This window comes from Lygodium microphyllum, chromosome 19 (assembly GCF_053477565.2).
Source record: "Lygodium microphyllum isolate KBCC chromosome 19, Lygodium_microphyllum_v1.1.10, whole genome shotgun sequence".
NCBI lineage: Eukaryota > Viridiplantae > Streptophyta > Polypodiopsida > Schizaeales > Lygodiaceae > Lygodium > Lygodium microphyllum.
The window spans coordinates 130,466,075-130,538,163 of NC_141153.1; the positions used below are offsets into that span (position 1 = coordinate 130,466,075).

General features: G+C 40.0%; 1 protein-coding gene, 1 long non-coding RNA gene and 1 other non-coding gene across 3 annotated transcripts; all 3 read right to left on the bottom strand.

Annotated features, from left to right (window-relative positions):
• Positions 1-2,116: 2,116 nt before the first annotated feature.
• On the bottom strand, positions 2,117-10,037 carry LOC148020380 (uncharacterized). Its single transcript, XR_015694993.1, has 3 exons — positions 10,013-10,037; positions 9,799-9,902; positions 2,117-2,610 (listed from the first exon to the last, which is right to left on the bottom strand). It is a non-coding gene; the product is annotated as an uncharacterized LOC148020380 (long non-coding RNA).
• A 4,649-nt stretch (positions 10,038-14,686) lies between these two features.
• On the bottom strand, positions 14,687-34,273 carry LOC148020381 (uncharacterized). Its single transcript, XM_087700675.1, has 3 exons — positions 33,845-34,273; positions 32,596-32,825; positions 14,687-15,204 (listed from the first exon to the last, which is right to left on the bottom strand). The coding sequence occupies exons 1-3, from the start codon at positions 34,185-34,187 to the stop codon at positions 14,926-14,928; spliced, it is 852 nt and encodes a 283-aa protein (XP_087556801.1). The 5' UTR covers positions 34,188-34,273; the 3' UTR covers positions 14,687-14,925.
• Positions 34,274-66,877: 32,604 nt separating this feature from the next.
• TRNAI-AAU (transfer RNA isoleucine (anticodon AAU)) lies at positions 66,878-66,964 on the bottom strand. The gene is given in 2 exon segments: positions 66,878-66,913; positions 66,927-66,964. It is a non-coding gene; the product is annotated as a tRNA-Ile (tRNA).
• Between the last annotated feature and the right edge of the window lie 5,125 nt (positions 66,965-72,089).

Genomic DNA, 72,089 nt, shown 5'->3' on the forward strand with positions numbered 1-72,089 from the left:
ATACCACCTCACAAGCTACCATAGCAACACCTCTATACACAATCTTTGTACTACTCTCATGCACACTTGAGTGCATACATACTTGCACTGACACATAGCCCTGCCTTAGTACACTATTCCTAGAGCCAACAATAACATATGAAAATCTAACCTTCCATCCTAAACATACACAAGTACACTAGCATACCACACATGTGCATATAGTACACACACGCTAGTGCACTTGACTAGCACCATCCTAGTGCACTCACCATGCACTAGGATATTAGCCCTACATTTACATACCTACCCTTGTACATCATGCACTTGCATTTATGCACATGCATAGTGCACTCCATATATGCACTAGTCCAGTGCACTAACACACATGAACTCACACGCATTCACTTGAGCCTTTTGTTCTAAACCTTTCTAGTGCACCTTTACTCACATATAACACAATGCGTAGGTTGCATTAGTCCGCCCTCATGCATGACACCCAACCTAAGGTACATATGTATGCTAGTACACAACTAGTATGCATACACTAGTGCACTCCTCCTATAAATATTCTAGTGTACACATGCACTAATCCACTTACATTCAATCCATTGCACATACATTTCACTCGTGTACTATGCCTAGTGCACATGTACACTAATATATCCACCCCAACTATCCTGGCAACTTATCGTGGTGCACCTTCATACTGTATACAATAACAAACCACTAGGCATACCTCTTGTACTTAGATACTACTGTATACTAGGACATGAGCGTCTAATCATAGTGTGCATAAGTGAACTTGGATACCCATTAGTGCACACGTGTACTAACTTGCATCTATGCACTAGGCATGACAGTGGGCACAATGCTTCTGTATATAGGAAGGGCACTAACCGATAAAATGTCCCAATACCCAAGCTTATGATACTCAAAAGCAAAAAGGGTAGGATAAATGATCCATACCTTCTATTATCATAGTAAAAATTGAAGACATTTTGGAGCCAATAGTGCATGTGTTAACCACTCTAGCAAACAACTTAAAGTGGTACAAGACAAACCTACACATCCGTGGACAGAATAGGAGGAATTACATTATCAAGTTACACTATTGTTTGTAGCAGTAGAGCTAGCATCGATGCAAAATCCGCAACCCATTCTTGTTTAGAGGCCCAAAAACCAACAAGCAGACTTGGGAAAGTTTCCAATGTCCAAAAATTAGACAACCCTACAATTCAGATCTAGTTCAATGTCATCTACAGTGGAGTAGACTACTCCAGGTGTCCCACATTCTCCAAAACAATTTCTTTGGGTCACCTTTTAAATATGATTCATGCATTTAAGATCATATTTTAATAATGATTCGACCAAATTTCCCTATACAACCAATGCATGAGAAAGCAGATATGACTATGAAAGTTATCTCTAGGGAGATTTAAAAGGTCAATGGAAGCCAATTCTCTTAGGTCCTCTTTTTATCCCACCATTCTAGTAATTTATGTCCGATGTATAGGCCGGTTCATTAATTATGTCCTCCTAAATAGTGAATCAAGAGTGACCATCATCATTGTGGCAACCTACAAAATTTTTGGGCTGATGAACTAGGAGCCAATCCCATTCGAATCTAAATGACTAATCAACAAAGAGTACAACTACATGGAATCTTATGCTTTCTGCTTATTAAAGTGATCAGCATTTCCTTCTTGATTTCTCTAGTGGTTCTCAACATAGAATAGGTAGGAGAAGATCATCACCTCATGTTAAAAGGGCACTCGATGTAGCAAGCTCAAGTGATTCATGATTGGGATCGAGATTAGCTAACTACCTACTAAGGTCATCATCAAGTACAATTTTCCTTAAATAATATTTCTCCCGTACCAATAGCTTTTCACCAATGGTGACCAAGACGATCAATATGGTGGAAGGATTGGATGATAATGAGGTAAATAACCATCTAATGCATAAGAGGAAATATGAGAGTCTAAACGAGTATACTACCCAACTGTACATCCAACTTATTGTCATGCAATTTTACACTAGCCATTTTGGGTGTACTCATAAATAAAGACTTGAGTAGACATGGACAAGACTAAAAGTACAAAGTACAATAGCATTCTCTTCAAATGATTGTTAAGTACATTCTTTTATAGTTGCGGGATGGTACCACTTTTCTTCACTATACCTATGTGATACAAGGCAATTCTTCTAGGTTGTTGCATGTCTCTTGCCTTACTGCTCCACACAACGAGGCTATCATAGGAGTGTGATTGCATATTTCTCAACACTCCTCCTCAATCACAATCATAAAAAACACAGTGTATGAGGTTGTCATGAGTAGAACCTTGCTAACTATAGACATGGAAAAAACCAACCATATAAAGCTAAAGGCTGTCCACAAGGTCTCACTAAGTATGCAGAGACTATAGTGCATAGGTTACATGAGGGTTACAAGGCTTATGATTGGAGCATTAATATAAGTACATACAATGCTTTTAAAAATCACTCTGAATAGTGGGAATAGAAGTTCTATGATGAGGCTTGTCCTTTTGCTCTTGAGTATCTTCGTCTTCTTCTTCATGGTCTTCTTCTTCTTTGATAGTTGTCAGACAAGCCAATTGTGATCTATTCCTGGTGGCATGACAAAATTTTTTAATGTGCCCAGTTCTTTTGTAGAAGTCACGAACAATATATTTTTTCCCTTTGTACTTATTGAAATACAAGAATTGTTCTTCCTTTAAAATACTTGCTTTCTCTTTACCTTTGACATTTTTCACTTCTTCAAGGAGTGATGCTTTAATGTCTACCAGCATTGGATTTGGCATATTAATTAGTGTAGTGGAGACATTACCAATATCTAGAGGAAGACTGTTGAGCAAGACTCCAATGCATATGTCTTCTTCCATTTTTAAGTTAATCATTGCAAGTTGAGTTAGCAGACTTTCAATATAATTAAGGTGAGTTGCAAGGGATGTATTAACCTTCATAGCCAACTTGAAAAACTCAATCAATAATCCATATTTTAAAGATTTAGATTGGGCACCAAATAGTGTATCAAACTATTTCCAAGTAGCATGAGATGTATCACATGTATCTACATGATGGATATAACTGCTGCCAAGCTCAAGCTTGATGATTACTTGGGTTTTGTCATCATTCTTTTGCCATATTGCTACGATATCAGTATCTCTAGGTTTCTTCTCCTATCCAATGGTTATTCACCATAGATCTCTCTTTATGAGGATTAGCTTTATCCTTGTTTGCCATGCATGAAAGCCCGTTTCTTTGAAGCGGCATGACGGATTTGCGAATATACTGGATGGTAGAAGTAGCAACAAATCAGAACCAAATATATCGAATTAGACAAGAAAATGAGTTTACAAGGATTGTCTCAAGGGACATAATAGTTATGTGTTAAACAACGCTAAATGAGAATCAAAAATATACTATGCTTGAAGCTTAATATTGTTTTTTTCTCCCCTCCTCGCTGATTTGAAGTATAAATCTTACTAGAGACTAAGTGATATAATGAACTAGTGTGATAGTGACTTGATTGAGCCAAGGGAAGTAAGAAAACGTAGGGATTTATAAGCTTGAAGAAAAGTAGTTATGGCTGCCACAGTTAGGGTTTTGACAGGGGCTGATTTTTTCATTCCAACAACTCGAGGGGTGTACCATTGGGGTTGATTTTTGGTAAGGAGAGAGCTTAGATACCAAGCTCTAAATTCCCTATGGTCGTGGAGAACATCACAATGTATATGGGCGACGCCAGCTGTATGATTTAAAAAAACACAAATATGGATAGCAAGCAATGATTTCTACAATGTTGGAGTGAGAGGTCACCAATGTTAGGGGTTGAGATATTAGCTTAAAGCGCCCTAAGTCAAGGAACAACTCCCTAGAAGAAATCTTGTTAAGATATGGCCTGGTTTAAGAGATCAAAGAGCTCCAATAGAATAGGGTGTTGGAAATACAGATCCTTGAGCAAGGTTTAGCTATGGTGGTTGGAATTCATGGATAAGAAGCATGATGACTTAGAGTATTGCTTAAGTGAATTAGGTTCCAAGAAAGACTAGCTTCGACTCATAAACACAATATTGAGTAGACATGGACAAGACTAAAAATCCAAAGTACAATAGCATTCTCTTCAAATGACTATTAAGTGCATTTTTTTATAGTTGCAAGATGGTACCACTTTTCCTCACTATACATATAAGATACAATGCAATTCTTTTAGGCTATTGCATTTCTCTCCCCTTACTGCTCCATACAAAGAGGCTATCATAGGAGTGTGATTGCATATTTCTGAACATCTTAACCATGTATTGTTCCATATCTATGAGTAATCTATTTTTTCTCTCAACTACACCATTTTTCTCTTATGTATATTGCATTGTACATTGGTGTTTTATCTGAGGTTTAGTTAAATATGCATTAAATTCCTTACACATGTATTCTCCCCCCTTAATCAAAGCAAAGAATACCCATTTTACATCCTTACAAATTTTGTGCCATGCTCACAAATTTCTTGAGTCACAAAAATACTTCAAACTTGTTTTTCAAATCATATATCCATATACTCTATCAGGTTTATCAAATATATGTACATGTTTTCCTCTGTCCACATTGATCCACACAAGGGTCTCATCTACATGAAGACCATAACCATATGATGTTGATTAATTAGTGGGATCTTTTCTCCATGCAAAGCAACCATCTTGAATGAACCTCACGAAGTATAAGTTGGACTACAAGCATCACTATATACAAACTATAGTTTGTAAACCACTAAACCATCTTTTGGAAATGAAACACGCTATATTTTTATCCAATATGTAAGCTTTACATATATTTTTTCGAGGTGCCTCAAGAGTAGGTAATGAAGACACCATATCATATTTCTATAAACACAAAAAACTTACAAACTTTAGATAACCAAAATATGCATGTTAAAGTTTTGCATCTAAAACTACCTACAAATCTGCAACAGTACATGCCATGTCTTCCACACATTTTCCATAGATATTGATCTTATACAACCCAAGTTATAAGGAACCAAATGCAATAAGCATATTATCATGAAGAGATCGTGAAAAATTAATATGTCACATCAATAAACTTCATAATCAAGCCAATCTTGGCAAGTGTAGAAATTGATAGTAAATTCTTTTTTATCTCTAGTGCATACAATGCATCCATAAGTATGAAAGTACTACTATTAACACCAATTTGCAAAATTTTTCTAACTCCTTTGATATGATAAGAGGAGTTATTGGAACATATCACAATATTGCCCTTAGAGGTAAGCTCAAGAGAAGTGAATAGATTGCATAGAGAAATAATATGCTTCATGGCACCACTATCAAAGTAATATATATCTAAATCCACAATAAACATGCAAAAATTATGTAAAAAAGAAACATCACCGCATTGCATGTTAAATGCCTATTCATTATCATGCACGGCATTTATAGATTCTAGCTTAGAAGAAGAGGTATCCACAATAACCATACTAGCCTCTTTCTTCTTACCCTCCTTTGTAACCAATTTAGGACAATCCTTTATGACACGATCTTTTACCTTACAATACCTGTAAAAAAAATTATTCTATTTTTTCTTGTCATTCTTATTAGTCTTCTTTGTCTAAGTAGCATTTGTAATTTTTTCTAAAACTAGCAAAAAATGAAGCTTTTCCTTTACCTTTCTAATTAGCCAGAAAAGCTTAGTCTATGAATGCATAATGGATCTATTTTGTCTAGATTTTTCTTCTTGTAGCAAAACAAAAACCAACTCATCAAATGACAAAGCATTCGGATTTCCTTTCCTCATAAAACAAAGGATAAATATAAAACTCTAACAAGAATCGATAAGATCATTGAGAACAATGTGTACGAGTGAACTACCTAGCAAAATCTTACCTATAACAATCAAGTAGTCCTTAATATCTTTGATATCAAATCATGAGCCTTTGCATCTCTACTATCCCAATGACTCTGTTCAAAAGTAGGTGGTGGTAGCACTCTTGGAACGAAACCTAAACCTATAGCATCCTCAACATCACCTATCTCTATTACTTCTACTATACTTGCAGCCTTTTTAAACACCACCAAAACATCCCCTTTCAATTCCACGTACACCTTGGGTACCCTTTGGGTGTTGATGTTCCCCCAAAGCAGCTTCTGCAGTGGATTTCTCATAAAATGGTGGTACAACCAATACATGATGCATCATATAAGCCCACAACAGACAGTCAATTCTGTCTATCTTGTCCTCAACAATCAACATACATGATATATCATTGTTTCCAGCCATGGCCATTGATTGCACTTGATGCACAAAGTTGCATGTATAGAGAAAAATTTATACAAAACCAGCATGTGTTATATATCACAATATAAAGGATATTGTAAGGGCTTTTATTTATAGAAATAATTGATATTAAATTTTCTACACAAAAGGATGAAATAATTATACAATACTAGCAGTAGTGCAAATGGAGGCAAAAATGAACCCAATTCAAAAATTTGACAATGCCACAACATTATAAGCTCTGCCGCCACAATATTTGTTGATATACAAGCACTCGTCAAATCGTGTCCAAATTTAAGGAAATCAAGTAAAGGTTGTTGACAACTATACCCAAGAGATCAAAGGGTACTCTAAAACCAATTGTTGGATTAAGGGTTGCAAGAATGCAAGTATAGAGCTTAGAGAAAAAGAAGCTTGAGAGAGCACAACTCAAAGTGTATTGAGAGATATCAATTGAGAAGATTTACAAGACTAAGTATGCCCTAAAAGTGAATAGGTATATATACAAGGCTAGGAGAAGAAAACCTTCTAAAGAGGGAAAAAAGTGTCTCAATGGTCCTAAGTGTATTCACACAAAATATAGTAACATGCACTAGCAAAACATATAAGACCAAAGTCCTTTACGTGTGTCATAGAGTTCTCTTCAAGAAGACCATAGAGTGCAAGGAAGTTTCTGAACAAGGGAGAGTACTTAGGACTTATCTTCAATATTAACATGAAGTGTTTATAGATGACATGTTTTGTAATGCTTTGCACATTAATATGAAACTCGTGTTTTTTACTCATTATAGTCGTATTAGGGGTCTTAGGTAACTCAAAGCACTCTTAGTTTGAGATAAAAGCATTTTCTACCGCTCTTTGATCATCCTTGAAAGGAATGTGCTCATTAGGCCCTTCAATAGATTTTGACTTCTAAAAAAATAGGTTGTCTCTGTTAATGGTAGATACGACTCTATTTGTACCTTTAATATATGAAAATTATCATATCCCATGCTATAAAATGTTTGATATCTATGTTGGTTTTCCAACATAGCTTCATACCATAGGCCTAAATGAAGTCTTCACCATAGGGTTACTTGCCTAGGAAATGACCATCACATGATGCCAGGCCTATAATCAGGAGAGTCCACAGCATCAATTGCAAGGATGATTGACATGATGCAGAAAAACATCACTCAAAAGTACATGGTCAGATATCTTGTGAACTCCATGTCCTCATCTCCCCTATAACATAGCTACATGCACATCTTCAAGTAGAACATGTTTGTCTCTTCATCCATCCTATAAGAATATGCTTTGGACACTTGGAACCATCTTTTGCTAGCTCTCTCCCCTCGCTACATCTCTTATTCAATCATAAATCATTCAATCATAACTTCAAGCAAAAGAGATGCATTGTGTCCTCTCTTTGTCTCTCTCTTTTAGTTTATCCTCTTTGTCTCTCTCTCTCTAAAAAATTCTCTTAGGTTTGTTAGTTTCCTTGACTTTTTGACCTTTTAGCCCAGTGTCTTCATTTTCTTTCTCCTTTTTGGATGCATGTGATGTACTCTCGATGACCACATCATCATTGATTTCCTCACCAAGAGGTGTTTGCCCTGCATTGGTGTCAATTGCTAATGGAATTTCAACCATTTTGGACATGGCAAATGGCATCCATGGATGCATAGAATGGCCATGAAGATGGTATAGAATGTCTATCCTACTACCTTCTTTAATTTTTTATATTTTTTAAAAGTATATCTATTGTGTTTCTTACGTAATCAATATTGTAACTTTCTTGGATTTTTCTATTTAGTGCAAATGTTAGATTCTCCCAATTCTTGGACGTAAGTCCTTCCTTCTTCACATGAATGTATATATCTTCATAGCACTTTATCAAGGCATGTTATTATCCTCCCACTACACTCGAGCACACTTCTCAACGTGAGATGCACTAGAGTTATTAGGGTTCTCTATAAAACCCATTTTTCTAGTAGCTGCAATTCGTTCAAGCAAAGATTGCCTAGGTGGGGATGTGTTTTCTTGTGTATCACTAATTGACCCTCCCAACATATCTATGTAAGAAGTAAACCCATCCATATGAAGTTGGGAGGAAGGCATGTACTCACTTTGGGAATAATCCCATGTGCCTCTCCCAATTCACTAAGTCCTCTTAATAGCATTTGACATTAATAGCCTTTTCTCATGGCTACCACAACCACAATAGCACTTTTCTCATGGACTTAAATTCATGGATCCGACCACAATTGCGGACCCTTAAACCACAATCATTCAATCACAATCATTAAACCTCAAGAGTATATCTAAAACCCTAAACCACTTTGGCCATGGACCACAACCACAATAACACTTTTCTTTTTTACTTAAATTCATGGATCCAACCACAATTGTGGACCCTTCAACCACAATCATCAATCACAATTTTTAAACTTGAAGGGTAGATCCAAAACCCTAAACCAATTTGGCCATGGACCAAACCACAAAGTAAACACATTCATCATTCATGAATCCACAACCTTAATGCAAGCCACTTCGGCCATGGACTTTTCCCATGGCAACCACAAGGAATAGCACTTTTCTTGTGGACTTAAATTTGTGGATCCAACCATAAGGGTAGACCCTCAAAACACAATCCTTAAACCAAAATGGTAAATCCAACAATCATTCATGGCAACCACATTATGCATTTGATTCATTAAACTCATTCACAATTCATTAACACATTTATACATTGCATAAAATTAAACTAATTCACAATTTATTAATGCATCCCTACATTTCTTTAGATACATTACATTGCATCATTCATACATTCATAGTATCATGGCAACCATGATACATTCATACATACATAGCTTAATGCATACTTTGGTTGTGGACTGCATTCATCATTCATTTATACATTTATCATGCATTCGAAATCAAATTCATTCATTATTCATTATTCATTTGTACATTGCACTAGATGCACCACATTCATTCACTAGAGGCATTGCATAGCATTTAATGCATTACATTGTGTCATGCATTTATCCATAAATTGCAATACATGCATTACATTACATCATTGTTTCACACATTGGTTTATATGCATTTAAATGTGTTTTATACATTAGATATGCATTGACCATCAAGATTCACAAATGGTAGATTAGTCCCAAATGCATGCAAGTCTAAGATTGTGCATCCCTTCCAACAAACATCAAAATGAAATTAATTAGTTCCAACGACGTGATCAATTGTGCCGGGGTACATGTGTGCTACAATGATGATGTGCTTGCAAGTATTAGCAACTAATCGAATCTAAATTGTTGACATTCCCAATCAAATCTAATTAGCCCGTATATGTGATGCATGACTAATAATGGGAAGGGAAACCTAATCAATCCTTGAAGGGAAGAGGAAGCATGATCAATCGTGCCAGGAAAAGAAGAGGAGGCAGGGAAGGGGCAGCATGATCAATCATGCGGATAGATGAAAAGTAGCGTGGCAAGGAATGAAAGTCCATACCTTATTTTGCAATCGTTGCAGCCCATCGTCTAGCAACAATCGATTGTTGGAAACGATATGCAAAGGACACTAAAATCGGGGAGGAGATTACATTACCTGCAACCCTAATTAATACAATGGAGAAAACGGGCATAAGCAGAGCCATGGCAAACAAGATCATGATCCATGTGGCAGTAGGCTATTGGATGTCATGAGCAAACAAATTCTTGCCTACCTGTATCCATGGTTGCGTTCCATCAGGCGCGAGAGAGAGAGAGAGAGCGTGTGTGTGTGTGTGTGTGTGTGTGTGAGAGTTTTGGATTTCAACAAATCGCCGTGAAATTACACGCAAATGGTATTACTCTCCTAATGATTCTCGTTAGGATTCTACATTTTTTTTAAAAACAAATCATCAACAGCAACATCAAGTTGTGAAAAATCAAGTGCATCCTCTTTCTCACGCTTTTGACAAAACCACACCTGTTTTTACCTCATTTGTACATTTTATTTACATTTTAACACTTTCATTTACATTTTATTTCATGTATAAGTGGACCCCCCATTTGTACATTTTATTTACATTTTAACACTTTCATTTGCATTTTATTTCGTGTATAAGTGGGCCCCCCCATGCACCTCATGTTCTAAAGTTAAGTCGCTACCGGTGCAAGTGCAGGAAGAGTTACTAGACTTACAATATGCAAATGATACTTCATTGTATGTTGAGAATAACAAGTCAATGTTTGAGAAAGTGACATTAGCATTGAAGATAGTTTTGTACAGTAACACATGCAAAATGAACTAGCAAAATTCAATTGGTTTTGTTCAATAGATCATAACTTCAACATTGATTGGGAAGCTCACTTGGGTTTTCAATGGGTGTACAAAGGGAAGACTATCAAATACCTCAAATTCCAAGAGGAACTTCACATCAAGCAACCTGCCAATTTGTGCCAATTTAGACTATCCAATGGAAGCTAACCTAGAGCACAACTCACCACTCCCTCACAAGCCAAGCTCTAGTGGCAATGGAGTTATGTTGGCAATGGCTTGGTATACACCAATTTAGACTATCCAAGGGAAGCTAACCTAGAGCACAACTCCCCTCTCCCTTACAAGCCAAGCTCTAGTGGCAATGGAGTCATGTTGACAATGGCTTGGTATACAACTTCTTGCTAGTATTTCTCTGTCATGTGGCATTCTAATATGTTGCTTATTTCAAAACTTTATGTAGTCCAATTCAAATGGTGCTAAGTATTTGCATGCTAAGGTGGATTAGTCACCAAAGCTAGGCCCTTCTAAACAAGTTGGTGATTTGACGGCTCACACTGGGCAGACAGCCTTGGAAGCTTCTACTCCAAGGGCTCACACTAGGCTGATAGGCTTGGAAGCTTCTACTTCAAGAGGGCTTCCACGGATGTCAACCATGCCTTGGAGGTGAGCGGACACTATCTCTAAGGTGAATCTTTGCTACCACATCGACCACTCTACCCAAATCTTGCTTCCTCCATGGCTTGCTATTACTTTGGTAGAGCTTGTGGAAGGTTCTATAGCAGAGGCCCTGAACAAACTGTAGCTGGGGGGGTGCATGTATGTTAGCTAGGAGACTAGCCCTGCCCACCCATCATGGTTTCTTCAACTTTGGAGAGGAGGGACATGGAGCTCCTTCAGTAGGTAGTGGGACAGCGATCCCCCAGGAGTGGTTGGCCCCTCCCTACAAAAAGACTACGTAGCCAATGGGGTGGCCCACTTTTCACCCATAGGTATCCCCATGCAAGCTATAAATAGACTCAGAAGTGCACACAGTACACCCCTATATACCTCCATCATCCAAGATGGTGGCCGGGAAACATTGGAGAGAGGGTAGCAAGGTTCAGCTTTCCTTAATATGCCTTCGATGACAATCATAGATAGGACCCCAATGTGGCAGATTGGCCCATACAACTCACCACTCCCTTACAAGCCAAGCTCTAGTGGCAATGGAGTTATGTTGGCAATGGCTTGGTATACACCAATTTAGACTATCCAATGGAAGCTAACCTAGAGCACAACTCACCCCTCCCTTACAAGCCAAGCTCTAGTGGCCATGGAGTCACGTCGACAATGGCTTGGTATACAACTTCTTGCTAGTATTTCTCTATCATGTGGCATTCTAATATGTTGCTTATTTCAAAACTTCATGTAGTCCAATTCAAATGGTGCTAAGTATTTGCATGCTCTAGTGGCAATGGAGTCACGTTGACAATGGCTTGGTATACAACTTCTTGCTAGTATTTCTTTGTCATGTGGCATTCTAATATGTTGCTTATTTCAAAACTTCATGTTATTTCAAAACTTCATGTAGTCCAATTCAAATGGTGCTAAGTATTTGCATGCTAAGGTGGATTAGTCACCAAAGCTAGGCCCTTCTAAACAATTTGGTGATTTGAGGGCTCACACTAGGCGGACAGGCTTGGAAGCTTCTACTCCAAGGGCTCACACTAGGCGGATAGGCTTGGAAGCTTCTACTTCAAGAGGGCTTCCAAGGATGTCAACCATGCCTTGGAGGTGAGCGGAGACTATCTCTAAGGTGAATCTTCGCTACCACATCGACCACTCTACCCAAATCTTGCTTCCTTCATGGCTTGCCATTAGTTTGGTAGAGCTTGTGGAAGGTTCTATGGCAAAGGCCCTGAACAAACTGTAGCTGGGGGGGTGCATGCACATTTAGTGAGTTAGCTAGGAGACTAGCCCTGCCCACCCATCATGGTTTCTTCAACTTTGGAGAGGAGGGACATGGAGTTCCTTCAGTAGGTAGTGGGACAGCGATCCCCCAGGGGTGGTTGGCCCCTCCCTACAAAAAGACTACGTAGCCAATTGGGTGGCCCAGTTTTCACCCATAGGTATCCCCATGCAAGCTATAAATAGACTCAGAAGTGCACCCCTATATACCTCCATCAATTTGCAAAGGCTGCAAATTATGCAAAAAAAACAGCTCGTTACAGGTTTACCCAAGTTCCAATACTCAGATATTGGTCATGTATGCGATGCTTGCCAGCTTGGTAAGCAGTCAAGGTTGCCATTTGTCGGGCATGTAAGGTAGAGTACATGTCCATTGCAGTTAGTGCACTCTGATGTTTAGGGGCTAGCCCATAATGCATCTATGGGAGGCTCGAAATATTATGTGACATTCATTGATGATTACAGTCCCTATACTTGGGTTTACATCAAGATGGTGGCCAGGCAACATTGGAGAGAGGGTAGCAAGGTTCAGCTTTCCTTAATACGCCTTCGATGAGAATCAAAGATAGGACCCCAATGTGGCAGATTGGCCCATACATCGCTTGGTCAAATATCAGGGAGTGACAACTTTGAATTTGGGAGGGCAAGGCCTTTATGAGATGGACTAGGATCCAAGAGAGTGGAGCTGGCCTGCCTTGTCAATTTCACAGAAGGTAGTGAGCTGCTTCATCTATGCACCACAGATTGGTAGACACATCTTCATGCAAGATGACATGGGCCAAGCTCCATCATGTAGCAGTGACTAGGTAGAGCATAGCTTCACAGATCCTTTCAAACAAACTGGCAGCACCTATGGGATGGCTGGTAGCTGAGGAGGGTCTCCTACTTCCTTTGGCCTGGTAGCACATGGGGATCTTGCTGTTGGTGACTGGCTGGTTTACACGCAGCACAACAGGTCTGCTAGTGTTTCACACAGCAACACCGAGGTTCTCCGAAGCGCTGGTCACACAAGGCTATGCAAGTGGTGTGGAGAGGAGCATGTGGGCTACCCCATGGAGGAAAGCCCACCCTTGGGTGTGTCTCCTAGGGAGCTTTCTGCTAGCCATGAGTCAGTCAAGGACATCAGCTACTCTACGTGGCAGCAATGTATGATAGGATCATCATCAAGGCTGGCTCATGTGCAGTGGCAGGCTTGGTGTCTCTGATAATCAGCCAAGTTCTAAAGCCTATCTTGTCGTGATCACAAGTATGGGTGATTCTTGGCAGCCTCACATGGTGGCATATCTGGAAGGCCCACTACAACTTGTCTTCAGCATGTCAGTGTATGCCACCTTCGCAAAGCTCTATTCACTCCCTCCAAGCCCATTGGGAGCAGCTATGGGGGGTCACCACCATTGAGAGCTTTGTTACACTTCCTTCACACTTGGATTTGCCATAGCCGTAAACCCCAGAGGTGTTACTCCATCACAGCTTCTTTCCCCTATCTCCCCCCAGACCATCCTGAAAGGCCTTGTATATGATTTGATTTGCATACAACTCCAGCTAGACTTTTGAGCATCTATACTTCACCATATGTTCTTCTATGTAATATAATTATTCATACCTTTTTCTTTTTCTTTTAAAGAACTGTGCACAAGATGGTACATCTCAGGCGGTCAGAATTGAATTACTTCTTCCTGAGAATAGGAAGTAGTTCTCCCTCTTTAATCAATTGGCTCCAGGCTTTTCCAAGATCTTGTTAGCATCAACTTTGTTACATTGGCTGGCCATTTTGGCCTTGGTGTCATCTGAATGCTGGGTTTAGAAAGCCCTGCCTTCAAATAAGCTCAACACCCTTTCTTTGAGGAGTACAACATGGACTAAGAAATGAAGGAAAAATATTCTCACAACAGGTCAGTGGAAAGAATTAAGCTGCACTGAAGGCTGTAAATCAGTGGAAAACAGAGCTCGTAGTTTAGATTCAAAGTATCAAAGAGGCCAAAATTTTGTGTGATTTGGGGCTTCAGTGGCAAGGTCTATTGTGTACTTTGGCAATTAATTAGTGGGCTCTTGGTTCATCACCACTGACATAATTGCATAAGCAAGTAAAATCTTCCAGTTTGATGTTGTAGAAGCATCGTCATCTAAGTTCCAGATTGCAGAAAACTGGCAGCATCCCAGTGGTGGTGAGAAGACAATCTAATACTTTCCTGATTTTTCCTGCCTCATTTAAAACTCTAATTGAATATAGCTTTAATTACATTTTCTTCAGACACTTCAAATACTAATGTCCTTTGAGGATCAGTCTAACAAGGCTGAATCCGCATGATACATGTAAAAAAATAAGGAAACACACACGTCTTGCAAAATGGAAGTGCTTTACAGCTGTGCTAATTGATTTGATTTTCAAATTACTGAAATTGTGCAGAGAAGGCAGACTTTAGACTATCAAAGAGAGGACCAAATAGGAACCCCTAGTATTGACTGACCACCATCCACAACAAAAATTGTTCCAGTTATATAGTGTGATAAATCACTAGCAAGCAGTGCTACCAAAGAAGTCAAATCTGGATCCACAATTCCCCATCTCTGTGCAGGTACAGTCTTTTGTGCAACTTTCTGCAGCCATGGCTTTTTGAATAGATCTTCTGTAATCTCAGATTTGAAAATTCCAGCTGCAATCGCATTCACCCTGATCTTGTGTTTTCCGAGCTCAATAGCCATAACCTGCACCAAAACATGCAGTGTTTGGAACATAACATGAAAACTCAAACAGGTTAAGCTGACGTAGTTTTCCAGGCCCAGATGTTCACTATGTGATCAAACTGATGCCATATATACAACTGCCTATCATGAATCGCAGTCATTATTTACTTACATAGCATGCATGCAAGCACACAAGCAAAGCTTTTGAAAGCTGAGCATGAAAATTATGGTGAGAGCAAGAGCATGATAGGCATGGTGAGAACAAAGGCACAAACCCAAGTAAAAGACAAAGCAAGAGTAGAGTAATGTGCTTACACAGAACAAACAAAGGTGATATCACAAGAGTATCAGAAGTGTGAGCTAAATTACAAAATACATTTGCTCTGCAACAAATTGCTTTTAGAACCAATGTGAAGGGTCCTCTCCTATACATTTAAAAGAAGCACTTTCTACTTAGCTTGATCTAATCCTAGCACCGAAGAAGAAAATCAGCTTGCTACCTGGAGTATACAGAAATTAAGGTTTTAAAACCCTGATTTTCAGAATTGCAGTAAATCAGCCTTTTGTAAAAGGTTCAGGCACTTGGTTTGTTTCGATAAATTCTTGTAAAGGGGAAGGTGCTAGTTTCCTCTCAACATGGTTTCTTTCAATAAATTCTTGTAAAGGGAAAGTTGTTGGTTCCCCTCTCAACATGGTGTCAACTCTCTCTTTTTTTTCGTAAAAGTGTCAACTCTCTCTCTCTCTCTCTCTCTCTCTCTCTCTCTCTCTCTCTCGTTTGATTTCCATGATCCAAGTTTAAGTGTAGATTGAGTATATCCTTTGAATTCACTAGCTCTATTGTGATTTTGATTTTGATTTTGATTTTGATTTGAGTTTTGTGTATCCTTGCCTTGTTGGACTCTCTGAGAAGATGCCCCTCTATCGAGAACATGTTATAAAATTGATCGAGCAACCGTGCATAACGCAAGAGCTGACACTCCAACTCATAAAATATGGGCATCTAAGGCTGTGAAATCACCTCCTACACAAAATGAAAATATTTTCGTGGCAGCTTGTTAAGGAACAGGGTAACCTGATCGTCAAAGGACTTAGGAGCCCCTGTGGTTCAGAACTCGGCAAGGAGATATCTATACTCAGTCAACTTGACTTTCAAGTCATCCTTGTCTATCACTTTGAAGTTTTAGAGCTCATGATCCAAATTGATACAACGGGTTCTATCCAAAGCCACATAGCGGTCAATCAAGTGAGCCTAACGCTCCAATGCTAGGTCAAAATACTAAAGTTGAGAGACAAACTCAAGCAATAACCGCTGCATAAGCTTGACAATAGCGGAGGCGTTACCAGCCTTCCATGAGCGAACGACCTCGTATGGAACAAGGATGGGATTAGGTTGGGGTTCCAAACCCTACACTAAATCTCATAAGCTCTAAGAGTCCAAGACATGCCTCACCAAATTTGACCAAGTGGTGTAGTTTGATCCGTTGAAACGAGTCTTGTCATAAAATGCATGCTTGGCAGATGAGAAACTAAAACCATGAGGTGTCTGTGAAGATGGATAGATGAAATAAGATGGATGATAAGGTAGTGGTGGTGGATAAGAAGTAGGAGGAGATAAAGGTGGATAGGCGAGAATAGGCTATTGATGTCCAATGAGTGTCGATTGCTGCAGAGATACCCAAATGGACCCAGGTCCATATGATACTATAGATGTAGGTGGAGGCACTGAAACACAATAGCCTTGTCGAAATGTCGGCTAGGACACAAAATAATGATCGAATGGTCCACTAGGTAATTCCATAGAGGCAAATTGTGATACCAAACGATCCACACTCCAGTATGTCTGGGATGCACTCCCAGAGGAATAACCCATAAGTGTGTGTATGGGAGGTGGAGTCTGCGTCACAAGTACACCAACTGGAAATGGGTATGTAGAGGTCCTAAACCTTGTACCTAAATGTGTAGAACTCCCCAATGTTGGGTGTGGTGGTGGATAATATGGTGCCCTTAATGGAAGCGAAAAGGAAGGTACAACAAAAGATGAGGAAGGGATGGGTCGGAGCCCAAATGGATTTGTGATTAATGTTATTGTGGGAAACATTGTTGGTGTCTTTTGTCCATTAAATGCACTAGATGAAGATACACCTACTCCATATTGACCATAAGAAATAAAATCATTTGAAAGAAAATGATAGGAATACTTACAAGTTTTTATTTTACTTCTTACCTAGTTTCAAGTTCATAAAGAAATACCCGTTTTCCTCATTACTCATAAACCAAAAGTTGCTTTGAAGAGTCCCTTCTTGATGAGCGTCTCCTAATCCAACAGAAAATACAAAATCAATTGGCATAGAATCTGAAACAAAAGGATTCGTACCTAGCATTGGAGAAAAGAAGTATTGTGGAAGTGATATTTAATCTAAGCCAGGTTCCACTTGCACGTAGCTGATCTGTAGTGGAGATTCTGAAGGTCCTACAAGATCATTAGTTCTGTGCACCGAATCTAAAGGAGAAGACTCAGGCTTACCTTCAACCTCCTACTAAGCCCTATGCATAAGGATAAGATCTAAGTGTCAAACACCAACATCCGAGTGTCGAACACCAACAAACGCAGATACTTGAGGAGAGAGAAAACGAGCGACTGTGCAAAACACGTAAACGCAAGCTGACTGTGTCGGGCAACACATAAAAACGGATGGCAATAGTGTAGATGCTGATGGAGACAAATACAGAAGAGAGACTGACTGCAAATGCAAGCAAGATGATGATGGCGACAACTCCTACTAATGGCGACTAATGCACATGATAGCGACTGGCCCTGACAGCAACAAACACAAATTCCCTAATGTTGGCAACAGCTCTAGGAGAGATAGGCAATAGGTATACAGTCTGGAAACAAGCACCAGGTGATAGCAAATTGCGATGGAATGCTCTAACCAAGATGTCCTCCGCGAAAGGGGGTGTGGGCAATAGAGATACGGCTCCTAAAACCTACAAAAACGAGATTAAGGGAGAGTGGTCAGCTACATACCTATTTATAGAAAGTTTGGGGCACCCAAATTAGGATTTTGCATATGGGACACAGTAACTCTCTAGGATCGTGTTTCTTTTTTAAATAAGAGGTTTTTTTCATTAAGTAAGCGTGTTTTGGGGCTGTTTAAGTTAGGTAATGTGTAGTATGATGAGGGCAATGTAATTAGTGAGGGTAATTTTGTTGAGGAGAGTAATGACTCCTCAAGTGATAGCAAGGATGCTTCTAGCTCCAATGTCAAGAATAATACGAGTACTTAAAGCCTATGGGATTGATCATCTATGTCACAAGTTCAATTTTCGTATGCCTTTTTGTATGACTACCAACTATTGAGCTAAAAAGCATGACATACTGATTAGCCTCTTGAAAAACCCCAAAAAATGCTTATTTAATGTAAAACCATAAAACGAGAAGCGCTTTGAGAGAGTTAAAATGGAGAGAGATTCTAGACTATTGAGGACTTGAAACTCTCTATAACTAGGCATCTTGCCCTTTACTTAGCCTCAATCTTGTTTTTGTAGGTTTCGAGTGATCTAGCTTCGCTGCCCACACCCTGTTCGCAAAGGATATCTCAACCAAGGCTGCCAACTTTGTCACCATCTATCCACTACTTATTTCCAACCTCCATCACACAATCTACATCAATTTCCACTGTGTTTACTGATTAGCCATATCGTCTACAACTGGTAACTTGTTAAACTGCTATGTTTATGATCTACTGTGCTGTACATACTGCCACATCATCAAACCTACATTTTTTCTGCCATCAGCCTGCCACATCATCATCAGTTTGCTGCATTTGTTGTTGTCCGGCATCTTGGAGGCTACCTTGCTATGATTCGGGATCCATCAAGAGTATGACACACTCTCTAGCTCATTACCTCTACCTCAGTCTTAGAGACACGAAAGTTCGAGGTTCAATATTCATTCCCCATACGGTTTGTTTGCTACATGAGCATTGTATATTCAATACTCATTCACTTTTTCATTCAGTGTGTTCATTGTCTGTAAGTTACCCTAGCCCTAACTGTGCTCTATATTGAGTTTATGCTCTGTCATATGCTTTCATTTGTGTTTCTGTGTTCGGGTATTTCTTTACATGGTATCAAAGTCGAGTACTCTCAAAGAAACCTTAGCCTTGATCTGAAAGCTTCTCGCCAGAACCACAAAAGGGAAGATGACTTCAAACACATCTTCACCACATCATGATGCTCCCGAGCCTAGCACATTGAGATTAGAGCCAGAGTGGGTCACACAGCCTACTCCGCAAAGATCCGACATAGCCATAGAGTCATCAAACTACCATTGATTCCCTTGACCTTACAAGATTACACAAGCTTAGTACGATCTTATCTTGATGCATCGAGCTCAACAACAAATTGAAGGTAAATGTGAGTTTTTCCCTTTAGATTTGGTGCACTGATCTAATGATTTTGCAAGAAGAATGGAAGCTCCACAAAGAACATGCCATCCTAACATGCAAACTAACATGGAGCACAAACCCTTCATCCCTCTACCACCTTCATCTCCATATCTTCCATAAACATCTCCACTTTCATTCACTTCTATGTCAACTATGCAAAACAATACTTCTCAGCCTTTTGAATTTACTTCCTCTTTTCTTCAAGATATCAGTGATGCTCAAGATGAAAGAAGTCTTCAAACCAAGTATTGATTTATAAGCCTTGAAGAAAATAGATTTCTCTATTTGAACTCAAAAAAAGGTAAGCAAAAGATGCAACATTCATTGGTGAGCACTCCTTCTCCATCTTTTTCTTCCGCTTCAACATCTCGTAGTCAATTTGATTTTGGTGAATCATCATTTGCATTTAATGGACAGAAGGAATCTAACTCATTTCCCACTACTACACCAATTACAAATCCATTTAATCTCCCACCTCTTGAGAAACCACATCATTCCCTATAATTTTCCTTCTTGATTCCCATTTTTTGTTTCAATTTCCAGCCCCAAAAAGGCTTTCTAGGGCCTTCCAAGAGTGTCGGAGCGCCATTCAAGTGTCTTCAGCGGCCGTGAGACTCAAGATTGTTCGTGCCTATATATACGGCATCTCCCATTCATTCTACACCTGTACTCACCACACTCTCTCACTTCTTCTAAGACTTTCGTCTCTCCTCCCTCCTTCCATCATTTTCTTCAAGGGCCCTATCACATTCAACATCAAGTTTGTGTTTGGAACCCATCCTACTGGCATCAGCTTCTTCACCCTCGCAACAGCTCATCTCAACCTCACGTCAACATCCCCAGCTTGGCAACAGCTTTTTCAACCTAGATGTCAGCCTCACTCACCTAGCGTCATCTACACAGTCCCTTGATTTGCATTTGCAGCCTATGAACACCCCTAATCACTTGGCATCACATCCTCTACTGACATCATCATCTCCAGAAGCTGGTGGACCTTGTGTTTATCAGTTTCTACTCCTTTCTTCATCAAGCAACAGTACACCTGCTCCAAGCGTCATCTAGAATTTGTATTTGGCCATCTAGGAGGTCACTCTCTTCAGCCTATATCACCCCCAATGCATGCATCTTGCATTGGCATCCAATTGGCTCCTACAGCATCCGCCAACCTCCACCTCCAATTGGCGTCAGCATCAAAGGCCACTAGACCTTATGTTTAACAACTTGGGTCCATCACCAGTCATCATCCCTATGTTGCGGATTTAGAGGCTCCTCTCCTACATCAGTCTCCCTGCTCCAACTGACACCTCATCATCCCTGCGTTTATAGACTTAGAGGCTTCTTTGGTAGTCTCCCTGCTCCATGGCATCCTTCATGCTACGACACCCTTCTATCAGATTCACTTCATTATTTCAATCCTTCATCATCTTGTTCATCTGAGTTTCTCTTCGTTTCTTAGTGTTTGCCATACACACTCTCTCTTCCTCCCTACAAACCCTATTGTCACTCTAGTTGCTCAATCATTTCTTGACATGGTATCAAAGCTAGAGGCGCCCAGTGAACCGCGAAGATCCACTACATCAATCGAGGCAAAGATAGGTTGCAGATTCAGTATCAACATCTAATTTTCTTATCATTTCCGTTGTGTCACTAGGAGATATCTTTATTCTCCCTCCCACCCTTCCTTTTACAAGTTGGTATACCGGTACCATGGCATCTCCACCACTAGATGGCATGTCTACTCGGTGCTCCCATTGCAACAAGAATGGATACACCTCCGAAGATTGTCGACATCAACCTTTGCTTCCTAACTCGTTTCAACGGGTCAAACTACATCACTTGGTCAAATTTGATGAGGCATGTCTTAAACTCTCAAAACCTATGGGATTTAGTGCAAGGATTGGAACCCCAACCTGATTCCGCACTTGTTCCATATGAGGTCATCCACTCATGGAAGGCTCGTAACACCTCCGCTATTGTCGAGCTTATGAAAGGTATGTTGCTTAAGTCTCACTCTCAACTTCAACATTTCGACTTAGCATCCGAGCATTGGGCACACTTAAGTAACTGCTATGCAACTTAGGATAGAACCCGTCTCATCAATTTAGATCATGAGCTCCAAAATTTCAAAATCACAAACAAGGATGACTCAAAAGTCAAGTTGGCTGAGTATCGGCGTCTCCTCTCGTTGAGTTCTCAACCACTGAGGCTCCTAAGTCCTCTGACGATTAGGTTACCCTGTTCCTTAACAAGCTGCCTCGAAAATATTTCCATTATGTAGTAGGTGATTTCACAACCTCAGATGCCCACATTTTATGAGTTCGAGTGTTAGTTATTGTGTTACACACAATTGTTTGATCAATTTAATAACACGTCCTCGATAGAGGGGGCTTTAGTTGCATCTTCTCAAAGGGGGTAAAAAAGCAAGGACACACAAAACTCGAATCAAAATCACAATCAAAATCACACTAGAACTAGTGAATCCCAAGAAACCAATCAATCTACACTTAAACTTGGATGGCAAAATGTACCTAAAAAGAATAGGTATTATCAACATTGTCAAAAGGTTGGCCATTATGACGAGGAGTGTTGATCTAAGGCAAGGGGCAAAGGGGCACACAACCGAAATCCAAAAATCAGACCCTCGCACCCCAGTCGAATAACCCCCAACAAGGGAAGCAGGGTGGTAGCAACCCTCAACAGGGACAGTGGCGAGGCTAGATCCACATTGCCACTGGTCAATCATCACAGTAGTCGGTGAACTACTCAACTCTACAGGGTTTGTCTAACCGGTCTACAGAGGCCCACATCATCTCCTTAAAGACATCGAATGCGAGTCTCGTTCACACATGCAAGTTGCCTCCTGATGAGGTCAACAATCTTGTCTTCCACACGTGCTCATTCCATGTTGTTTCCAAGTGTTTTACCACTTCCACACATTCTCTAGTTGCTCAACATCCATTGAGAGAGTGCGAACGTTATGTGTTGTTGGATCACATCCATTATGTTAACACTTCAAGAAGACAAATCGATGAATGCAAGCTAGAAGTTAAATTTTAAGTGCAAAAGACCCATCAAATGTGCCCAAAATTCTTTTTCCTAGCTATATAAAATTTGAAGAGCATTACGCATCATTTTAGGAACCACACACAAATAGACACGCATGCAGTAGCCTTGCACCTAGTCACTCCACTTATCTTAAGGCACACACTCACATAGTGCACCTAGTCCACCAATCATCCTAGTACACATTGCATTCACACGTGACCTTGTTGCATCTCATTCACATGCAAACGCATCAAGGTACTAGTGCATGCCTTTAAAAATAGAACATAGTCACATGCTTACACAAAGTACACTTGTACATTACCCGCATATAGTGCATTAATGCACTAGATTTCCATCTTGGTACACCTTGTGCTTAAGTGCATGGTACCCCTGTCCTGCACACACCTAGGCATATCACATAGGCTAGGCCCAAATCGAAGCACACTAGGCACATCTTAATCCATTCAACAACTTTGCCACTTAGTCGAGTAGTTTTCTTCACAACAATCACAGACAAGCTCCTAGACTGTCAGACTGGTTTAGTAATTGCTCGCGGCACAACAAAGCCTATTGGTCTTTACCACATGATACACTTTCTTACCAAGCCAACTGCCGATGATTCTTCGGAGTTCAATCGCTTCCAGACTTTGGCCACTACACAAGAGCCTACAGACTCTAAGCGTTTTTAGCATTTTCGCTTAGGACATATTGGCTACGACTCTCTTTATGAGGTATCGCATTAGGAGATGATTGAGGACCTTCCACACCTAAAACTATCTCGAGAGGTCTATAAAGCATGTCAGCCAAGTAAACAGCATCATAAACCCTTTCCTCAATAGTCTATCGATCGTGCTGTTGAATCCCTTAGGCTCATTCATGTAGATCTTTGTGGTCCCACATCCACTACCCCCTTAAATAGCACACTGTACTTCTTTTTTATCGTGGACGATTTTCTTGATACATGTGGGTGTACTTCCTTAAGCACAAGTCTAATGCTTTTACTAATTTCAGTGCTTGGATAATACTAGTTCATAACCAAATTGGTCATCGTGTGGGTACTATGAGGAGTGATTCTGGTAGCGAGTTTATCTTCCACAAGCATTGAGTTTCTACAAGAGCAAGGCATTGCACGCCAACTCACCTATATCAACTCCCCTGCACAGAATGGAGTCGTAGAGCATAGAAACCGAACAGTCCTGAATATGGCATGCTCCATGCTATTTACAGCAAAGCTCCCAGAGCGCTTTTGGGTCGAGGTTATTAACACTTTAGTAGTGTGCGTCCTCAATCGATGCCTGACTACAGTGATCCCTAACAAGACTCCGTACGGGCATTTTTTGGCTCTCGGCCTATTATTTCTCACTTTAGAGTTTTCGGTAGTCGTGCTTATACACATACTCTTGATGACAAGATAAGAAAGTTCACCTCTCAAGCTAATCTCTTGATTTTTGTGGACTATTCTTCCGAAGTAAAAACCTATAATTTATTCGATCCTCGGACAAACAAGATGATCATTAGGAGGGATGTCATCTTTGATGAGAGGAATACACTGCAATCCTATGCACTGGACTCTTTGTTCTCACCGTCGCTCACATCATTTGACATTGTGTCTACTGAGTCGGGTATACTACCTACTCCTGACCTTCCTGCAGATACTTCAGCTCCCAAGCCTCCTCCACGAGACCCATTACCTTGCTGGTACTAACAAACCATGCGGGATTCAAGGATCCTTCCACCGAATTTCACTCCGGAGGGCCCAAGAAAATCTACTCGGCTCACCCCTTATACTTCATATACCTCGTTGTTTCTGTATTATGCATTATGGGCATTTGTAACTTCATCTGCATTGTCAAGATGACATGATTGTAAAAGGGCACTTGGCCAAGTAAACAATTTTCCTGTGAGGGCATTGTCCAAGTGGCACCGTTGCATCGCATTCTGCATGAGCATGAAAAATTGCATCTTCCTTTGCATTACCCCATGCATTGGCATTTTGTTCATGTAAATATGCATTTGTGTGTGAAGATATGCTAGGGTTTGCATTGAGAAGACACAACATGTACGACCAAAACTAAAACACAAAGACTTAGACAAAGACGACAAACCCTAAACGCAAAATGCAAAATGCAAAAACTCAAAACTCAAACATAGAGACAAACATGGAGAGAAAAAAACTCTAAAGTGAATGAATGTAAAAATGTACAGAATGCCCAAGGGCAGAGCAATGCACTATCGAAGAGTGACATCCACTGGAGACAAATCCTAAGTGTTGTGACCACCAGTCGAAGTATCAGAGTGCGAGAAACACCAAACGTTGATCATCAGAGTGTTAGGGAACTAAGGCGATAACAAGAGAGATGTCTACTGATATAGACGGCCTACTAGACAGCAAAAACGCAGGTACTACAACAGTCGCCTTGTGGGAGAGATTGTAGCAGCCTATCGTCTGGCACCGTGGTGAAAACGCAAGCTGATCAGGTGCTATGATGATGCAGCACATGGAAACCTCCAAACAGCGCAGCGATGGCTGAAAATAGGCCGCCTAGGGCTGGGTAGTGATAGGCTGCAAGCAATGATGGCTAGAGGACAACAGATGGTAGGTGGTTGATGATTGAAATCTGCACAGTAGAGTAAGAAACCTGCACAAAAGGATGAGGCTGAATGGTGGATAACCCATTTATTTATAGATGTTGAAGGGTGCCCCAAAAATTAGGGGTTTGAGAGACCACTAGAGCTCTCTCGAGCCGTACACCAAATTTGTGTTTTTTCATTGATTAAGTGTGTCTTGGGACTGTTTAAAAATGCTAATCAGCTGTAAAGCGTATTTTAGCTCAACACCCCCTCTCAGGCCCAAAACTGAGCCTAAAAGGAAATGCCAACAATGTTTAACCCAAGGCATCTCACCCCAAAGCAACCAGGGCATCAAAGGGTGCACGTTGACTGCCCAATGGGCTACCAAGACTACAAAGGTGATGATTATCTTATCAAGGGAGTCCAAGTAGTTACCCCAGAGAGAACAGGGCATCGCACAAAAGGTGCTCGTCAGCTACCCATTGGCCTACCAAGCCCTACAAAGGTAGATGGAACCACATTGAACTTCTTTTTTAACTTTTTTTTTGTTTTTTGTTTATGGTGAAAAGTTAATTTTAGGGGTGGTGGCCAATTAAGTAACAATGATCCAAAAGACAAGAGTAGGGATGGTACATCCAACACATCACAAAACAGTACAAGCTTACCCAACCACTCCAGAATGTCGATGACGAGGAAAAGATGAAGAAGCATTGTATGAAGAAGGATAGCAATGTAATCCATTGATGAAACCAACTTAGGATCCATCTAGTGGTGCTTTGCACAATGGGATGCATAGTATGCTACATACTAAAGAATGCTCATGTAGCAAGTGTCACTTGGACAGTGTCGCTTGTGGAAAAATTGTTCACTTGTCCATGCACCGTACAAAGATGATGAAATCATGCAATGCATAGGTGAAGGTACAATAGAGGGGGAAGATTGATATCGAAGACAAGTGCCGAAACCTGTAGAACACCAAGAAGGGTAGAAACATAAGTTATAGAGTGTATCGCACTCCGAGCGGATCCCGAATCGCAATAAAGGAAACCTCTGAGTATTGAATACCAGCAAAAACTGCTGACAAAGGTTGAATTTGATGCAAACGGCAGTGCACAAGAGAGAAAGACTAAAAACGTAGATACCTGAGGAGAGAAAATATACACAATTGTTAGGTACAAACGCAACAGACAATGGTAAGAGAATGTTAGGGTGGCAATCAAAAAAACCAAAACACAACATTCAAAGGAAAGAGATGATGATAGCGACAACTACCAGCTCATAGTGACAACTGTCAACTATAGGCAACTACACCCAACTATAGGTGACACTTCTTAGAACCTAGCAACAACTGCAAATACGCAAGGAAGACTGGAATCAGGTGCCAGATAGTAGCAGATGACTAGTGGAAGCTCTGACCACGATGTCCTCCACGAACGGGTGTGGGCAGCAAAGATACAGCTCCTAAAACTTGCAAAAACAAGACTAAGGGAGAGTGATGGACTACATGTCTATTTATAGAAAGTTTGGGATATCCAAATTAGGATTTTGAATGTGGAACACAACAATTCTCTAGAATCGCGTTTCTTTTTAAGATAAGCTTTTCTTCATTAATTAAGCATGGTTTGGGGCTATTTAAGTCACGCTAATGCATTTTTAGCTCAACACCCCCTCTCAGACCCAAAACTGAGCCATGAGAAATAAGTCCTTGATATATATATTTTCTTCTATCCCAAGGTGTCCCACCTCAAAGCAGCCAGGGCATCAAGCAAAGGGTGCACATCAGTCACCCAGTGCCCTACCAAGACTACAGAGGCAGCCAGAGCATCACGTAAAGGGTGCACATCGGCTACCCAATATCCTACCAAGACTACAGAGGTGATGGTTATTTTACCCAGAAAGCCCACGTGATCAACCCAAAGAGGCTAGGACATCAGACCAAGGGTGCTCATCAGTTGCCTAGGGGCCTACCGAGTCCTGCAAAGGCGGATGGAATCAACAATGGACTTTGTTGATTTTTTTTATTTTCTTTTATTTTGAAGTGCTTTTGATGTAATTTGTTCAAAAAGATTCAGCATTAAGTGATGTTTTTAAATAAGCTTTCATCCTATTGAGTCATTGTGTCCCGAAGTACAGGAAAATAAAAATGGATAGTACCATGACCTTCATAAAACAAGCAAAACAATCACTTACACTATTAGAATAAGTGCCTAGGGATAGCTAAGTGTGTGTGGGTATACCATCATATGAAAAATATGTGTAGAGAAAGGCAAAACGGGGAAGCAAGCAAAACGAGCAAAGCTAGCACACACACACAGAAAAAATTTACCTTTGAAAACTACCATGTGCAATGCCACGATTATGGTGGATCCAGAGTCGACCATTCCAAGGAAGATTGAAAAGGCATAAATGCACACAGATGCTTTACATGAACAAAATGCCAATGCATGGGATAATGCAAAGAAAGATAAAAAATTTCATACTCATGCAAAATACGATGCAACGGTGCTACTTAGACAGTACCCTCACAAGGGAATTATTCACTTGCCCAAGCACCCTTTTACAATCATGTTATCCTAATAATGCAGATGAAGTTATAAATGTTCATAACACATAATACATAGGAAAAAAATAGCTGAAAGTAAAAAGCTATAAACATATTCATTATCACTATCAAGAAAAGGAAACCACTCCCTCTCAAACTAGAAGGAGAAGTAAGAGGGAAGTACTCTCTCCCCGTCAATCTGAAGAAGTAAAGGAGGGTGTACCCCAACCGATCCACAGTAGAAGATACTGTAGAACCAGCCGGTTGATCGCCTTGGTCAAAATAAGTGCAAAATTGTCACTTAACGACACAAACTCTAGGCGAATGGTGGCTAGCTTAACCTGCTCTCTAGTAAATGATACTGAACTACCACATGCCGTGTCTAAGGGGAGATAATAGGGTTGTCCGCAAAAACAATGGCACTCTGGTTGTCGCAATAAACAATTATAGGCAACCTGCAAGGGAACTAAAGTGCAGCCAGCAAGTTCCTCAAATAGATGGCCTCCGTAGTGCCATCGAAGACAGTCTGATACTCCACCTCGGTCGTAGAAGCCGCCATCATCTACTTACAGCTGGCCAAGAGATAGGTGTTGTACCCGAGATATAGAGGTAGCCGCCATAAGAATGCCGGGTATCAAAATCTCCAGCCCAATCAGAATCAGTCTATCCCTGTAAGCAAAAACTATGATCATAGATTAGTCCAAAATTATAGATACACCCTCAATATCTTAACACACGAAGACAAGCAATCCAATAAGACATTCTAGGTGCATTAAAATATTGACTAAGCAAACTAATTGATAATGCAAGATCTAGCCTAGTATGAATCAACTAGAGTAATTTCCCTACAACAACAAAACGACAGATCTCAGCATCAAAAGGTTGACCGAAGGTATCCTTGTGCAAATGGACAGTGGGATCTAGAGAATCGCCCACAAAAATCAAAAGATTAGCTCGAGGGGTGAGCTTTCCTATCTTGTCATCAGGAGTGTACGAGTAAGCACAACTACTCGAAACTCCGAAGTGAGAAGTAACATACCGAGAGCCAAAAAATGCCTTGTACGAAGTCTTTTTAGGGACCGCCACAATTAGGCATCCGTTGAGGATATATATTGAAGTGTTAATAGCCTCGACCCAAAGGCGCTCAAAATGCTCTAGTACGAATAGTATAGAGCGTGCCATATCCAAGACAGTCCAATTCCTACGCTCTACGCCTCCATTCTGTGCAAGAGAGTTAGTAGAGGTGAGCTAGCATGCAATGCCTTCCTCCTGTAGAAACTCAAAAAACTTGTGGAAGGTAAACTTGCCACCAGAATCACTCCTCATGGTACCCACAGAACGACTAGTCTAGTTATAAACCAGCAGCACCCAAGCACTAAAATAAGTGAAAGCATCAAACTTTGCTTGAGGAAGTACACGCACATGTATCTAGAGAAATCATCCACTATCAAAAAGAAGTACAATGTGCCATTTAAGGCGGCAGTGGATATAGGACCAGAAAGACCTGCATGAATGAGCCTAAGGGGTTCCGCAGCACGAGTGATAGACAACTAAGGAAAGGGTATACGATGTTGCTTACCTAGCTGGCATGCTTTACAAACCTCTCGAGAGAGTTCTACGCATGGAAGGCCCTCAACCATCCCGTGATGCAATAGCTCATAAAGTGAGTCATAACCAATATGTCCTAAGCGAAAATGCCAAAGACACTCCAAGTTTGTAGACTCTAATGTAGTGATCAAAGCCTACAAGCAATGGAACTCCAAATCATCGATAGTCGGCTTGGTAAGAAAGTGTGTCATGTGGTAAAGGCCATCAGGCTATGCCATGTCGCGAGCAATCACTAAACCAGTCTGAGAGTCTAAGACCTCGACTATGGTCACTATGAAAAAAATTGCTTGCCCCAACTTGCAAAGTTGCTGAATAAACAATAAGTTTACCCCAAGCTAGGGTACATGATAGATATCATCTCGCGAAGTGAGACCGCGAACCAGGTCAATGGAAAAACTAACGCAATCCGAGGCCTGAATCTTTACCGAGAAGTTGTTTCCTACACAAACACTCCCAGCTACAGGGGCTCGAAAAAGAAAAATGTATGATCTAGGAGTCATGTGATGGATACCTCCACTGACCACAAGCCAACAGGTACCAACGTACTTGGTTGTGATGAGTAGGTCTCTGTAGGGACCTCATCAAGAGGCAACTCGCAGATGTGAACGAGATTCACATCCAATGTTTCTAAGGAGACGATGTGGGCCTCTGCAAACCAATCAAACAAACCCTCTTGAGTTGCGTAGTTCACCGACTGTGATGACGGACCAGTGGCAATGTGGGTCCCTGCTAAGGGTTGTGACTACCCTGATTCCCTTGTTGGGGGCTACCCGACTAGGGTACGAAGATCTAATTCTTGGATTTAGACTATGTGCCTCTTGCCTTAGATCGACACTCATCGTCATAATGGCTAGCCTTTTGACAATGTTGACAATACCTATTTTTTAAAGGAACATTCTGCCATCCCAGTTTAAGTGTGGATTGATTATTTCCTTGGGATTCACTAGCCCTATTTTGATTTTGATTTTAATTTGAGTTTTGTGTGCCCTTGCCTTGTTGCTCCCTTTGAGAGGATGCAACAAGACTCCCCCTCTATCCAAGACGTGTTATGAAATTGATCGAACAACAGTGCGTAATGCAACAACTGACACTCAAACTCATAAAATGTGGGCATTTGAGACTATGAAATCACCCACTTCAAAAAATTGAAATATTTTCTTATCACTTGTTAAGAAACAACGTAACCTAATCGTTAGAGGACTTAGGAGTCCCACTGGTTGAGAACTCAGCGAGAAGACATCGATACTCGGTCAACTTGACTTTCAAGTCATCATTGTCTATGATTTTGAAATTTTGGAGCTCATGATCCAAATTGATGCGACAGGTCCTATTCCGAGCCACATAGCGATCAATCAAATATACCCAACGCTCTGTGCCGAGTTGAAATGCTAAAGCTGAGAGTGAAACTCAGGCAACAACCCCTACATAAGCTCAACAATAGTAGAGACGTTACCAACCTTCCATGGGCGGACGACATCGTATGGAACACATCACCCGCCCAAGCTACATGGACACACACCTGTCTCACGGGGTCAGAAGTGCCATCGGACAGATCCGCACGTCCTCACACCAACTACGGGTCGAAACGGGCAAATACGGGGCCAACCCCCTCCCCCCAGAAGACCGAATCTGTCAGCTCTGCCATCTTGAGCCAGAGACAAAGGAACACTATATCTGTAGATGCCCAGTGTACTACGAAATCTGGGGACGCTTCCACTGCCCATTCAGTGAAGGATTCGGACCACTCTCCAAGGTGATGGAATTCAAAGACCAGAGATGCCTGGGGCTCTTTCTACTGGAAATACAACGCCACAGAGACCACCTCCTACGAACCACGGAGCAAAGACAAGGAGCCACCAACCAACGCACACTCAACGAATTCTACCAAATACCAGCTACCCTCCCCACAACCGAGCCCCCACCAGCCCAACCAGCCTCCCGACCCCGGGGAACCACCTTAGAAATAGCCACAGCGAGAGGCAAAGCCCGGCGCCCATGCCCCGCCGGCCCCCGTCCCCGCAGAAGACACATGTCGAAGATACAAGGGATACTACGCCGCCATCGGAGGACCCTGCCCCGCCGCTTTAGTCTCTCCATGTTAGACCGACCCATGCGGGACATCCTAGGATGAACACTCCAGGAGCAGTTCCACACCGCACTGGGAGTACCTCTAAATTGTATCTAGTCCAGATATCATTTTGTACCTACTCAATTTAGTTCACCATAGCATAAATGTTAGCTTCACTGGGACTTTTGAAATCTCCCAGACATTTTGTATGCAACATTTTGGTCTCATAGGCCAACTTGGCCTGTTGTAGACGTCAATATAACTTTCTTCTTCTTCTTCTTCTCTCTCCTCTCTCTCTCTCTCTCTCTCTCTCTCTCTCTCTCTCTCTCTCTCTTTGCATTCACACAAAGTCACTTCATGGCCACTGTGACAAATGCTACTAGCACCCATCCAGATGTCCAAGGACATAACATTGGTGATACGTGAACTTGTGGTAATAGGCTTATTCCACATAAAGAGTAATGAAGCAAGGAAGAGAGCTGGGTGAAAATAAAGAGATGTTTTCCAGCTGACTGCTTCTTGTGAAATGAAGAAAGAGGCACACCTCTCGTACCATGCTCAAGGGCCTTGTGTAAGGCCATAGAAAACCATGTGAGTAGAGATACTTTCTTCAAAGCATAAACAATTGCATACAATCCCTTCTCATATGCAAAACCATTCTGAAAAGCATGGCAGGATCACCATAGTATTTCAGAACAGGAAAAAGTTCCCATGAAACAACGATCAGGTGATTCCAACAATTAATCCACTGTTATAGCCTCTCCTACTTATAAGCTCCAAACACTAATGGTGCTCACATCATCTATGACCCATTGATCAATAAATGAAAGTGGTTTGCAGATACAAATTTATCTAGCACTATCCCACCATAGTTGAGGGCCTCAAGGCAACAGGAACATAGCAGTGCACAAACTGCAATAGCAGGCCCAAATAGCCCAAAATTGCAGCACAGGCTACAACAGTGATCCAAGCTGCAACATTTGGGGGGGAGGCATCTATCCTAAATTGCTGCCTCAACCCTTTTCAAGATAGAAATGCGACAACAAGCAACTGTACACATTTTAATGTGTTCAACGGAGTATAAGGTGTCAGACCAAAAAGGAAAAGCGGATTGGATAAAAACAAACCTTGGTGAGTTGATTAACTGCTGCCTTCGAAGTAGCATATGCAGCATTATTGGGCAAAAGGGTCCGCTCTAGGCTTGCAGTCGATGAAATGTTTATAATTGAGCCACCTATTTTTGCTGCACGCATTCGCTTACCAACTGCCTTGCTTACCAACCATGTACCTCTCAAATTTGTAGAAATCACTTTGTTCCATTCTTCACTTTCTAAGTCCAAAGCTGCCTTTACACTACCTACAATTTTCCAAAGAATACAGATTAGACATTGACGATCATGTTTTTCTTTTTTTGCCCAGGAAAAGCATATTTCTATTAACGACACCTCAGTAATAATCATCACTAATGTGAATACACATGATTCTAAATTCCAATATATGAAAGGAAAGAAAACACGTATGGGTCAACAATATCAGAATGTAAAGACACCTTGATGCCCTGGGCACTCAATAGACACGTGTGAACATTCATATCTTGTCCACAGGCAGTTATAGAAGAATAATATGTAACCAAACAACCAATCAATACAGCATCGTCTTCTGACATCTTTAATTCTCTGTCTCTCTTCCTCTGTCTATTGATGCTTCTGTTTTGTCTCTCTGATTGAGGGCGTCCACCACTTGGGCGGCCTCAGTTTGGCGTGCAATTTTTCTTGCAGATTTAGCATTCCTAGTTTATGTAGCAGTGACTCCACCGACAGCTACACTCCCTCCGAGGTTCTAGAATGGTTTTGGTCAAAGGGTGGGAATTGATCTACATCAATATCACCGTTTGCCAAGCAAACAGGTATGTGCAAATGCTTCAGATTCGAAGACAAGATTCAAGATGAAGTCAAAGACTCTTGTGCCAACCATTCATCACTATTTCATTAACACTACGTGCTTTTTGTATTGTCCGTGAGCTGGAAATATAAAGCTATAGACCATCCTCCCTTTTTTCCGTGCATGTTGTCACTGGAATACGCAGGAAAAGAAAGCACCCTCAAATCCATCTAGGCACAATTACATGCGCCAGCACTCCCTGGCTAAATCTATGTTTTCCTTGCACTTCCTTGTGACTGAAACAATGAAAGGAAAAAAAAACATGGGCCAGCAACTCCCTGGCTAAATCTATGGTTTTTCTTGCACTTCATTGTGACTGAAAACAAGACCCATACAGTACTTGGTATTACTTTTTAGATGATTCAATGTAGATAAGTACTCGCATGGTAGTACTTTTTAGATTATTCAATGCAAATAAGCATCACATAAGGATACCTCTGATCCCTGCATTGTTGACGAGCACATCAATTCTACCGAATGCCAGCCATGCCCGATCAACGGCAGCATCGACCTGAGATTCGTCTTTAGCACTAATATCCATTTGGATTGCAACGGCGGCAGCCGCTCGCTGATCAGGATCACCACCACTGCCATCCAGTCGCATGTTGTGGATGTCTTGAATGAGGGTGTGCAGGAGCTCCGTTCTCCTGGCTGCAGCGATCACCTTGCAGCCATGGCGGGCCAGAGCTAGGCAGAAATCTCTGCCCAGTCCTGAAGAAGCCCCCGTAACGAGAGCCACCTTATGATGCAGGTCCGTAACGTCTGCTCCGTCAGCCATGGTGATGCCGTCGGCGGCCTTATGTGAGCTTTGGGAACGAGAATCTCATCTCATCTCATCATCATCATCATCATATATCATATGATACACAGAATTAAAAAAGCTTCTGTCTGACAGTGGAGGTGGGCACTGGGCTTAGTTTGGTCTTGCCACGTGGCAAAATCTGCCGCCATACAGTGCAGGTAGGCCCAAATTGGTGTTGCCACGTGGCAGGATCTGCCTCAATAGACTCTTTTCGCTTTCTAATTCGAAAATATCTTATCAGACAATTATTTAGATTCAGCCCACATTAACGTGGGTGACTATCCATAGCTTCAAGTCACAAAGGACGTAAAGGAATTAGCTACAATTGTAAGAGTCGCGAGTCACGCTTAGCTAAAATCGACTTGCACAGGTGGTGAGAGTCAAAGTTTTTCAATGTGGGTTCACTTGACTTGATCTCCTTGCAATAAGGAACCTCTAAAAGTCAAGTTAGTACCCTTAAAAAAAGGAGAATACAATGTTTACTTGTTGGAGTCTTGCTCGTGTGGCGTGACTACAGTGGTTGATGTGGCACCTTCTCTCTCTTCCATTAATTGAATTGTTTGTTTTTTGACAACTTGTCATATGGGGATCCACTGTGCTTACACTTGCGTGTGGCCACTACATTTTGTTTGTAACTAGTATCCCAGACATGTCAATTGACTTGCATAGGGTTGTGGGATCTAAGAGCCTTCTAAGGTCATGCCTAGGTCTTGGGACCTAGCATGACCGCAAAAGTTAAGCTTGCCCGTGAATGCTTGTGGCACTCTAATTGCATCCTGAAATTGGCACAACTTGGTGCAGTCTTCCAAGCCACTCCAAAAATGGAGTGCTTGGGGCACTTGAAAAACTTGATTGCCACATGGTAGTCAAGTGGGACTACTCTGTTGATAACAAGGGTCCCTTTTAGAAATAGACCCACTTGCATGTCTCAAACCTCTTTTGCCCTTGCTTCCCTACCTTTGACTTTCATAGAGAAACTGAGAGAGAGAGAGAATATGACGGACTACTCAACAGGAGCATTGCGCGAGCTCATTAGTGACGTCGATCAATGAATGGACAACTTTCACAAACCAAAGCTTGCACGAGCTTATGCCATTTCAACATGTTGCAGATTTCAACCTTCAAAAAATTCCCCCATGTATGCAATGTCGTTTCCTTACTACATCATGCTCTCTTTCTAAACCCTAAACCCTTCCCCCCCAACCCCATCTCACAGTAATGTTTTAATGTTGAAGAAAGAGCGTTAAAAAATCAGAAAATAAATACATCTTCATTAAGCCCTTCTCCTCTTGCTAATCTCACACAATTATAATTTATGTGAATTTAAATGCTCTAATGTGCTGTAGCCGCACAATATTTTCAATCAATTAAAAAGCCATTAATGGTAGTGGGTTAGCCGATTGGGCTATCCATCCTCATAGATGCAATTTCATTTTACTATGATAATTGCCACCCCATGCGTGCCATCTGTAAAATATCACACTACGCGTTTAACGTAAAAATATTCATGTGCATGATTTAGGAATTATTGTCAAATTTTGTTCTTTCACTATCGATATTTTCTACCATTGCTATCTACAAATGGTGCATGTGCATTTGCATGGTTTGTTTTTGCCACACACATTTTGCAATTTTTTCCCGTTAACAAAAAATTATAAATGGTATAGCATTTCAATGCTTCATTGATGTCCTGCGTTGCATCCATAACAAAGAGAAAAATGGGAATGCATGTTACTAGCTTTCATACACAACTTGATTGAAATTATTCAAAATTCTAAATTGTGTGCACATGTAAATGTTCATTGCGTAAACAGCACGAGTTCATTGTTCATGCTTCTTTGTGCATCTCACATGCATCTTGCACAATTATGTGTTTCCTGCAATCCAAATATTCAATTTAGTGTCATTATGAATTTCTTATTTCTTGTTATATGTTGAGCAAAAGTAGTGCACAATGCTCTCTTTTTTTTAGTTCATGGGATGTACTATGGTGCATGCTTTTCCATAACACCAACGTCTAATTTAAACATATATGGTGCTCTTCATCATGTTTAACAATTTTGATAAAGTCACTTGCTACATGCATTAATATAGTGGGAGCATCAAATGCAAAAAAAAACGATTCTTGCATTCTTAATTATTTCCTTGATTGCAAATTTGGTTATATGATCCTTAAGTTTCTATTATGCATAGTGCATTGATAGTGTCTTTTGACATCCTCTTATGCATGAACTATGAAACCCTTGACTTACACATTCCCACTTTTGGATTAGGGTGCTATTAGGAGTTGGTAAGTAGTTCTCTTCTTTTTTTTAAAATTTGTTGCTTATTAGTATCCATATTTCAGTGTATTTTGTAGTTCAATGTCCTATCCATTATCTCAACACTTTGAGATTGTACTTTTCTTTTTGTTTTGTGACATATGAGGCATCATGCTCCAAAACATTTCTAATTTGCCCACCCAAGTATTGCAAAGTGAATATGTCTTTCTTGTCATTTAATGTGGTTTTTCTACATTGCATGCACATTTGGAGAACGTCCGTATTAAGTTATCAAATGTAAGGCTCCTATTGGCTCCAAGAAGGTTACAAAGGCGTGCATCTTTTTCATGATCAAATGTTGCCAATTAAGTGAAGTGTTAGTAGTACATCCATATCAAAGAAGCTATGGTATTTCTTCTTAAGCTTCATAGCTTTGGGTGCCTATTTGATAAATCTTCATATGATGGATGTGTATAATTTGTATCGTGTTTGTTGCATTCTTGCAAAATGGCAAAGCACAATGGTTATCATCATTGCACTGCAAATTATGCACTAGCACATTTTATGTTAGCTCAATTAATTAATCTTTTGACTAGAAACATTATTGTATTATGCTTTCATTATTTGTTGCAGTAATAAGATTTCAATATTTTGCCCAAGATTCTTAGTACAATTTGTTGTCAAGATCGGGCACACTTTAACATGATCCCAATGTAACCTCTATGAAACTTAGAAGTAGTTCTAGTGATGACATATATTTTTGGTTTAGAGTATATAACAATCTAAATGGCTAGGCGCATTCTATTAGAAAAGTTTGCTATCTTATATTTCAATCTTTCAAATTTCCACACAAAAATTTTAACCTTGGCATAATTGCATCACGTACCTTGAAGAGCACATCATAGCGATGTTTTGCTTGTTCTTCTAAAATTTGATACACTACCTTTTATATTGTAAAATTTTAATATTCTTTTTGGGAAGGTCAATGAGCAATCATATTTCATTATTTGTTATTAGCTCCACTTAAAATCATAGGGAAATGCCCTTCCATCTCCCACTAGCCTTCTCTTTTGACACCTTCCCATGATGCGAGGCCCGCAAATACTGCAGTGCTACGTCCTCCCATGCAAGTGGATCAATTAAACCAACTTTTAGAAAGTGACTCCGAAGACTTTGACCATTTATCTTAGGACCCCAATGAAGCTTTTAGAGATTTTGAAAGGCCCATCCTTAACTAGCAACCATATAGGTCTCATATCCCATCCCTTTCACCTACTTCACTGGACCCCACATGCCCATCGTTCATTCAACCCATGCCTATCCAAGTTTTGTCTTCCTCATTACAAGCAACAAAGCCTAGTAAACCTCATGCCATTGCAAACAATGTTTTGGATTCTATTCCTATTTCATCACTACACGCACATTTCCCCCTAATAGGTGTCTCCTCCAACACAAGTATAGATACATTTGTGGCACCAAATATATCCAACCCCTTGTACATGGTCCATGCCCATCGTTGACTGCTCCTGACTCCAATGCTTCAAGTGCCACAACACCATCTTCAATGCCAACTACTAGGCCAAACGCAAGCACCTTCTTTACCACCCAACACAAATAGTGAGGAAAACAACACACGATCTTGCTCTGTACCCAGGTTTAATTGGGATTTTAGATGTGCTTGTTGCTTGATTCAATGCGAATGGGCATTTGATGATGCATGTGCACGAGGTGGTTTAAGACAAAAATTCAAAACTTGAAATGAGTAGTAGTGGAAGGACATAGCATGCAAATGTGCAGAGAAAGGTCTCATTGTTAGCTAGGAATAGGCGTTACTGAAGTGGGCCCGTTAGTGGTAGCAAGCATACCAATAATTTTTCAGATTGGGAACATCACATCCCTAGTGGGAAAAACAACTACTAGATGATGACATCAAAAGAATGGAAAAAGGAAATCAGTCGCTATCTTAGTTTCGAGCACTAGTTGTAATTGACTCTTACGATCCTCTAGGTTGAAAATGTTATTGCATGTGCAAAGTTAAATTTTCTAGCTACCATTTTTGCATTTTAGTTAAACTCTGTTATTTTCCATTTGCAAATAATATGTAGCCACTCACACAACATCTCAAGGACATAGACAAACTCAATAGGTCCATCTCTGAACACATTAGTTGGAGTACCCAATCATAGATGCAAAGGGTCCAAGAAGTTGATGTTGGACTCAAAGCCGCAACTTATGACATCATGCACATGATCATGCATAGGATGGAGATGGTAGAGCAGGTATAGGACATGTGACTAGAGGTGGTGGAGCTTTGAAGACCACATTGGAAGCTGCCAATGTCATAGCTGGCTCTATTGTAGAGGTCACCCAATTTATAGATCAACTTGTAGACCGATTTTAAAAAGAGCTTAATAAGCACTTAGTTTCTTGTTCTAAGGCACTCTGTCTAATCTTCTAGTTCAAGCATTATTTTTCTTAAAGTAATTGTAGTTTCAATATATTCACCACACTAATGTCCCATTGCTATAATTTTGGTAACATTAAAATGGCTACAGGATAAGCAAGTATTTGTTTGAATGGCAAAAATCTTGGCATCTTCAAGTAGAAGCATCAATGTTGCATGTGAGGAACAATTGTTTTTCAATACTATTCAAGAGATAGTCCTTGACTTTGAGAAAACAACATTGAGGGCAAAATCCAGTGGCAAGGAAGCCCTGCATGTGGTGAGGCATGAGATAGACATTGTTGTTGGACTACTATCTCAAGTACTAGAGAATGGAGCTATTTTAGATTTGGCAGACCTGGACATGTTGAAATTGAGATTTAATGTTGCCAATGGATACATGCATGCATATGATTACATGCGGGATGTGGATGAAAAAATCTTCCACAATGTAGGTCAATCCATCACTGCTCATTGGCATTTGGATTAAGTCATGTGCAGTCCATTAATTAACCTAAATAAAGTGGTTGCAATATGCTTGCTTCATTTGAAGCAAGAGTGTAGATATGTTTACATGACATCTTACACTCAATACATTGCTCCATGCTCCTTACATTGCTCACAAGTGTTTGGATTGAGTCATGTGTAGTCCATTAATTAACCTAAATAAAGTGGTTGTAGTACATTTGCTTCATTTGAAGCAATAGTGCAGGTATGTTTATGCGACATCTTACACTCAATACATTGCTCCATGCTCCTTACATGTCTAGGCGTATTGGTGCCAAGAATGAGCTAGATCTAAAGGAAAAAAAAATTGCTACAGAACGAGTACCGAACATGCATGTGTTTTATCTTTGAAAAACAAAACAATATGCAATCTCTCAGCAACTTAATAAACTTCTAGGTGTTGTACATGCCTAAGTTGTGTGGATTATACAATTGAAGTACCATTATGTTTGTAACACACGTCACATTAAGGTACAAAGATTTTATGTACTACTTACTATTGTTGTGCACCCTTGTCTCATATGGAGGGCCTTCTCCATGGCCAAATAAGTAGTAAGGAGAATCTTAACTTCTTATTGTACATGTACAGTAGTTCATGCATAATGTGTTTTCACTACAAGATATAGGCCTTATACCGACGTTAAAAGCGACAAAAATGTTCATAAAGAAATTTGCCCCCGTCGTCACAAAAAGCGAGTTATTGGCGACGCCATAGAACAATCGGTATCAGAGTCACTATTTGCATCGGTATCAGCGTCACATTTGCGATGTTGATATCGACGCAAATAACGACACTGATAATGATGCTTTGCAACGCTAATAGAGTTGCGTGCAGTAAATTTGCGACACTAATAGCGACGATAAGAGGGGGAAAAAATTTTGTGGCAGGACAATAGCATTATGTGCTTTATTTGGGCCATACAAAATAGTTTCAGTAATGTGTACAATGCTCGTGTAAATAAAGGCAAAGTGTACTTAAATCATAACACTGATACATGAAATAAATACATGATTGCATAATGAAAGCAACAGGTACAATCATGGCAAGATACTACTACTACATAGAAAATGTCTACACATATCACGTGACCAAAAAAGAAGGGTATGTGAACTCCAGGGATCCAAGGGCGAGCTATAGATCCTTGCCATCCGAAACCTCGTCCCGTCGCAAAGGAGCATCGAACAGACTCTGCAAAAAAACAAACAACTACACATTAGTCCACCATACAATAATGCATTCTAATTAAACATAGTAACTACGGACAAGAAAGATGAGTGACTTACAGGGCCGCTACATCCATACAATCAGTCGATCAATGTAGTGAGATTGTGCCTCTCTGCATATCGAGTCTCAAGGCCGATGGGATTGCGATTTGTAATGGAGTGCTGCAAAGAAATCAAAATACAACTGTTAGAAATAGGATTGTCAGTACAAAGGATATTGCAAAAAAATAAGCAATCAAAACAAAAGAAAAAATTACAAAGTCCTCTAGATATGTCCTGTGGCTGCCACTCCCAAGATGATGGACCACTCCAGCCTCTAGTCATGCCCTTGCCACCTTACGCTGCTGTCTCCAACATCCTGGAGAATCTGTAACCTCCTCCCTGAGTCGGCACCAATCGTTCGTGTCTAGCCACTTTGGCTTTGAAGCCCCACTCTTGAGTGCCTTGCGTGCATCCGATCGTATGTGTGACATATATGCATGTATGCACTCCATCATCCAACCCGTAGAAAACCTATCTGCTGTAGCTGGTACCAGAAACTCCTCATGTAAGGATGCTACTATGTAGTCCTTGCTCCCCTCCAGTATGTTCTTCAAATGATCTAAGATGTTGTGCTGAAAAACTGATTGGCACAACTCTCTCATGCGAGCCACCACCCTCCTCCCCTCATCATTCATGATGATGGCTCCTGACCTATCATCTGCAAGGTAGGCATACCCCTTTGGGGTATGCCTAAGATGGGTCCTCTCCCACCTGCAACCATGCTCCTGGGCATATCCAAGAGACCCATGGACATCTGGTGTACCTATCGGGGTAATATCTATCGGAGTAGCACCCATAGGGGTGCCACCTGTGGGCGACTGAGCAAAAGACAGAGTGACTAGAGTAGACGTTCCCATAGGTGTGACAAATCTCGGAGGTGACGCAATTCCAACAGAATGACGAGACGAAGACACTGCGTTTGTACCTCCACAGCAACCACATGAGCCACGCTCTCTTGAACCGCCATGAGAGTGAGGAATAGCACCTGTATCTCGAGCCGACCGCAAGCTCACTGCATCCGGATCTCTACAGCATCCCCTTGAACCACTCCCTCCATCTGGCCCAAGTTTGGAGCGTCGACCTCGTCTACTAGAAACTAAAGCATCAGAGTGCGCCAAAGTAGATCTAATAGAGCGGCCTGACGATGTCTGAGACAGCTCCTGGTCCACCATATCTCTAAATCTCGCCATTTGATCTAGAGACATACACGTAAAGATCTCTTGTAGCTCCTCATTGCTCATCTCTCGACTCATCCTGATGATCTATATATCCACAAAGGTCACCTGCACAGACAAAAAATGATGTTAGCATAATCAATATAAATCATACAAAGTACGGTAATATAAATCTTTAAAAAATAATCTTGCTTAAAATGCATATCTTATGTATCCTTATAAGTAATTCGTCAATGAATCGAGTAGGTGGATGCTCCAAGTATGAAGTACCCTATGGTCCCATGTCAATCTCCTGACGCAACTTCGCATACACTGGAAGGTCGATAGACATGTTACCACAAAAGGATGAGTCCACCTCATTCTCAAATGGACTCATGTATTTTCATCATTGTTACTCGATGTTGGCTCCTCTACATGCTCCAAGCTTTCGGTGTCCTTCACCCCTTGCAATATACTCTTGCACATATACTCTTACACTTCGGTGAGCTGAAGGTATAACATACCACCATCGAGGTTATCGGGGATTTGGATAGAAAATTACATGTTCACAATCACGTACAAGAGAGATTTAACTATTGTGACATGTACTATGTTGTAATACAATTAAAAAACACATGAGTTCATGCACCTTCTCACAATGGGCCGGCAACACAAACGTATCACGCAAATCTGTCCGTTTTTTTTCGAATCTATTTTGAGAAATCCAGATGGACCTCATCGAACTATTGCTCCAACTCCTTCGAGTACCACTTTGAACCATTGCACATCGAATAGGATGATGGTGAAGCTACGGTAATCCACCGTGACAATACTTTGGCCAAAGAATGGCCCACACAATCCTCAACCAAGCCATGGTAGGCGGCAAGTGAGATAAGAGGGGAGGAGCTACTAATGGAGTTTGAGATCAAGCTAAAATAGACCTGCATGCCATCACGTGATGAGGCCTAATGTAGATCCTTGTCCTAGGGTTGTTGTAGGTGTTTGTCAAGGTCAGGGGGTGCTGCCAAGAAGCCAAAGAAGGCTCCAAATCAAGTTAGGTGAGCAACCAAGCTCTCCAATGGCTGCCACAAGCTTAAACCCTGTTGTGAGCCAGTGAGTTGAAAACTGAGTGAGAGAAGAACTCCCATACCTTGTGTCGATGCCAGTCAGGAAGCGCTCGCAAAAGGACCTGCTCTGATACCAGTTGAAGGGGATGTAATGGTAGTGGAGAAGGAGAAGAGAAAGATGCCGGAGAGAAGAGCACACACAATGTAGGTGTTGTCCAACTGAACTAACAGCCTTATTGCACTATCATATTATATATCAATAAAGAATGGGCGGTCACAGTGTACACGGGCAAGCCTAGAGGCCTTTTACCCTAACAACTAAAGCTATCAAGGAAAGCAGGTGGGGCAGAACCCCAATGGTCTATCCTACGGAAGGGTGGTCCCAGAGAACTAGGAGGCTTCTCACAAGGTTTTACCATCATTTGACCTTTAGGTATGGTTAGATTAGAACCCGATTCATGTCATTTTAGGGGACTGGAATGGGACTATGCTCTCTGCCCTATGGATAGAGACGTTAAGCGATACATCCCTCTCGTTTCCCATTCTCTTTGAACCAAGTGTGGTATGGATCTGCTTCGGCTTGGGCATCTCTACGTAAAGTAGAATGTTTGGGACCCAACATTAGAATGCTATCAGGAGACCTTGACCACTAGGGACCGAGATTTCAGGTCCATCCTAGTAGGTTCAACCGCAAACATTCCATTGTGAGGCGAACTCAAGAAACCCTAAGCGAAAAACCCCATAACATTCCATGGGAGTGCCAGGAGTAGCAACACCTAGATTCGTTTCTCGATGGATCGCTAAAACATGCTTGAACAGCCAATAAGCGGGCACGTTACAATTGGTATCAGAGTGAAACTTTGTAATGATACGTGATTGATTAATGTATGGTTCGTAGACATATCCTAAATAGAATAACCTAAGTGATATGGCTTGATTGTCAGGCACCTTCTACACCCACGATCGCTGACATGCAAGAGAAGAAATTTCTTCTCAAGAAAATTAAGGCACCCAAGTTTGATGGAGAAGGGTAGACGTCACAACAGAGGCGAAGACATGGATTGAGTCAATAGATGATTATTTCTCTGCTTCGGGAACTGTCTCTACCAATCAAGCAATGATAGCCAAACTCAAGTTAGTTGGCCAGGCTTGGTTATGGTAGAAGCAATGGCGCAAAGATCAAGGTATTTTTGAAGCTGATGTCACTTGAGCTCAGCTGAAAGATGTTGTATGCGGACGATACCTTCCGCCAACCTACCAGACTTTGAAGATAAATGAATTCTTCAAGCTCAAGCAACTGGAATTAACCTTGGAAGCTTACTACTCAAGTTTGTAACCCTACTAAAATGCGCACCACCTATGGGTATTGCACAACAAGTAATCAAGTTTTGCCATGGCCTAAACACCTCTAAACCATTGTCTTCAAGCAATGCATCCAACGGACTTGTAAGATGCATTACTCTGAGTGAATCCAATCGTTTAAGAACTTAAATCGGCCAATTCTAGCAAAGATGACTCCTGAGATCAGGGCAAGAGATGCCACACGTGCAGAGAGATAGGGCACATCCGTAGGAGATGTCCCTACCGTCAATACTTCCATTGCAATGAGCTAGGGCATATCCAACCAGACTGCCCTGATCTAAGTCCAGATGATATTGAGCCTCCAAGAAAACGAAGCTACGCAGGAGCAATCTATGGATATATAGAGAAATCAGATGAAGACAAAGACCTAAAACCTACAACACCTCTTTAGGATGATTAGAAATCCTACAAATTTTGTCGACATGAAATACAACTTGTATTGGAATAAACTTTACTCTTGTAACTACAGTTAACTTGAGTAATATGAGTTGCATCTATTTTGAGCCTAGAACTTACAAATGATTAGAGATACTCTAGCAAGGAATGATAGTTGTAACTTGTAATGAATTTCTCTTAAGTCGTTTCTTTCCAACTAATATGTGTTGGGTCTTACTGGAATATCGAAGCTTAGAAATATTCTTTAGTATTACAAGCAACGCCAATAGTCCATGGAGCTCAATCTCGAACTAACAAGAGGAGAATCTAGAAACATAGTTTCCGAGATAAAGAACCACTTTGATCTACTAAAAGGATCCTAGGACAATTTGATCTAAAGAAGAAACTCCTACCAACAATGACAACCAAGAACCTTGTGACTGCAAGTGATAAAGCTCCGCGATATTTCTATTGCAGGGAGTTAGGTCATTTCAAAAGGGAATGTCCAAAGCACCCTAAACACTACTCCTCCAAGTGCCACAACATTGGACATAACTACATCAATTGTCCCAATAGAACTCAAAGAGAACTTAAGCTTATAAGAAATGAAGTTGTACAAGCTCCAATGATCTAGAATATACCAGGATACTTAGGAAAAACCTATAAGATATTCATGAGATGTAACTACAATAAATTTTCTATTGTAATCAAGACTCTAATATATCAAATACAATAGGTTGTTGTTTCAAAAGACCACATGCCTATGAGTGATTAGAGTAGCGCAGCGAAAGCGTGGTGGGCCCATAATCCATAGGTTCCAAAATGATACCCCTGGTTTCTCTCGAGATGAGGACATCTCGATTTCTCTAATGGGAGGAGGATGTAATATTTCCACACAATTAAAAGTTAGTTGGTTAGTTCGAAAGTAAGTTAGTTAATTAATAAGTTAGTAAGGTTACTAACTAAAGATTAACCATGGTAAAAAATAACTAACATTAATAACTAACAATTTTTTTAATTAAAAATATTTTATTTAAAAAATCAAGAGTCGTAAATATGATATTTTTCTCAGATTAACAAGGACCATATCCAACCTTCATGAAAGTTACAACGTGAATGAGAGTTATGAGCCATATTAATCACTAGTGTTAATATGTATAGTATGGATGCTCCAAAAATATTAGATTTTGGGTAAAACTAGCATATTCTAGATATTTTAGATATTATCCTAAAAAGATATGGAGATTTCTAGAACTGGATGTCATTAAAAAAAAAAAGACAAGTGATATTTTAGTTAATTTTGAAGATTTTATTTAAAAAATAAAAATAAAGAGAGTGATCAGCAAAATCGCATGCGTCGCGATCGTTGTTTATAGGTAGTAGATAGCACTTCGAACAAGGAGAGAAAGAAGGAGTGATCAGAAAGATTTCTAATCAAGTATCTTGGAATTTTACCCCCCTTTTAGAGCCAATGGAACCATCAAATTTACGATCTGAGCATCAAATCACTGATTCTTCCAAGAGTCCCTCCACCAAGAACTCTTCTTCTCAACCACATCCCCCTTTTCTAATTCATTATAAATATGAGGCATGGGGAGGCACAAGGAAACATAAGGAGACCTCGAGAGGCTGCAAGAGAGAGGTAGAGAGAAAGATACCCCTCCAAGAGATTGAGAGAGAGAGAGAGAGAGAGAGAGAGAGAGAGAGAGAGAGGCTGCAAGGGAGAGAGTTAGCTCAATCACCTCTATCTCGATCCTTGACTTAGCCATCTTCTCTTACGCTCTCCCATCTCGAATCTATTCCGTTGTCAAAGAGTTTACTGTTTATGATTTAAATCATGGGATTCTTATGAACTCAGAAGAGTTTCACTGGAAGTTATATGAGATATTTGCATACAAAATTTAGGCATTATTATCCAATAAACACCTTAGTTATACAAGTTCTTTTGTATTTAGCATATAATTTGTAGTTATACCATGTATATTTATGAAAAATAAGTCTATGGGAACCTATAACTTGGACATCTGGAAGTAATTGACAGTCTGCTGGATAAATCACATTAATTCAGGTACAAAAATATGGTCAAAACCCAAAAATGTTGCCAAAAACTGTCAAAAGTCCACTAGGTCCACATGGGACCAAAAGTAACTGACTTAGGTGACCAGCAAGTGACCTAGGCTGGTCAAAAAGTGACCAGGGATTGAGCAGAGAGCAGCCTGCATTTTTCGGCGCAAAATGCGGGCTGCACTATCTAAGGAAAACTAGAAGAAAGGTGGAGTTGAGATGCATGAAATGGAGCATGCAAACTGAAGATTAACAGGCCCAACTACTGAAGATGTAAACATGGTGAGAGCTCCACTTCTCTGTCTCTTTGGTCTGACGAAAATGCATGCTAAAACTGTTTATAAGAGAGGGAAAATCTGAGAGAAGAGTATTCAGCCTGCTCTTATGCACGACTTCTCTCATCTTGTTTGCCTTATTCTTGGTCCAATGAAGCCCGACTTGTACCCAAGTACTTGAGTGACTTTGGGGCAAGCAAAGGGTGAGGATATTGAAGACTTATGGACCGTTATGGGCTGAAATAACCAGTCATAAACAGGGCAACCCACTGTTTTGATCTATTTTTATGAGCAAACATGGGTTTTTTATGGTTGTAATGGAGGAAAACGACCTCTTTTCTTTAGGACATTGTTCATAGATGATCAAAAGTGCTTCTTCTTGAGTTTATGCACTAATTTTGAACTTGATTATGGGCTGGAATTTTCTGTTTTAAAATAGGACTGAAGCTAAAATTATTCTTTTTCCATTCATTTCATGTATCTTTGGCCCAAATCTTGAATGCATTTGATTCTATCAACAATATACTTGACCCAAAGGATTGAAATCCATCTATGTACATGAAATAAATGCCATTAGAGCTTGCATTTGACATTCATAAATGAATTGGAAATCTGAAAATATCCTTTATGAAATGATATATGTATCCTGAAGCATTTGATGTAATCAAGTTAGTCTTATTCCTTCTGTTCATGTATGCTAAGTACAAAGTGAGAAGGATTAAATTCCACTTCCGTACCTAAATTATTTCTAAACCCCGAATCTATTTAAAACCCAATCTATTTTTCCTTTCTGAATCTTGAATCCTAGACTCTTCTTCTCCACTAAAAGCCCCGGTGGTAGACCTTCAACTCTTAATGCGAGGACAGTGGTGAACTCGACGTGAAGATCCGCTGCGGAAGAAGAAGTCCAATGGGATGACAAGATTGTGGGAGAGAAGGAAGAAGTCTCACTTGTAGCTTTCTTGCTTGCACAATGGGGGAATACACACAAAGGTGGAGGCTGAAAACAGTTTTCCTCTTCTTAGTTGTGTAAGCCAAAAGAACTCTAATACAAAGAAATAGAAGAACCCTATATATGGGTCTCAAACCAAACTCAACTAACTAAGGTGGCATACTAACTGAGCCACGAACTAGAATAGATAAGGATAGCTGTCATCTAGCTATTATTCATGGGCGGTGTACCAACCGCATCTAGCCAGGGTGACACGTCGGTGACATAAATGCACAACGGTCACCTTGGCATATCATGAGTGGAGCTCGATATCTCAATACTCCCCCTCGATCTCAATCCCAATTCCTGCACACCAAGCAGGTCTCTGAACTTGAGCAGCTTTCTGCGCCCAATGCCTTCGTGAATATATCAGCTACCTGATCCTCTGTGCTGACATAAACTAGATCAATAAGACCTAGTAAAACCCTCTCCCGCACATAGTGATAATGCACCTCAATGTGCTTTGTTCTAGCATGATAGACTGGGTTATTTGCCAAGTGTATACTGCTCATGTTGTCACAATAAATGACAACTGGCCTATCTGTAGGATGATGCATATCATAAAGTAGCTTATGCAACCAAGCTACCTCACATGCAGTCATTGCTGCACCCCTGTACTCAGCCTCTGTGCTGGACAAGGCAACTGTAGGCTGTTTCTTGCTGCTCCAAGTGACTGCAGCACTCCCAAAAGAGAACACATATCCATTGGTAGATCGTGTATCAGAAATGCTACCAGCCCAATCAGCATCAGTGTATCCATGCAACTGTATCTGAACCCCAGTCTCATAAAATAGTCCATACTGCAATGTGGACTTCACATACCTGAGTATGCGTCTAGCCGCATCCAAATGCGGTTTCCTTGGAGCCTGCATAAATTGACTTACCAATCCAACAACATAGCTCAAATCTGGCCTGGTAATAGTCATATAAATCAAACTTCCTACTATGCGTCTGTACATAGTAGGGTCTTCCAGAAGCTCACCTGCATCTGCGCTCAACTTCACATTCTGTTCCAAAGGAACTGAAATAGGCTTACAGCATGTCATCCCATATTTGGACAGCATGTCCAATCCATACTGCCTTTGCAAGAGCTGTATCCCATTTGGTGATCTAATCACCTCAATGCCCAAGAAATAACGCAGCTCTCCCAAATCCTTCATCTCAAACTTCTGCTTCAATAGCATTTTCACATGAAGGATATCTTCATCACTATCACCTGTCATAATCAAATCATCAACATAAATGACAAGTAGCATAATACCTTTCTCTGTTTTTCTCACATAAAGTGAGAAATCTGCCTTGGAAATCTGAAAGCCAATAGTGACAAGATATTGTCCTATCTTATCAGACCATGCTCTAGGTGCTTGCATCAAGCCATAAAAGGCTTTCTTCAACCTGCAAACAAACTTAGGATGAACAGCATGCACATAACCTGGTGGCTGCTCCATATAGACCTCTTTTTGCAAATCACCATGCAAGAAGGCATTCTTTACATCCATCTGATGTAAAGTCCATCCCTTTGATGCAGCCATAGCAATGACTGCTCTTACAGTTGCCATCCTTTCAACCGAACTGAATGTTTCTTCATAGTCAATGCCATATATTTGTGCATACCCCTTGACTACTAATCTTGCCTTATATCTGTTCACAGAACCATCTACATTGTGCTTCACCTTATAAACCCACTTACAACCAATTGCATTCTTACCTTTAGGCAAAGGTACCAATTCCCATGTAGCATTTGCTTCCAAGGCATCCATTTCTTCATCCATGGCTTTCTCCCATTTTTCTTTTCCCATGGCTTGCTCAAAAGAAGTGGGTTCTGGTTCCTGTATCACTTTGACTATATATGCATAGTGAATGGCTGTAAATCCATCATATTTCAGTCTATCCACAGGATATCTAGCTCTCGTAGACCTGCGCAAAGTAGGTTCACTCCCAGGTGCTCTCAAAACATCCCTGGTCTTCCTTACTCCAGGTGTAACAATAGAAGGAATACCCAACTCATCATCAATGCTCTGTTCTGAGCCACTGGATTCACCATCCACATAAGAGTGACCTGCATTCACATCAAACATGGGCTGATCAACCTTCTCTTTTCCTTTTCGTGATACCTGCATACCACTATCTGCATTGCTTTGGGAAGATTCTCCTGATCTCAATCTGCCTGTCCATGGCGAAGAATATGAACCATTGTTAGAGGACACTCCAGATCCACTAATATTTTGTGATTGCTGCTGTGAATTCTGTGCAGCATTACCATTTTGTGCATCTACATCATCAATCACATTTACTGGTTTATACCAGCTACTCATCTCATCAAAAACAACATCTCTGCTCACTGTAAACTTACGAGTAGAAGGGTTATAACATCTATACCCTTTTTGCTGCAGAGAGTAACCAATAAAGATGCACTTCTCAGCTTTTGGATCCAACTTGGATCTCAACTCATCTGGCACATGTACATAGGCAATGCAACAAAAAATTTTCAAATGAGAAATATCTGGTTTCCTACCAGTATACCTCTCCTCTGGAGTCATCCCATGTATTGTTGCAGTGGGAGTCCTGTTCATTATGTAGACTGCTGTAGCAACTGCCTCAGCCCAATAAAAATCTGGCAGGTCTTTTTCATTGAGCATGGCACGAGATACCTCTCCAATATGCATGTTTTTCCTTTCTACAATTCCATTTTGTTGTGGGGTATGACTGCATGAATATTGCTGCTTTATGCCATGCTCCTGCAGGAACCTTGCAAACTCATTTGAGAGGTACTCTCCCCCTCCATCTGACCTTAGGCATTTTATTTTGCAGGCCTATTTCTTTTTCAACCATAGCTTTAAGAGTTTTGAAATGCCCAAAAACTTCACTTTTCTTTTTCATAAAATACACCCAAACTTTTCTGCTATAGTCATCAATAAAAGTGACAAAATAATGACAGCCTCCAAGAGATGCAGCTTTAGTAGTCCACACATCAGAGTGGGTTAATTCCAATGGCTTCTTACTCTCTTGAACATGTCTAGGAAATGGTTTCCTTGCCTGTTTTCCAAATTGGCAGGCTTCACATACCTTATGCATTTCTGCAACCTTGAATTTAGGCAATCCTGCAACAATATTTTGGGCCTACATTGATTTAAGTCGCTGTATATTAACATGACCAATGCGTTTATGCCAGATATCAATATCTGCAACTACACCGGTCCCATGTGCAAACATTGCTGCACTCAATTCAAACATGTCTGCATCCAATGTAAACATTCTGCCCTTCTTCTTTCCTTTTGCTATCAAGAGACCTTTATTTTTCATATCCTCAACAAAGCATCCATGAGGATTAAATCTGACCTGCAAGCCCTGTTCAACCATTTGACCAACAGAAACTAGATCCTTGGTGATATTCGGGACATAAAATACATCGCACAGGTATTTCTTTTTCCCATCTTGCATAGACAAAGGAAATTTTCCAATCTGCACAATAGGATGTGCAATATCATCACCAGTCTCCACAAATCCTGGTTTTTCCATTTTCCTTGTATCCTCCATCCATTCTGCATGACCTGTCATGTGGTTTGATGCACCTGAGTCAACATACCATACATCGTTGCTTTCTTCTACACTTGTCACAGAATTGTTCATGTGCTGCACCATAAACAAATGCTCCTTTCTGTATCACCCTGTCTACTAGAAGATGCATAATTTCCTTGTTGCAGTTTTCCATTCATGATGTCATTCTGCTTTTTATGGCAGTCTTTAGCCATATGACCCATTTTACCACAGTAGTAGCATTCAACATTACTGTTTGCATTTTGGCCTCTTTGCCATCCACCACGATGTCTTTGGCTCCCCCTGCCTCTAGAGTTACCACGTCCTCCTCCATAGGACTGGTTTTCTTGAGTTTGCTGCATATTCTGATTTCTACCACAACCTCCAAATCGGCCTCCTCTACCTCTTCCAGAATTTGAGTAGAAGACAGCTTCTTTCGAAGTTCCTCCTAAAGAAGATACACCACCATTTCTCTGCTCCTCAGAAATTAGAAGAGCAATCAACTCCTCAAAATCAGGAAATCTTTCATGGATGGAAATGGATGTTCGGAACTGTGCATAATCCTTTCCTAGACCATTCAAGGTCACAGAAACTAAATCATCATCTTCCACTGGCGACCCAATGGAAGCAAGTGCATCTGCAATCTTCTTCACCTTCATGTGGTAGTCGTTGATGCTCATATTTTCTCTTTGCACATTGTGCAACTCTTGCTTGAGCTGCATTTTCCTGGCTTGCGTATTTGTGCTATACATTTTTGACAAAGTATCCCATGCCTCCTTTGGCGTACTTACATCTTGAATATGCACAATCATAGAGTCTGAAATGCTGATAGACAGCCAGTACATAACTTTCCTGGCTCTCTCATGCCATGCTTTAAATGCCTGCATTTGCTGTTGATTGGGAACATCAGGAAGAACTGGTTCTTCTTCATTTCTTGGAACAAATTCCCAATATCCTTTTCCCATAAGGAAATTTGTCATTCTAAACTTCCATGCTTGGAAGTTGTTCTTGTCAAGCTTTTCAGTGACAATCTGTGAAAGAGAATCAGACGCCATTACAGAACACTGCAAAAAATTATGTCACTGCAAAGAACATAGCTTTAGCCTCATAAGGGCAAATCTGCAAAACTGGCGAAAGTGATATTTGACCACACAGTCACTTCCTAGTGACGATTTTGCATATACAGGAACCAAGGATGATTCTGTAATTCCCAAAGTCTCTGCACACGAGCATACGATGCAATATCTGTGGTAACTTTTCACCGACCTGTAGAAAAGTGGTCGCACAGCATAAAACAAGGCTTTTTCCTGAGTGCGTGCAGAAAACTTCCACCTCCAAAACAGGCCCCGAAATGGCCTCAAATAAAAAAAACAGGGTTGCCGGGGCTAAAGCCTTCTCCCGCAACATATACTACCCTCTTGCTTCACCGCGAAGGGCATCTCAACCTGAGACAATGCACTCTTGCAATTTCCGGCTGTGCTACCTGCAGAGATCTGCTCCCAAAACAGAAAATGAAAGCAACACTGCTCCTCTTACCAGAACACCGCGAGCTTGGCTTGCTTTCTTGAGCTCCTTACCACGAACAAGGCTCTGATATCATGACAAGATTGTGGGAGAGAAGGAAGAAGTCTCACTTGTAGCTCTCTTGCTTGCACAATGGGGGAATACACACAGAGGTGGAGGCTCAAAACAGTTTTCCTCTTCTTAGTTGTGTAAGCCAAAAGAACTCTAGTACAAAGAAATAGAAGAACCCTATATATGGGTCTCAAACCAAACTCAACTAACTAAGGTGGCATACTAACTGAGCCACGAACTAGAGTAGATAAGGATAGCTATCATCTAGCTATTATTCATGGGCGGTGTACCAACCGCATCTGCAACTGACACGTCGGTGACATAAATGCACAACGGTCACCCTGGCATATCACGAGTGGAGCTCGATATCTCAACATGGGAGAATCATCAAGCTCGGGAGGAGATGCTTTGCAACAGTTGGTTTGTCTAATGCAAGAGAGCCAACAACAACAGCTGCAATTTCAGCAGCAGTTGCAATTGCAACAACAAACGGAGACAAGAAGAAGAGCAGAATGATGATGCTGCCATTAAGGCTTTAGAAGCAGTTGGGCATGAGCTCAAGCAATTTAATGGGCAAAATGTGTCCTCTTTTATATGCCTCTACACTGACAAGATGGTCTTCTTTGGAGTTCCTCAACATGCCCGGAGCCGTTACTTTGCCTGCCTGGTTGTGCATGGTCTCCAGGACCGAATTCATGGTCTTTCCCAGAAAGATGCTGGATGGACTGTGCTCAAAAAGGCTCTTCGAGAAGAATTTTTCCTTGAAGATTCTGGCCTTATGACAAAGAAAATCTTCACCGAATGGGTCGAAAGGCCCAATAAGGGTCTAACTGCTACTGCTCTTCATTGAGAATTTGAAAGCAAATTTGCCCAACTAGATCCCGATGACCAACAAGGTATGGAAAGTCAAAAGATTGACTTATTTTTAAAAGATGCAGATTCTTCTCTTCAGGAGAAATTGACTGACTGACTTGAAGACCCTGACTCTGAGTCGGGATTAAAGTCAGCTTGGAGTGATGTCACTGAAGTAGTTAATATGATTGCTCGAAGAGAGCGATTGCGCCTAAGATGGGGATTAACCCCTGTAACAACTGATTCTATGAAGGAGCCTGTTCCAGCTTCTCGACCTCCTATCTCTATGGCCGAGCAATCAAGAAATTCTGTTGTTCCTTCTCCAAAGAAGGATGTTATGGATGAGTTAATTAAAAGCATGCGGGATCTCCATCTTGATTTAACAGAAATTAATTCTAAAGTAGAAAGGCTTGATGTTAAAGTAGAAGAAAGGGGTCGGTCAACCGCCCAAAGACCTGCACGAGAAGGCTTTAAAAGACGCTGCATTTGGTGTAATAGCCTTCAGCATGACAAGAGGGAGTGCGGAGCATTCCGTGAAGCTGAAGCACAAAAATTAGTCTTTTGGAAGGATGGTAAAATTCATGCAACTGAAATCGGGCTTCCTCTAGAGCCAAACTTCGGTAACGGCGGCATGAAGAAAAGATTAGAGGATTTGGCAACAAGAACAGCCTATGCAGCTATTGATGCTGCAACTTATGGATTGCAAATTGAGCCAACTAATGAAATTGTTAAAGCATGTAAAACTAATGCAAAATCTAAAGTGTGGATGCAGGCCTTGGAACGCATGGAGCAAGGCAAGGCAACTAAGGATAATTCAACCACTGCTAATCAATGTATTCAAGGGAGAACCGAATGGTCCGAGCCTGTGGATTCATTTTCAGCTTTTGCCCGGCTAGCTGAAACTAATAATCAAGAAGCCATGATAGAAGAAAAGAGAAGAAGAGATGAAGATAAAGCTCGTCCTTCCTCTTCAGGACCGACTAAATGTATAACAAGAAGTAAACCAGATCAACAGAAGGCTGCTGAAAATCCGCCGCCACCAGAATTAGACATGGAAGATGCCCTTCAAGCAAAGAAGACAGAAGGAAAAAGAAAAAGCAAACATCCTAGTTACAAGTTGCAGTCTGACATAGAGACCGCAATGGATCTTAAACGGATCCTAGAAGAAAGAATTCTGGGAAGTAGAATTGAATTTACATTAGGTGAAATTCTCGATATTGCAAAACGAGGATTTCATGATGTAATAATTGATGTAATTAAACGAAAAAGGCAATATGTTGGTGAGGAAACTGAAGAATCTGTACATGCTTTTTTGCAAGTACTTCATGTGTATTTGCAAGATGAAGAGAAGCTGAAAACTCAAGGGATTCGATTGGAGGCAATCAAAGAATTGATTGCAGCCATAGAAGCCAAAGATGAAGACATTTATGAAGCAGAAGCTGAAGAAGCCATAATGGTGGAAACTTCTCAATCTAAAGTACAGCCCATGCATAAGAAAGAGACTCTTCTTCACAATATGCAAGAAGAAAGTGAAACTCACTTTATTCCAAGTAGTCACTTCCCGTACCCATTAGGCAAGGGCAACTACTGAAACTGTTGTTAAAATCGGTGAGAAAGAAACTCCATGCATTGCCCTTATAGACCATGGTTCAGAAATTAATGTTATGTTAAGAAGTCTCTATGAGAATGGTGGATGGCCCATTGATGTGGACCCAAGATGGCGCATGAAGGCAGCCAATAACTCTTCTGGCGATCTTTATACAGCATGTCCTTATGTACAAGTTACTATTGGTAATGTAAAAGATGAATTTCATTTCTTTGTTCAAGATTCCCTACAGTTATCCAATCATTCTTGGACAACCATTTATTTTCGAGTCTCGTTTAGAGACAAAGGCTCTTGATGATGGTTCATCATATGCTCAGATAAGACGCAAGGATAATGATAAGCCTGTTCAATTCCTAAATGTCTGTGTTAATCACCATCGGAACAGGGATCGATTGAGAGATCATCCTGTTCCTCCTAATGCCCGAGAATTTAAGGGTTTTCGGGCAGCGCTGCTATAAGTGGAGGCTATGGCAGTGCATCATGTCACAAAGAATTACCTCCACATATGAAGGAGGCAAGGCCAAAAGCTGATTTGCAGGTTTTTTCAACCAATGGAGTGGGCTGTTATAAACAGTTTTCAGCCATGAACAGGGCTGAAAGAAAGTATTTAAGTCACATGGAGCAAGAACTGAAGCAAATTGATGTTTTACCTAAAGATGAAGAAATTTCAGGACTATTTTATGGGCTGAATTATAATGATACAATGGCTGAAATTTATACAGCCGTTCATGCAGAAAATCAAGCTGAAAATCAGTCCATACAGGTATGTACGTTGGATATGTATAACATAATTCAAGAATTTGCAGATTATGAAGCTTTTGGACAGCCAAACAAGGATGAAGTAAGAGTAGAAACAAAATATAAAACAGTTGATAAGAAGGTTAAGCCGGTAGCTACTCCGTTACCACTTGAAAGCGAAGGATTGGCAGAAAAGGCTTCCAAACAACCAAGCCTTCGTGATCCTAAAGATATTGGTCACCAATTTACAACAGAAAGTTTACAAAAGTTGAAAATTGGTGACAACTCTTTTCTCTTGCCAGCTGAAAAACAAATCTTCATGCAGATGTTAAAAAACCATGGTAAAGCTTTTTCATTTTAGCCACATGAAATTGGCTGTGTGGATCCAAGCATTGTGGCACCAATGGTAATTTTTACAGTCCCACATGTGCCTTGGAATCTTAAACCAATTCCGGTTCCAAGGGCTCATTTGCCTAAATTATTGGATCTTTTAAATGAAAAGATAAAAATGCGAATATTGGAGCCATCTTCAGCTCCATATTCCAACCGATGGTTTACCGTACCTAAGAAGAATGGTTCTTTACGATTCATTCAAGATTTGCAACCCGTTAATAAAGTCACTATTAGAAATGTTGGATCAAGACCAATTGTGGATGAGTTTGCTGAAGCTTTTGCAGGAAGGGCAATCTATTCCATGGGAGACTTATATTCAGGCTATGACCAATTTCAGCTTGCTTTGGAAAGCCGTGACATTACTACAATGAAGACGTCTCTTGGCCTAGTCCGCATGTGTACTCTACCTCAAGGGGCTACGAATTCAGTAGCTCACATGATGAATGCCATGCATAAAGTATTGAGGGATTATATTCCTCAATTGACTTTTCCTTTTCTTGATGATGTTCCAATCAAAGGATGTGAAGTTTATGAGAAAAATGAAGAACTCAATGAAGTTGGATGTCGAAAGTTTGTTTTTGATCATATTAATGATTGTGCTTAGATCCTGTCTAAATTAGAAGAAGTTCATCTTACTCTTTCAGGAGCTAAATTTGTTTTTGGAGTTGAAGAAGTCCTTGTGGTCGGACATATGTGTGGTCCATATGGTCGGAAGCCTTCTCCATCTAAAATAAATGCAATCAGCAAAATGCAAGAAAAATTTCATGTGTCTTCTACCTTATTTGGATACCAAATAAGTCCTTGTGGTCATAGAGGCATATGGGGTACTTTTGCCAAAATAAAAGAAAAATTTTGGTGGCAAAACATGTATAAAGACATTGAGCATTTTGTTGAGTCTTGTCATGCTTGTTAAATGTATTCTATGGTAAAGCATAGAGACGGGCTTCAGCCTACCTATCCTTTATCTATTCATTATAGATGGGTTATTGATTTAGTAACCATGCCTACAGGAATTTGGAACATGAGATATCTAATACTTGCTAGAGAAGATCTCACAAATCAAGTGGAAGGAAAGGCCTTGACAACAAAGTCCACTCATGCTGTTTGTAGATTTTTACTTGAAGAAGTATTTTGCAGGTATGGACGCTGATAGATGAGAATTGGATGCCGATGAAGCTTGTCATTTCTTTGCTCAATTGGGAATTAAGCTATCTCTTACTTCAGCCTACAATCCTGAAGGCAATGGTAAGAGTGAAAGAGGTCATCAACCAATTCTTAAAGCTTTAGCAAAATCATGCAAAGGAAAGTTGAGGGAATGGCCTAAAATGCTACCATTCGCATTATGGGCTGATAAAACAACCCATAGTGCAGTGACAGGATATATGCCAGCTGAACTCATGCATGGACAACCGCCTATTATGCCTATTGAGGAATCCATTGTCACATGGAGTATCTTGCCTTGGGATGAAGGCATGAACAGGGAAGAATTGCTGTCTTTACGCATAAGGCAACTTGAAAGAAGGCCAGAAGATGTTAAAATAGCCATTGAAAGGCTAAAAACAGCAAGATTAAAGAATAAGAAGAGGTTTGACAAGCATCATCGACTCCGTCCAAGAGCTATTCAAGAGAATGACTGGGTTCTTGTTTATGATAGCAGCCTGGACAATCAACATAGTGCTCATAGGAAGTTAGCCAAGTGATGGTTTGGACCATATGTTGTAAAAGTAGTACATCATAATGCTACTTACTATTTGGCTGAAATAGATGGGACCATGATAAAGACTCCAATAGCTGGGAAACGAATCAAACTCTTCAAACGAAGAGAATCTTCAACTTATGAACTTGATGACTTAGATATAAGCCCTCTACTTGAAGACATGCAGGAAGAAACAGACTTAGGGAATGAAGATGAAGAAGAAGACCCTCCTTGACCTGTAATCTTATGAAAATGGCACATGTCGGAGGATGTGCAGGTTAGGAGGGGGTGAATGTCAAAGAGTTTACTGTTTATGATATAAATCATGGGATTCTTATGAACTCAGAAGAGTTTCACTAGAAGTTATATGAGATATTTGCATACAAAATTTAGGCATTATTATCCAATAACCACCTTAGTTATACAAGTTCTTTTGTATTTAGCATATAATTTGCAGTTATACCATGTACATTTATGAAAAATAAGTCCATGGGAACCTATAACTTGGACATCTGGAAGTAATTGACAGTCTACTGGATAAATCGTATTCAGCCTGCTCTTATGCACAACTTCTCTCATCTTGTTTACCTTATTCTTGGTCCAATGAAGCCCGACTTGTACCCAAGTACTTGAGTGACTTTGAGGCAAGCAAAGGGTGAGGATATTGAAGACTTATGGACTGTTATGGGCTGAAATAACCAGTCATAAACAGGGCAGCCCACTGTTTTGATCTATTTTTATGAGCAAACATGGGTTTTTTATGGTTGTAATGGAGGAAAATGACCTCTTTTCTTCAGGACATTGTTCATAGATGATCAAAAGTGCTTCTTCTTGAGTTTATGCACTCATTTTGAATTTGATTATGGGCTGGAATTTTCTGTTTTAAAACAGGGCTGAAGCTAAAATTATTCTTTTTCCTTTCATTTCATGTATCTTTGGCCCAAATCTTGAATGCATTTGATTCTATCAACAATATACTTGACCCAAAGGATTGAAATCCATCTATGTACATGAAATAAATGCCATTAGAGCTTGCATTTGACATTCATAAATGAATTGGAAATCTGAAAATATCCTTTATGAAATGATATATGTATCCTGAAGCATTTGATGTAATCAAGTTAGTCTTATTCCTTCTGTTCATGTATGCTAAGTACAAAGTGAGAAGGCTTGAATTCCACTTCCGTACCTAAATTATTTCTAAACCCCGAATCTTATTAAAACCCAATCCATTTTTCCTTTCTGAATCTTGAATCCTAGACTCTTCTTCTGCACTAAAAGCCCCGATGGTAGACCTTCAACTCTTAACGCGATGACACCGCCTTCTTAATCTCTTGAGTATACTTGCGGATGATGGCCTCCAAGCAAAGAATGTCGCATGTAGATGGTAATTCTACAACCAGCAACGAAGCTTCGGGCGAAGGCATCAATGTCAATCCAACTGCGGTTCTGGTCGTAAGTAATGTATTTCTATATTGATAGATGCTTACTTTGATTCTCACATGAGATACATTAGGCCCCATACTATGATGTATGACAATAGGCCATGGGAAGGGATAGGCCTCTTCTCACATATTCGAAAGATGGATTTTGCAAAGTACATGTATCAAGAGAAGTTAATTGCACTTAGTCGTGTATGGCTTATTCGTTGATAGAGCAATTGATCAGGGATTATGAATAGCAAAATCGTAAAAAGAATGACATTAAGAATTGTGCATACAAGTATTAAGTAAATTTTGCATAGAATTGCTCTTTGATCCCAAGGGGGGAATTATTATTACGTCTATTCTTGTATTGTTTGGGAAAAATACAATTAGTTTTGTTAGGTGATTGAATAACACCCTAAATATTTTTTTTCAATCAACTAATTGTTGCATTGTGATTTGGATAAATATTCCAAGTGGTTGTGTTTCATGGCAAAAGCATGACAAGGATCAGTAATGACAAGCAGCCATGGGAGATAAAGGAATGTTTCACTGGAAGATGATAATAGGCTAATTGCCTTGATCATGCTTGATTCCTAAATGGATTAATTAAGGAAGGATATTTTGCACGGGTGGATCATCTCTAAGATCGTATCGCGGATTACCCCAAGAGGGCACTACTCGATTCACGGGCCAAAGGTCGAGTGGTGAAAAGGCCGACCACGGAAGTTGTGTCTCACTCCTAGGTCGCTTGGGATCGGTGGAGCTCTGGACACCCCTTGCCTAGACAGAAATGGAATTATAGACTGTCGTGAGCCCAACATCTAGGGCATTGTAAGATCCTATTCTAGATAAAGGATGGAAATTATGGTGCCATGTGATTTGGACCATGTACTTCTATTGGACAGGAATGGATACATAATTATCTTGTATGGGTAGGAGACAAAGATTAACTTGAAGATAAGTTAAAGGACTTGTTTATCAAAAGGACTACTTGTTTTGTTTTCGTGTTAGTGTTGTAAATTACACAAACGAATCCTGTTTTCTAAAAGGCCTAATTAAGGAAGCTGATTGTGAATGTCATATATAAATGTGATAGGACCTAATTAGAAAACTAAAGCTATCAAGGGAAGCGGGTGGGCAGAACCTCGACAGTTTATCCTATAGCAACAGGGTGGTCCCAGAGAATTGGGAGGCTTCTCACAAAGTTTGATCATTTGACCTTTAGGTATGGTTATGTTAGAACTTGATTCATGTCGTTTTAGGGGACCGAAATGGAACTATGCCCTACATGCAAAGAGGTTGAGCGGTGCATCCCTCTCGTTTCCCATTCTCTTTGAACCAAGTGTGGCATGCATCTGCTTCAGCTTGGGCATCTCTATGTAAAGTAGAATGTCTGGGACCCAATGCTAGAATGCTATCAGGAGACCTTGACCTGTAGGGACCCAGATTTCAGGTTGATCCTAGTGGGTTCGATCGTGAACATTCCATTGTGAGGTGGACTCAAGAAACCCTGAGTGACAAACCCTGTAACATTCCATGGGAGTGTTGGGCAGCAGTGGTTAGATTTGTTTCTCGATGGACTGCTAAAACATGCTTGGACAGCCGATAGGCATGCATGTTACAACTACTATGTACAAAGCAAATGAATATATTTATTGCAAACATTAAATATCAATCTAGTTTTCCATTGCGAGGGTGAAATGGGTGTTCTCTAATAAACTCCTAGACTCTCCCGTGAAAACCTACTAGCTCAGTCAAGTATGGAAGCACGTATTCCAAGAAGATAGTATTAAAGGAATTTATCTCAATCAAATAGGAAAGCATGTGTTTGAAGTGGATGGGATCCATGGATGGGATCCATGGAATTTTCTTGAAATGTAAACGGATATGTAAAGGAGTTAGGTGGGTTACATTGCATCTTCTTTATGCTATCATCCACAAATAGTATCATTGTAGGGCTAAAGGGTGGCCAATCAATCTCATCAAAACATTTTAGAAATTGTGGCTTCACCTTGACTCCTTTACCAAAGAACGAGTGTAATTACTTACCTACAATCAGCCATTTTCTGTTTAGAAGAAGACATGAAAGTGTAACATATTCTAAAACTTTATACTATGCTACATAGCATAAGTTAATTTTATGCATATTTTCCAATATACATGCAACTTTTGTATCAAGTATAGTCAATGGCCATGGCTAAAAACAATGATATATTCCATATGTTGGTTATTGAGGATAAGTTGGATGGAACCAATTATCTATTGTGGGCTTATATGATGTGGCATGTATTGGTTGCAAAGAGGATTTCAAACATTATATATGGAATTGCAAGTTTTTATGGTGTTTTAGAAGCTACAAGTGCAACTGAAGCAACAAAATCAAGTAATGTTGAGGATATTATAGGTTTAGGTTTTGCTCTAGCTTATGCTTGAGTGCTAGCATAATCTACTTCTGAGAAATTTTTTTGGGATGGTAGAGATGTAGATCCCTCTCCTTCTAAGCTAGAATTTGCAAATGTTATGTAGGATACAGAATTGACATTTAGTGCACAATGTAGTTATGAATCTTCTTTACATGATTATTGCATGTTTTGTTCTAGATTTGCATGTATGGGACTTTGACAATAGTGCCACAAAGCATAGTGCTCCTCTACACAATATGTTCACTTCTCTTAAGTATGCCCCTAAGGATAGTGCTATGGCATATGCCAAGAACTCCTCTTATCCTGTCAAAGGAGCTAGAAATTTTGTGTTGGCTCCAGTGAATGGTAGTTCTTTCATGCTTATGGATACTCTGTATGTACCAGAAATAGAAAAGAATTTATTATCAATTTGTGTACTTTCCAAGATTAGCTTGATTGTGAAGTTTATGATCATGAATACAAAATTCACGATCTCTCTTATGGTAATACTATTATTGCATTTGATTCACTATGGTGTAGGATGTAAAGCTCAATAACTATGGGAAATGTGTGAAAGATATGGCATATGCTATTGTAGATTCACAAACAACTTCCTATGCAAAACTTTGGCATGCATGTTTTGGTTTTTTGAATTTTTCTAGTTTGTTATATCTATAGAAATCTGATATGGTGTCTTGATTTCCTATTCTTGAGCACATGGAATTGAGAGCTATTTGTAAACTATAGCTTATGCATAGTGATGTTTGTAGTCCAATGTAAACAATATCGTTTGGCAACTATTGTACTTCGTGACTTTTATTTGTGACTACTCTTAGCATACATGGGTATATGGTTTAAAAGATAAGTCCAAAGTGTTTTTGTGCTTCAAGCAATTTACTACCATAGTAAAAAATTTGTCATGATGTAAAGTAGGCACCCTTCATTTCGATTGAGGAAGGGAGTATATGTGTAAGAAATTTAATTATGTGGCTAAACATAGGATAAAACATCAATGTATTATGTCACATATTTCACAATAAAATTATATAGCTAAGAGGAAAGACAAATCACTCATGGAGATGGCATGATACATGATTAATAGTCAACCTTTGCCACATAGTTTCTAGCTTGAAGTTGTTTTATGTGTAGCCTTATGTACTTTATAGTTGTCCCACTAAGGATGAAGAAGCTCCTCGAATGGTTGGCTCTGATACCAATTGAAAGGTAGAGTCTGAGTGGAAGCATACAAGCAGAAGCAAGAGCTATGGCGGATGGAGCAAAAGAGCTATGGCAGATGTACAAGTGTGCAAGTACTGTCAATGCCAAATGAATGTATAGGCAGTTAGACACATGCACTTTTACCCCCAACATTCACAAAGGCTTTGGCTCATGAGAAGTTCAAAGATTTTTGTAAAGATTTGGGCTTATTCCTCTTTGTGGATTGATCTAATCCATTAGGCATGATACTTTTCTATACATGAGTGCCAACTTTCATTCACTATGTCATTCTTAGGGGGGATTTGTTACTATATTTTTGTAACGATATTTATGAATATACTTAAAAATGTTGGGGCACATTCTTCCCTCTTTAGGAGGGTTTCCCCCCCCTAGCCTTGTATATATACCTATTAACTTTTAGGGTATACTGAGTCTTGTAAGTCTTCTCTACTGATATCTCTCAATATATTTTGAGTTGCACTCTCTTAAGCTTCTTCTTTCCCAAGTTGTGTATTTGCATTCATGTAGCCCTAAATCCAACAACCACAATACTAAAAACTAAAAAATTACACCTATAAATTACTATATAGAAATGCAATTTACATATCCAACTAATTTACATTCCCACCATTATGAGCGCCTTTTTCACAAATGCTATAGATAATTGACATATGACAAGTGGGAGAAAATGTATCGCCAATGTTAATGCCATTCTATTAAGCATAATAGTTTGTTACAAGTATATCCTTATAGCAAATAAAACTACCATTTGACTTACATTTTAGCTTACAGATCCACTTAGTTATGATAATGTTTTTCAAGGAGGCAAGTCACAAAAGAACATTAGAAACACAAGAAAAAAAGCCCTAAATATACTAAATTCAAGATGTCTTTTTACTATTTCATTTTGCTCCAATGTTAGTGATTGGCCACATTGTGATTGATGTCTCAATGCAAGTAATTTTGTGAGAGTCTCATTGTTGTGCGAATTATAAGAGCTCCCAATAGAACTTTAGACATATAATTTAAGATTGATCAAGATAGATTCCCATCACCAAGTGTTGTGAGGAAAAGGGCCAGTTCAAAGACACACATAGAAAGTGGGTGTCAAATTGAGGTGGTAAATGTCATGTATAAAAGCTAGAAATAGAGGAATAAAATATCATTGTTATGTGCACCAATTTATCTCAAGCATTCTTTTACTCATGTTTCCTACATACTTGCTTACTATTCTGAGAGAGAGAGAGAGAGAGAGAGAGAGAGAGAGAGAGTGTGTGTGTGTGTGTGTGTGTGTGTCTAGCTGAGAGTGTGAAGGACTAGAGGTGAAGCACTCCATTCGCTCCACCATCTCAACCTCTTTGTTGTTTTGCTTCGTCATGTTCTTCTTCGTCACCTTGTAGTAGTGGTTTGAGCTTGGAGTGCGCTATGAGCATAGATTGAGCACTTGGAGAGAGGAGACTGTACAAGGATTGTGAGACGATCTCCAACTCTGGACTAGATCAAATACAATGAAAGGGAGAATTAGGTGTGTCTATTGCAATCTTAAAATCCTTGGTTCGCTTCCATGCTTGTGGAGGGAGTAAACTTAATGGTTTGGAGAGGGGAAGAGAGCAACTAGATGAGAGTTGATCAGCCAAGGAAGATTGGATTGTTGAAAGAATAAGAGCTCTGCTCATGTCCCGCTACTATCGAGTGCGTGGAAGCATCGATATCCTTGTTTTTTAATGAGGAGTTCCACCTATCCCAGAGTCTCACAAACTCTAAGACAAGCATTTATATAGATTGTCCCTCTTTTCACTACCTAATCTCGAGTAAAGGGGCTATTTTATCTAGGTGGCTACATTTGCATGGGGTGCCTTTTGCTTTTGCTTTTCTTTTTGTTGGAGGTGGGCTTTGGCTTGGGCTTACACTTAACACGATGTGTGCATAGCAAATAAGAGAGTAATCTTTTCAGCGATGTGTCTCAATATATTGGAACCATGAGGTGAAAGGATGTGTGCAAAGAAGACAAGAAAGCAGAGAGGATACACACACAAGTGAGAGGGAAAGTAGAGGAATCTCATGTAGAGTAAAGGGGCTAATATAGTGACCTCAGTTGGATCTCCTAATATAATGACATACCTATGGATCCCCTTTTATCTAGGTGAGTAACATCCTATTTTTTCAAAGATCAATGTGCATACAATCATTGTTACACTCAAATAAAAGAATTTGGGGCATTTAGATACTGAATAGAGTAGAGGAGCCAAGTGTGCACTTATGTGAACTTGGCAAGTGAGTAGGAATCGAGGTGAAAGAATGTGTGCAAAGCAGACAAGAAAGCAGAGAGTATATACACGCAACGAAGAGGAAAAGTAGAGGGCCTCATCTAAAGGGACCAATGGAGTGGCATCTATGAGATTATTTTTGTCGAGGTGAGTACTACATCTAAAGGGGCCAACGGAGTGACATCTATTGGATTATTTTTATCGAGATGAGCTATATCATTATTTCTCAATAATCAATAAACATATAACAAATAAACCAAATCGAGGCACTTTGATATTGTATAGAGTGTAGATATGGAGGAATCGAGGGTGCCCTATATTACGGGACTAGTTTGACTTGGCAAGGTAGTTCCCTACAAGCACCTCTTGGGGGGTTCAATATATTAAACCCTTGGTATCATGTGTATTTGAGGCCCAATTTTAAAAGCCCTAATCTATAAGCCTATCATGTATAAAACACACCCTTTTCATATCGTGCTAAACTTATATATTTATGAGTGACCCCCCTCCCCCGCCCCCTCCCCCCAAATCTAGGTTGCTACACCTCGAATTGGTAAGAGGCTGGTAGATGTTTAAAGTTGTAGATAGTTTAGATATAGAAGAGTCTAGGGTTGGTGAAAGGCTAGGCAGATGATGGTCTACAAGCCAAAACCCCCCTACAACAGCTGCAGCTTAGTCTAGGGTTGGTGACCGGCTCGGCAAATGCTGCTATAACCTAGGGATAATGTAGATCCAGCTCAGCCTATGGTTAGCAGGTAGGTTCGACGAGAGGCTTGATAGACGTCTCAACGGAGATGCTGTATGGAGGAATCGAGTAGGTAGACGCCTCCATTCTGCAGCTCCCCCTACATGCACCTACCACACGTGCAGCTTTCCTGTTGTGCACGAGTAAAATATCTCCATCGGAGAAATAAGGATCCCCATTCAACAAAAAGAGGGCTAGGCACGCACCTACGACACGTGTAGCTTTCCCTTCGAGCCGGAGCCGAATTGAGCTAGCAAAGCTGGAGAGAGTCATCCGCAAGCATGGCGGGAAGGATATTTGGAAAATGCAATTTGCTTCTAAACTCTCTCTACAACCTTCGTTTCTCAGCCGGAAGCCTTAAAAATTGCCATTAGCGCATTCAGATGGATTTAGCAAGACGCATCGGTAAAAATGGCTTGCGTCAGAGAAGAGGAGACAAGGAAAATGGCCCATGCAGGTCTCGAACCTGCGACCTTCGCGTTGCCCCCTGACGTTATTAGCACGACGCTCTAACCAACTGAGCTAATGGGCCACTTGTGACAACATGTTTCACATAAAAATATCTATAACATCCATACATTTACACATGTTTACATAAAACACACACCATATGTTCTTTATTAGCAGCAGCGGCACGTGATTGTTCCTTTTAAAATTTTCATTTTCCCGTATACGCGCGTTATTATCTATTGATTGATCGATGTATTGATTGGCCAAGGGCATACATGCACATATACCTTTAGGGTAATCACTCTTCCATCATGCTCTATCTACAAGAGCCCTAAGAGCTTTGGCATAATCGAAGTATAGCATGTATGGCAGAATGAGGCTAATGCTAGTTTTCCACTATACGCCCTCAAGGGGGGTGGGTTGGATCATCATTATCAAATTCATTCTATAAGTAACTGTGACACTGAAGATGATATGGTGGCCGTGATCAGTATGGATGTGCACGCCCACCAAATGGAATATATCGAGGGGTGGTGATCGGAAGTGCATTAGCACTAATTATTTTAAATGTACTACGATTCATCTAAAGGGCCATATATTTTTTTCCCCTTTAAAGGGTGTTGCGACCTTCAACATTTAGGCTAGGCATTGGTGAGACTAGTAAAAGGTCCACCACCAATTCCTAGTAGCCAAAGAATTGTATCCCTCTGTAGTGATCGAAAATGTTGGCACACATACCCAAACAAATTGCAACTTCATGATGCTCTCCGAGTCATCTTGGGCATCTATTGCACATGAATAAGATGCAATGCTAAAGATAAACAAAATGTACACATAAGTAAGTCTTCCAAGCACTTCAAGGTGACTAATATCAAGCTTTTGTCCATAAAGTTTCTCTTTGAGATGTTGAGAAAATAGGTCTCACGATAAGGGTGTGCTTTGAATGCTACAAGAAGGGAAATAAATTCACTCTTTGAAAATGAGGAGTTGAGCATGTGGGATAAGGATGTTCCATTTTATAGTAAGCTCAACTTGCACCAATTTGGTTGTTCTATTTAGACCTCTCAAAGTGATACTTCTCAAGAAATCGTAGTGTTGTAAAACTTTATTGGAAGGAAAAAGGATTGAGCTTGGACCTAGGACTATGCATGACCTCTCTAGAAATAAGGTTGGCCCTCTAGGCTAAGGATGTCCTCTTTGATAATAAGCTCATCTTTGATTGTGTGAACTTGGTAATTTCCTTTCACCTTAGTAAAAAATGTCAAGAAAGGGTGGTGTGTTGAAACATCATTGGAAGAGTTTCAAGTAAAATCCTTGTTATAGATGAGCTGATGTTGGCAGTCCAAAACAATTGTATCCAACTTCCCTAACAATAAAATCTATGTCAAGCCATATAAATTGGCCAAAGAACAATTGGAATTAGTGATGGAGTTATAATTCCAAGAGTTAGACTTAAAGAGATCAATAAGAGATTTGTTGTCAAGATAACATGACTGGAACTTCATACCTACATTTGTGTAGGCAAATTATTCGTGACTTTGTCCATGTCATGATAAACCGCTTTATCTTTGTAACTTCCAAAAATATTGAGATATATGCTCTCTTTTTAGATTGTGAGATCCAACCTTTAATATCTTAATTTGTTTATGGTCCCCCATGCATTTGGTGTGCATACCCAAACAACAGAATCAAAAGTTTCTTGTATATTTGTTTGTACATTGTCCTTCAGTAAGTTATTCTTCTAACAATCATGATAGATCTTTACATGAATCATACCCTTCTTTTTTGCATCATTTTCCAAAATCTTATGTGAGCCTTTATGTGCTAGATACCACTATCTCATGCTCCCTAACAAAATTTCCATTCATAACCAAATTGTGCAAGTGTTTGGAAGGAATGAATTGCCATTTCTGTCTTTCTTTCATGGCTATGTTATCTCCTCAATCTAGTGTTTTTTAATGCACTTTGTACATCTATTCTATATTCAAAGTTGTTCATGTTATTAGAAAATAAAATTGAAGTGGTTGTTAAGTGGCTAATAAAAGGGATCATGATGGATCCAAAGAAGGTTAAATGTGTCAAAGATTGGCCTATTCCAACCAACTCTACTTCTTTGAGAGAGTTTTTCAAATCTTTATTCATCATATCGGTGCTTCATCACAAGAATTGATTGAAGCATGATGCTTTTCTTTCAATGGGATGCTATAGTCATAAAAGCCTTTAATGTTCTGAAATCTCTTCTTACTTTAGCACCTATTCTAGCATGTCTACATTTTCCTAAGGAGTTTACCATATATGCATATGCTAGTGGTTGTGGCATTGGGGATGTTCTCTACTAATATCATGGTTTGATTGCCTAAGAGAGTAGGAAGCTTGATGACAAGGAAAGAGAAATCCATATATGCAGATGCTAGTGGTTGTGGCATTGGGGATGTTCTCTACTAAGATCATGGTTTGATTGCCTATGAGAGTTTACCATATATGCAGATGCTAGTGCTTGTGGCATTAGGGATGTTCTCTATTAAGATCATGGTTTGATTGCCTATGAGAGTAGGAAGCTTGATAACAATGAAAGAGAAATCCATGTCTATGAATAACAATCACTTGCTATTCTTCACACCATTTCAAAAATGGTATCATTATCTCTATGGCAGTCACTTCAAAATCAAGAGTGATCATAGAGTTTTGAAGTACTGCCTTTTACAAACCAACCTATATCCAAATCAAAGATGGTGGTTATATCATCTTCAAAGTTACAATTTTGAGATCTCATACATGGTTAGAAAAGATAATATAGAGGTTGATGTGCTTTCACGGATGTGGGCATGCTCAATATCTACCATATATGCCATTCACAAGGATTGAATTCAAGATATCCAAGAGGGGCACTTGATGGATGAATATGTTGCTATATTAATATAGATATTACAACAAGGTGATAGAAAAGAATTTCCCAACTTCAAATGGCATAATGGGCTCCTTTGCTTCAAAGATAGAGTTTATTTGACACCTCAATCCACTTTCAAGTAGAAAATACTTCAAGAGATGGATTCTTCTCCCTTAGGGGATATCTTGGGCTATTCAAGAGACGGATTCTTCTCCCTTAGGGGATATCTTGGGCTATTCAAGAGTCTTGACAAGATCCACAAATGCTTTTATTAGAAAGGGCTTTGGAAGGATGTAAAACAATATGTTTCTCAATGTTTACCATGCCAACAAAATAAGGACTCCTTCTTTTGCCCAATGGCTTGTGTAGACTTTACCTATTCCTCCTAGTAAATAGAATGATATTAGCATAAGTTTATTATTAGGGCTACCTAATAACAAGCATTGGTGGAAGAGTATATTTGTTATGGTTGATAGGATGACCAAATCAGTCCATTGTATCCCCACCAAAGTTCGTTTTTCAGCCAAGCAAGAGGCAAAACAATTCATGGAGGGCATGTTTAAACTTCATGGGCTACTTCTATGAAGATTGTATTCAATAGAGATACAAAGATTATGGGTGATTTTTAGAAAAGTTTATTCACTTCCATGGGAATAGCCTTTACTTCAAGTATTGTCTATCATCCTCAAATTGATAGACATACCAAAAAGGGTTAACAAGTGGTTGAAAGTGCATTTGAGGCACTTTCTCCATGATACACAATCTTCTTGGGACCAATGGCTAAATCTTGCTAAGTTTTTTTACAATAATATCCTTCATATGAGTATTGTTATGCCACCATTTGAGGCACTTTATGGATACAAAGTTTAAGTACCCTCAATCCTATTCCATGATGATCTGAATTCTCAAGCTAAGGAGGAGATAGAGAAGATGGAAGCACTTATGAGACAATGTAAAGATATCATTTGCAAGGCAAAAGAATTTATGAAGCCATATATTGATGAGAGAAGAAGACAATTAGAGTTTGAAGAGGGATCTCCTAGAAGGTTACCAAATCTAGGTATGCTTCTCTTAAGGGCGGATAAACAAGCTTGCTCACAAATTTTATGGCATATATCAAATCAACTAGAGAGTTGGTGATTTTTCTTATCAACTCAAATTACCTTCTTCCAGGCTCATTCATGATGTCTTTCATGTCTCCCAACTCAAGAAATATGTGTGTCTTGATATATAAGTTCTTGAAGAGTTATCTCTCACTGATGATGATGCCATGATTATATATGAGGCTAACAAGATTATTGGCAAGTGGGAAAAGGTTTTAAGGAATTGTATCTTATAATAATATATTATAAAATGGAAGGGTCTACCTATGGAGGAATCTTCATGTGAAACTTCTTCATTCCTTGACTCATTTCCATGGCTTTTGGAGGAAGATATTTGAGTTCACTATTTAGAATAGCTTGGTATATTAAAATTTTACAATGAATTAGATTGCCCTAACTCACTTAACCTTTAGTTTTTATCTGATGGATAGATACCTATTGATGTCTACTCTATAATGACACTTCATTTGTGCAAATGAGAGACTTCTACCAAGAATTATGGGCTTTTTCTCAAGGCAACCTTGTTTCTTACTACGAGTAGGGAATTTACAGTTTTGGCTTGCCATTTGTCCTTGTTTCATTGGAGTCTTCATAACTCCATTATGAAATACTTTCATCACAGATCCACATGATGAGGGTTTATCAAGCATGAGCTTCTATCGTATCTTGTACATGATTTTTAGTTTTGAGGATAAAACTATCTTGGGCTAAGATGGTTGGTTATTATGAAGCTTTAAGTCTAGTTTTTCCATTAAATATAAGAAATTAGGGTTAAGTATAGAAGATAAGAAATTAGGTTTGTGCACATCTTACACACATCATTTGTACTTCTTAAGTCCATTTGGCATGAGTGTGAGTATTCATGCAATCTTCCATATTTGTGGATAGCTTTTACTTGTTTTTAGCTATGGCTTCCTTGTGCCATGAGCATCCTCTTAATATGAGATATTGCAATGGCATGGTGGTGGATTTGGTAATTTCTTAGTATTTTTGCCATGAGTATCAAATTTCTTTTCAATTAGAATTTTGTTCCAATTTAAAGGTAAATACATATGAGGTAACCTCACCCAATGCTCATCAAGTCCTTTCAATGTACAAACTTTTTGGAGGGTAGACTCTTGATGGGAAAGTTCACATGGTTATCATTAATATGAGATTTGACAAGCCCAACTCGCTTGCCCTCAAGTACCTGAAGAAACATATGAACTAATGTACTT

What these genes read in the sequence shown, in the direction of transcription:
- LOC148020381 (XM_087700675.1), bottom strand. Translation starts at nt 34,187, where the DNA reads ATGGCTGACGGAGCAGACGTTACGGACCTGCATCATAAGGTGGCTCTC. An exon ending in CAACAATGCAGGGATCAGAG is followed by an intron (nt 32,826 to 33,844) that starts GTATCCTTATGT and finishes GGAAAATTGTAG; the next exon opens with GTAGTGTAAAGGCAGCTTTG. An exon ending in CAGTTAATCAACTCACCAAG is followed by an intron (nt 15,205 to 32,595) that starts GTTTGTTTTTAT and finishes GTTTTGGTGCAG; the next exon opens with GTTATGGCTATTGAGCTCGG.